Genomic DNA, 72,089 nt, shown 5'->3' on the forward strand with positions numbered 1-72,089 from the left:
TGCCGAACCCTGTACGCCGGACCCAAGCTCCATCGTCCCGCAGGTACGATCCGTATGCTGCTAACGTACTGCACCGTGCCGTACTCAGAGCTGAGAAGCCGCAGTACGCTGATCCTCCCCGTATGCTGTACGCCGCCTATCCGCACCGAAGGTACGGCTCGAACGCCGACGCCACGGACTCTGCAAGCTGATCCAGATCATCCGCACGTATCCCTAAAGGCCCCGTACAAACGCCGCGTCCCGACGCCGCGACCGGACCAGACCGAATACGCTGCCGAACTACGACCCGGACCCATCAACTTGTCCCGCACTGTCCATCGCGGACCCCACGAACTTAAGGTACTTTGTTCTGTTCGCACCGCAGTGTGCACGTCCCGGACCCCGGAGTCCGCACCGATTGTTTGACTCGTACTTTCTTTGTTTTTAATGCGGACGAGTCATACACCCAGGTACGAACCGTACAAAGCCTGAAAAGAAGCAGAATTGAGTAAGAGAAGCCTATTTTTGCATTTTAAGCTTTTTTGCAAGAACATTGAACTTTAAAATAATACTGTGGTCATTTCTAAACGTTATTCTGGTCTTGTGCTAAGCCTTATATAAAGAAACCTATTTTTGATATAACCTTGACTGGTGTCCACTTGTGGTGTGTCATTGTATTACTGTATGTGTTCACAAATGCTTAACCTATGACGCCCTGAGAATAGTCTTGACTGCTTGCGCCACACTACCTAAAGGGTGAGCAGGGGGTTATTTGAAAGGGTGATCCCCTTATCCTGACTTAGAATTGAGAGTCCCTGCTTGTAGCAAGTGTATACCTGTGCCAACAAGAGACCCCCATTTCTAACACCACTGCACTAGCCTAAACCCTAAAACAAGACCCCAAGCAGTACCCTCTACACTACCCAAACACCATTGCACTACCCTAAACCCTAAAATACTACCCGCAGCAGTACCCCCTACACTACCCAAAAACACTGCACTCCCCTAAACCCTAAACCACTACCCCAGCACGACCCCCTACACTACACATACACCACTGCACTACCCTAAACCCTAAGACACTACCCCCAGCACAACCCCCTACACTACCCAAACACCACTGCACTACGCTAACCCTAAAGCACTCCCCCAGCACGACTCCCTACATTACCCAAACACCACTGCACTACCCTAAACCCAAAATCTACCCCCAGCACTACCCCCTACACTACCCAATCACCACTGCACTACCCTAAACCCACAATCTACCCCAGCATGACCCCCTACACTACCCAAACATCACTGAACTACCCTAAGCCCTCAATCTACCCTCAGCACGACCCCCTACACTACCCAAGCACAACTGCACTACCCTAAACCCTAAAACACTACCTCCAGCACGACCCCCTACACCACAGCAACACCACTGCACTACCCTAAACCCTGAAACACTACCCCAGCACGACCCACTACACTACCCAAACACCAGTGCACTACCCTAAACCCTAAAACACTACCCCCAGCACGACGCCCTACACTACCCAAACACCACTGCACTACCCTAAACCCAAAAACACTACCCCCAGCACGACCCCTACACTACCCAAATACCACTGCACTACCATAAACCCTAAAACACTACCCCCACACAACCCAAAAACCACTGCACTACCCTAAACCCTAAAACACGTCCCCCTACACTACCAAAAAACACTGCACTCCCCTAAACACTAAACCACTACCCCAGCACGACCCCCTACACTACACAAACACCACTGCACTACCCTAAACCCTAAGACATTACCCCCAGCACGACCCCCTACACTACCCATACACCACTGCACTACCCTAAACCCTAAAGCACTCCCCCAGCATGACTCCCTACACTACCCAAACACCACTGCACTACCCTAAACCCAAAATCTACCCCCAGCAAGACCCTCTACACTACCCACACACCACTGCACTACCCTAAACCCAAAATCTACTCCCAGCACGACCCCCTACACTACCCAAACACCACTGTACTTCCCTAAACCCTAAATCTACCCTCAGCATGACCCCCTACACTACCCAAACACAACTGCACAACCCGAAACCCTAAAACACTACCCCCAGCACGACCCCCTATACTACCCAAACACCACTGCACTACCATAAACCCTAAAACACTACCCCCGCACAACCCCCTACACTACCGAAAGACCACTGCACTACCCTAAAACACGACCCACTACACTACACAAACACTGCTGCACTACCCTAAAACACTACCCCCAGCACGACCCCGTACACTACACAGACACCACTGCACTACCCTAAACCCTAAAACACTACCCCCTACACTGCACAAACACCACTGCACTACCCTAAACCCTAAAACACTACCCCCAGCACGACCCCCTACACTACCTAAACACCACTGCACTAGCCTAAACCCTAAAACACTACCCCAAGCAGTACCCCCTACACTACCCAAACACCATTGCACTACCCTAAACCCTAAAACACTACCCCCAGCAGTACCCCCTACACTACCCAAAAAACACTGCACTCCCGTAAACCCTAAACCACTACCCCAGAACGACCCCCTACACTACACATACGCCACTGCACTTCCCTAAACCCTAAGACACTACTCCCAGCACGACCCCCTACACTACCCAAACACCACTGCACTACCCTAACCCTAAAGCAATCCCCCCAGCACGACTCCCTACATTACCCAAACACCACTGCACTACCCTAAACCCAAAATCTACCCCCAGCACTACCCCCTACACTACCCAATCACCACTGCACTACCCTAAACCCAAAATCTACCCCAGCACGACCCCCTACACTACCCGAACACCACTGAACTACCCTAAGCCCTAAATCTACCCTCAGCACGACCCCCTACACTACCCAAACACAAATGCACTACCCTAAACCCTGAAACACTACCCCAGCACGACCCACTAAACTACCCAAACACCAGTGCACTACCCTAAACCCTAAAACACTACCCCCAGCATGACCCCCTACACTACACAAACACCACTGCACTACCATAAACCCTAAATCTACCCCAAGCATGACCCCCTACACTACACAAACATCACTGCACTGCCCTAATCCCTAAAACACTACCACCAGCACGACCCTCTACAATACACAAACACCACTGCACTCCCCTAAACACTGAAACACCAGCCCCAGCACGACTCCCTACAATACTCAAACACCACTGCACTGCCCTAAACCCTGAAACACCAGCCCCAGCAAGACCCCCTACACTTCCCGAACAACACTACCCTAAACCCTGAAACACCACCCCCAGCAAGACCCCCTACACCGCCCTAAGACCACTGCACTGCCCTGAACCCTGAAACATTACCCCCTGCATCACCCCCTACACTGCCCGAGCACCACTGCACTGCCCTAAACCCTGAAACACCAACCCTGCACGACCCCTACACTGCCCGAACACCACTGCTCTGCCCTAAACCCTAAAACACCACCCCCAGCACGACCCCGTACACTGCCCGGACACCACTGCACTGCCCTAAACCCTAAAACACCACCCCCAGCATGACCCCCTACACTGCCCGAACACAACTGCACTGCCCTAAACCATAAAACACCACCCCCAGCACGACCCCCTAATCTGCCGATCACCACTGCACTGCCGTAAACCATAAAACACCACCCCCAGCACGACCCTCTACACTGCCCGAACACCACTGCACAGCCCTAAACCCTAAAACACCACCCCCAGCACGACCCCCTATACTGCCCGAACACCACAGCACTGCCCTAAACCCTAAAACACTACCCCAGCATGACCCCCTACCCTACTCAAACACTACTGCACTACCCTAAACCCTACAACACTACCCCCAGCATGACCCCCTACACTACACAAACACCACTGCACTACCCTAAACCCTAAAACACTACCCCCAGCACAACCCCCTACACTGCACAAACACCACTGCACTACCCTAAACCCTAAAACACTACCCCCTACACTGCACAAACACCACTGCACTACCCTAAACCTTAAAACACCACCCCAGCACGACCCCTACACTACCTAAACACCACTGCACTACCTTAAACCCTAAAACACTAACCCCAGCACGACCCTCTAAACTACCCAAACATCACTGCACTACCCTAAACCCTAAAACATAACCCCAGCACGACCCCCTACACTACCCAAACACCACTGCACCACCCTAAACCCAAAATCTACCCTCCGCACTTCCCCCTACACTAACCAAACACAACTGCACTACCCTAAACCCTAAAACACTACCACCAGCACGACCCCCTATACTACCCAAACACCACTGCACTACCATAAACCCTAAAACACTACCCCCGCACAACCCCCTACACTACCCCAAAACCACTGCACTACCCTAACCCCTAAAACACGACCCCCTACACTACACAAACACCGCTGCACTACCCTAAACCCTAAAACACCACCCCCAGCATGACCCGTACACTACACAAACACCACTGCACTACCCTAAACCCTAAAACACTACCCCCTACACTGCACAAACACCACTGCACTACCCTAAACCCTAAAACACTACCCTAGCACGACCCCCTACATTACCCATACACCACAGCACTAGCCTAAACCCTAAAATACTACCCCAGCAGTGCCACCTATACTACCCAAACACCACTGCACTACCCTAAACCCTAAAACACTACCCTCAGGAGTACCCCTACACTACCCAAACACCATTGCACTATCCTAAACCCTAAAACACTACCCCCAGCAGTACCCCCTACACTACCCAAAAAACACTGCACTCCCCAAAACACTAAACCACTTCCCCAGCACAACCCCCTACACTAAACAAACACCACTGCACTACCCTAAAACCTAAGACACTACCCTCAGCACGACCCCCTACACTACCCAGACACCACTGCACTACCCTAAACCCTAAAGCACTCCCCCAGCACAACTCCCTCCACTACCCAAACACCACTGCACTACCCTAAACCCAAAATCTACCCCCAGCAAGACCCCCTACACTACCCAAACACCACTGCACTACCCTACACCCAAAATCTACCCCCAGCAAGACCCCCTACACTACCCAAACACCACTGCAATACCCTAAACCCAAAATCTACCCTCAGCACTTCTCACTACACTACCCTAAACCCTAAAACACTACCCCCTACACTGCACCAACACCACTGCACTACCCTAAACCCTAAAACACTACCCCCAGCACGAACCCCTACATTACCCAAACACCACTGCACTACCCTAAACCCTAAAACACTACCCCCAGCAGTGCCACCTATACTACCCAAACACCACTGCACTACCCTAAACCTTAAAACTCTACCCCCAGGAGTACCCCCTACACTACCCAAACACCATTGCACTACCCTAAATCCTAAAACACTACCCCCAGCAGTACCTCCTACACTACCCAAACAACACTGCACTCCCCTAAACACTAAAACACTTCCCCAGCACGACCCCCTACACTACACAAACACCACTGCACTACCCTAAACCCTAAGACACTACCCCCAGCACGACCCCCTACACTACCCAAACACCACTGCACTACCCTAAACCCTAAAGCACTCCCCCAACACGATTCCCTACACTACCCTAACACCATTGCACTACCCTAAACCCTAAAACACTACCCCCAGCAGTACCCCTACACTACCCAAAAAACACTGCACTCCCCAAAACACTAAACCACTTCCCCAGCACGACCCCCTACACTACACAAACACCACTGCACTACCCTAAACCCCTAAGACACTACCCTCAGCACGACACCCTACACTACCCAAACACCACTGCACTACCCTAAACCCTAAATCACTCCCCCCAGCACGACTCCCTCCACTACCCAAACACCACTGCACTACCCTAAACCCAAAATCTACCCCCAGCACGACCCCCTACACAACCCAAACACCACTGCACTACCCTAAACCCAAAATCTACCCTCAGCACTTCCCCCTACACTAACCAAACACAACTGCACTACCCTAAACCCTAAAACACTACCACCAGCACGACTTCCTACACTACCCAAACACCACTGCACTACCATAAACCCTAAAACACTACCCTTGCACAACCCCCTACACTACCAAAAAACCACTGCACTACCCTAAACCCTAAAACACTATCCCCAGCACGACCCCCTACATTACCTAAACACCACTGCACTACCCTAAACCCTAAAACACTACCCCCAGCAGTGCCACCTATACTACCCAAAAACCACTGCACTACCCTAAACCTTAAAACACTACCCCCAGGAGTACCCCCTACACTACCCAAACACCATTGCACTACCCTAAACCCTAAAACACTACCCCCAGCAGTACCCCCTACTCTACCCAAAAAACACTGCACTCCCCTAAACATTAAACCACTTCCCCAGCACGACCCCCTACACTACACAAACACCACTGCACTACCCTAAACCCTAAGACACTACCCCCAGCTTGTCCCACTGCACTACCCAAACACCACTGCACTACCCTAAACCCTAAAGCACTCCCCCCAGCACGACTCCCTACACTACCCAAACACCACTGCACTACCCTAAACCCAAAATCTACCCCCAGCAAGACCCCCTACACTACCCAAACATCACTGCACTCCCCTAAACCCAATATCTACCCCCAGCACGACCCCCTACACTACCCAAACACCACTGCACTACCCTAAACCCTAAATCTACCCTCAGCATGACCCCCTACACTACCCAAACACAACTGCACTACCCTAAACCCTAAAACACTACCCCCAGCATGACCCCTACACTACCCAAACACCACTGCACTACCATAAACCCTAAATCACTACCCCCGCACGACCCCCTACACTACCCAAAGACCACTGCACTACCCTAAACCCTAAAACACCACCCCCAGCACGACCCGTACACTACACAAACACCACTGCACTAGCCTAAACCCTAAAGCACTCCCCCAGCACAACTGTCTACATTACCCAAACACCACTTCACTACCCTAAACCCAAAATCTACCCCAGCATGACCCTCTACACTACCCAAACACCACTGCACTACCCTAAACGCAAAATCTACCCCCAGCACGACCCCCTCCACAATCCAAACATCACTGCACTACCCTAAACCCTAAAACACTCCCCCAGCACAACTCCCTACATTACCCAAACAAACGCTAAAACACGACCCCCTAAACTACAGAAAAACCGCTGCACTACCCTAAACCCTAAAACACGACCCCCAGCACAGCCCGTACACTACACAAACACCACTGCACTACCCTAAACCCTAAAACACTACCCCCTAAACTGCACAAACACCACTGCACTACCCTAAACCCTAAAACACTACCCCCAGCACGACCCCCTACATTACCCAAACACCACTGCACTACCCTAAACCCTAAAACACTACCCCCAGCAGTGCCAACTATACTACCCAAACACCACTACACTACCCAAACCCTAAAACACTACCCCCAGGAGTACCCCCTACACTACGCAAACACCACTGCACTACCCTAGACCCAAAATCTACCCTCAGCATGACCCCCTACACTACCCAAACACAACTGCACTACCCCAAACCCTAAAACACTACCCCCAGCACGACCCCCTATATTACCAAAACACCACTGCACTACCCTGAACCCTAAAACACTCCCCCAGCACAACTCCCTACATTACCCAAACACTACTGCACTACCCTAAACCCCAAATCTACCCCCAGCACGACCCCCTACACTACCCAAACACCGCTGCACCAGCCTAAACCCTAAAACACTACCCCAAGAAGTACCCCCTACACTCCCCAAACACCATTGCACTACCCTAAACCCTAAATCTACCCTCAGCATGAGTCCCTACACTACCCAAACACAACTGCACTACCTTAAACTCTAAAACACTACCCCCAGCACGACCCCTACACTACCCAAACACCACTGCACTACCATAAACCCTAAAACACTACCCCCACACGACCCCTACACTAACCAAAGACCACTGCACTACCCTAAACCCTAAAACACGACCACCACCACTACACAAACACCGCTGCACTACCCTAAACCTTAAAACACTACCCCCAGCACAACCCCGTACACTACACAAACACCAATGCACTACTCTTAACCCTAAAACACTACCCCCTACACTGCACAAACACCACTGCACTACCCTAAACCCTAAAACACTACCCCCAGCACGACCCCCGACACTACCCAAAACACCACTGTACTAGCCTAAACCCTAAAACACTACCCCAAGCAGTACCCCGACACTACCCAAAAACACTGCAGTCACCTAAACCACTGCCCCAGCACGACCCCCTACACTACACATACACCACTGCACTACCCTAAACCCTAAAGCACTCCCCCCAGCACAACTCCCTACATTACCCAAACACCACTGCACTACCCTAAACCCAAAATCTACCCCCAGCACGACCCCCTACACTAACCAAACACCATTGCACTACCCTAAACCCAAAATCTACCCTCAGCACTTTCCCCTACACTAACCAAGCACAACTGCATTACCCTAAACCCTAAAACACTACCCCCAGCACGACCCACTACACTACCCAAACACCACTACACTATCATGAACACTAAAACACTACCCCCGCACAACCCCCTACACTACCCAAACACCACTCCACTACCCTAAACCCTAAAACACGACCCCCTACACTACACAAACACCGCTGCACTACCCTAAACCCTAAAACACTACCACCAGCACGACCCGTACACTACACAAACACCACTGCACTGCCCTAAACCCTAACGCACTCCCCCAGCACGACTCCCTACACTACGCAAACACCACTGCACTTCCTTAAACCCTAAAACACTACCCCCAGCATGACCCCCTACACTATCCGAGCACCACTGCACTACCATAAACCCTAAAACACTACCCCCACATGGCCCCCTACACTACCCAAAGACCACTGCACTACCCTAAACCCTAAAACACGACCACCTCCACTACTCAAACACCGCTGCACTACCCTAAACCTTAAAACACTACCCCCAGCACGACCCTGTACACTACACAAACACCAATGCACTACCCTAAACCCTAAAACACTACCCCCTACACTGCACAAAAACCACTGCACTGCCCTAAACCCTAAAACACTACCCCCAGCACGACCCCCTACACTACCCAAAACACCAGTGTACTAGCCTAAACCCTAAAACACTTCCCCAAGCAGTACCCCGACACTACCCAAAAAACACCACAGTCACCTAAACCACTACCCCAGCACAACCCCCTACACTACACATACACCACTGCACTGCCCTAAACCCTAAGACACTACCCCCAGCATGACCCCCTACACTACCCAAACACCACTGCACTACCCTAAACCCTAAAGCACTCCCCCAGCACAACTCCCTACATTACCCAAACACCACTGCACTACCCTAAACCCAAAATCTACCCCCAGCACGACCCCCTACACTACCCAAACACCACTGCACTACCCTAAACCCAAAATCTACCCTCAGCACTTCCCCCTACACTAACCAAGCACAACTGCATTACCCTAAACCCTAAAACACTACCCCCAGCACGACCCCCTACACTACCCAAAACACCACTGTACTAGCCTAAACCCTAACCCACTACCCCAAGCAGTACCCAACACTACCCAAAAAACACTGCAGTCACCTAAACCACTACCCCAGCACGACCCCCTACACTACACATACACCACTGCACTACCCTAAACCCTAAAGCACTCCCCCAGCACAACTCCCTACATTACCCAAACACCACTGCACTACCCTAAGCCCACAATCTACCCACAGCACGACCCCCTATACTACCCAAACACCACTGCACTACCCTAAACCCAAAATCTACCCTCAGCACTTCCCCCTACACTGAGCAAGCACAACTGCATTACCCTAAACCCTAAAACACTACCCCCAGCACGACCCCCTACACTACCCAAACACCACTGCACTACCATGAACACTAAAACACTACCCCCGCACCACCCCCTACACTACCCAAAAACCACTGCACTACCCTAATCCCTAAAACACAACCCCCTACACTACACAAACACTGCTGCACTACCCTAAACCCTAAAACACTACCCCCAGCACAGCCTGTACACTACACAAACACCACTGCACTACCCTAAACCCTAAAACACTACCCCCTACACTGCACAAACACCACTGCCCTACCCTAAACCCTAAAACACTACCCCCAGCATGACCCCCTACATTACCCAAACACCACTGCACCACCCTAAACCCTAAAACACTACCCCCAGCAGTGCCACCTATACTACCCAAACACCACTGCACTACCCTAAACCCTAAACACTACCCCCAGGAGTACCCCCTACACTACATAAACACCAATGCACTACCCTAAACCCTAAAACACTACCCCCTACACTGCAGAAAAACCACTGCACTGCCCTAAACCCTAAAACACTACCCCCAGCATGACCCCCTACACTACCCAAAACACCAGTGTACTAGCCTAAACCCTAAAACATTACCCCAAGCAGTACCCCGACACTACCCAAAAAACACCACAGTCACCTAAACCACTACCCCAGCACGACCCCCTACACTACACATACACCACTGCACTGCCCTAAACCCTAAGACACTACCCCCAGCATGACCCCCTACACTACCCAAACACCACTGCACTACCCTAAACCCTAAAGCACTCCCCCAGCACAACTCCCTACATTACCCAAACACCACTGCACTACCCTAAACCCAAAATCTACCCCCAGCACGACCCCCTACACTACCCAAACACCACTGCACTACCCTAAACCCAAAATCTACCCTCAGCACTTCCCCCTACACTAGCCAAGCACAACTGCATTACCCTAAACCCTAAAACACTACCCCCAGCACGACCCCCTACACTACCCAAACACCACTGCACTACCATGAACACTAAAACACTACCCCCGCACAACCCCCTACACTACCCAAAAACCACTGCACTACCCTAAACCCTAAAACACGACCCCCTACACTACACAAACACCGCTGCACTACCCTAAACCCTAATACACTACCCCCAGCACAGCCCGTACACTACACAAACACCACTGCACTACCCTAAACCCTAAACCACTACCCACTACACTGCACAAACACCACTGCATTACCCTAAACCCTAAAACACTAACCCCAGCATGACCCCCGACATCACCCAAACACCACTGCACTACCATAAACCCTAAAACACTACCCCCAGCAGTGCCACCTATACTACCCAAACACCACTGCACTACCCTAAACCCTAAAACACTACCCCCAGGAGTACCCCCTACACTACACAAACACCAATGCACTACCCTAAACCCTAAAGCACTACCCCCTACACTGCACAAACACCACTGCACTACCTTAAACCCTAAAACACTACCCCCAGCACGACCCCCTACACTACCCAAAACACCACTGTACTAGCCTAAACCCTAACACACTACCCCAAGCAGTACCCAACACTACCCAAAAAACACTGCAGTCACCTAAACCACTACCCCAGCACGACCCCCTACACTACACATATACCACTGCACTACCCTAAACCCTAAAGCACTCCCCCAGCACAACTCCCTACATTACCCAAACACCACTGCACTACCCTAAGCCCACAATCTACCCACAGCACGACCCCCTACACTACCCAAACACCACTGCACTACCCTAAACCCAATATCTACCCTCAGCACTTCCCCCTACACTGAGCAAGCACAACTGCATTACCCTAAACCCTAAAACACTACCCCCAGCACGACCCCCTACACTACCCAAACACCACTGCACTACCATGAACACTAAAACACTACCCCCGCACCACCCCCTACACTACCCAAAAACCACTGCACTACCCTAATCCCTAAAACACGACCCCCTACACTACACAAACACTGCTGCACTACCCTAAACCCTAAAACACTACCCCCAGCACAGCCTGTACACTACACAAACACCACTGCACTACCCTAAACCCTAAAACACTACCCCCTACACTGCACAAACACCACTGCCCTACCCTAAACCCTAAAACACTACCCCCAGCATGACCCCCTACATTACCCAAACACCACTGCACCACCCTAAACCCTAAAACACTACCCCCAGCAGTGCCACCTATACTACCCAAACACCACTGCACTACCCTAAACCCTAAAACACTACCCCCAGAAGTACCCCCTACACTACATAAACACCATTGCACTACCCTAAACCCTAAAACACTACCCCCAGCAGTACCCCCTACACTACCCAAAAAACACTGCACTCCCCTAAACACTAAACCACTTCCCCAGCACGGCCCCCTACACTACACAAACACCACTGGACTACCCTAAACCCTAAGACACTACCCCCAGCACGACCCCCTACACTACCCAAACACCACTGCACTACCCTAAACCCTAAAGCACTCCCCCCAGCACGACTCTCTACACTACCGAAACACCACTGCACTACCCTAAACCCAAAATCTACCCCCAGCAAGACCCCCTACACTACCCAAACACCACTGCACTACCCTAAACCCAAAATCTACCCCCAGCACGACCCCCTACACTACCCAAACACCACTTCACTACCCTAAACCCTAAATCTACCCGCAGCATGACCCCCTACACTACCCAAACACAACTGCACTACCCTAATCCCTAAAACACTACCCCCAGCACGACCCCTACACTACCCAAACACCACTGCACTACCATAAACCCTAAAACACTACCCCCGCACGACCCCCTACACTACCCAAAGACCACTGCACTACCCTAAACCCTAAAATACTACCCCCAGCATGACCCCGTACACTACACAAATACCACTGCACTACCCTAAACCCTAAAACACTACCCCTACACTGCACAAACACCACTGCACTACCCTAAACCCTAAAACACTACCTCCAGCACGACCCCCTACACTACCCAAACACCACTGCACCAGCCTAAACCCTAAAACACTACCCCCTACACTACCCAAACACCATTGCACTACCCTAAACCCTAAATCTACCCTCAGCATGACCCCTTACACTATCCAAACACAACTGCACTACCCTAAACTCTAAAACACTATCACCATCATGACCCCCTACACTACCCAAACACCAGTGCACTACCATAAACCCTAAAACACTACCCCCACATGACCCCTACACTACCCAAAGACCACTGCACTACCCTAAACCCTAAAACACGACCCCCTCCACTACACACAAACCGCTGCACTACCCTAAACCTTAAAACACTACCCCCAGCACGACCCCGTACACTACACAAACACCAATGCACTACCCTAAACCCTAAAACACTACCCCCTACACTGCACAAACACCACTGCACTACCCTAAACCCTAAAACACTACCCCAGCACGACCCCCTACATTACCCATACACCACAGGACTAGCCTAAACCATAAAACAATACCCCCAGCACGACCCCCTACACTGCCCGAACACCACTGCACTGCCCTAAACCATAAAACACCACCCCAGCACGATCCCCTACACTGTCGAACACCACTGCATTGCCCTAAACCCTAAAACACCACCCCCAGCACGGCCCCCTACACTACACAAACACCACTGCACTACCCTAAACCCTAAAACACTACCCCCTACACTGCACAAACACCACTGCACTACCCTAAACCCTAAAACACCACCCCCAGCACGACCCCTACACTACCTAAACACCACTGCACTACCTTAAACCCTAAAACACTAACCCCAGCACGACCCCCTAAACAACCCAAACATCACTGCACTACCCTAAACCCTAAAACATACCCCCAGCACGACCCCTTACACTACCCAAACACCACTGCACTACCCTAAGCCCAAAATCTACCCTCAGCACTTCCCCCTACACTAACCAAACACAACTGCACTACCCTAAACCCTAAAACACTCCCCCAGCACAACTCCCTACATTACCCAAACACCACTGCACTACCCTAAACCCAAAATCTACCCCCAACACGACCCCCTACACTACCCAAACACCACTGCACTACCCTAAACCCTAAAACACGACCCCTACACTACACAAACACCGCTGCACAACCCTAAACCCTAAAACACTACCACCAGCACGACCCGTACACTACACAAACACCACTGCACTACCCTAAACCCTAACGCACTCCCCCAGCACGGCTCCCTACACTACCCAAACACCACTGCACTACTCTAAACCCTAACGCACTCCCCCAGTACGACTCCCTACACTACCCAAACACCACTGCACTACCTTAAACCCTAAAACACTAATCCCCAGCACGACCCCCTAAACTACCCAAACATCACTGCACTACCCTAAACCCTAAAACATACCCCCAGCACGACCCCCTACACTACCCAAACACCACTGCACTACGCTAAACCCAAAATCTACCATCAGCACTTCCCCCTACACTAACCAAACACAACTGCACTACCCTAAACCCTAAAACACAACCCCCTACACTACACAAACACCGCTGCACTACCCTAAAGCCTAAAACACTACCCCCAGGAGTACCCCCTATACTACCCAAACACCATTGCACTACCCTAAACCCTAAAACACTACCCCAGCACGACCCCCTACACTACCCAATCACCACTGCACTACCCTAAACACTTAAAAACTACGCCCAGCACGATCCATACACTACCCAAACACCACTGCACTACCCTAAACCCTAAATCTACCCTAGCACGACCCCCTACACTACCCAAACACCACTGCACTACCCTAAACCCTAAATCTACCCTCGGCACGACCCCCTACACTACCCAAACACCACTGCACTACCATAAACCCTAAAACACTACTCCCAGCCAGTACCCCCTATATTACCCAAACACCACTGCACTACCCTTAACCCTAAAACACTACCCCCTACACTGCACAAACAACACTGCACTACCCTAAACCCTAAAACACTACCCCCAGCACGACCCCCTACAATACCCAAACACCACTGCACTACCCTAAACCCTAAAACACTACCCCAGCAGTGCCACCTATACTACCCAAACACCACTGCACTACCCTAAACCCTAAAACACTACCCCCAGGAGTACCCCCTACACTACGCAAACACCATTGCATTACCCTAAACCCAAAATCTACCCCCAGCACGACCCTCTACACTACCCAAACACCCCTGCACTACCCTAAACCCAAAATCTACCCCCAGCACGACCCCCTACATTACCCAAACACCACTGCACTACCCTGAACCCTAAAACACTCCCCCAGCACAACTCCCTACATTACCCAAACACTACTGCACTACCCTAAACCCAAAATCTACCCCCAGCACGACCCCCTACACTACCCAAACACCACTGCACCAGCCTAAACCCTAAAACACTACCCCAAGAAGTACCCCCTACACTACCCAAACACCATTGCACTACCATAAACCCTAAATATACCCTCAGCATAAGTCCCTACACTACCCAAACACAACTGCACTACCTTAAACTCTAAAACACTACCCCCAGCACAACCCCCTACACTACCCAAACACCACTGCACTACCATAAACCCTAAAACACTACCCCCACACGACCCCTACACTAACCAAAGACCACTGCACTACCCTAAACCCTAAAACACGACCACCACCACTACACAAACACCGCTGCACTACCCTAAACCTTAAAACACTACCCCCAGCACAACCCCGTACACTACACAAACACCAATGCACTACTCTTAACCCTAAAACACTACCCCCTACACTGCACAAACACCACTGCACTACCCTAAACCCTAAAACACTACCCCCAGCACGACCCCCGACACTACCCAAAACACCACTGTACTAGCCTAAACCCTAAAACACTACCCCAAGCAGTACCCCGACACTACCCAAAAACACTGCAGTCACCTAAACCACTGCCCCAGCACGACCCCCTACACTACACATACACCACTGCACTACCCTAAACCCTAAAGCACTCCCCCCAGCACAACTCCCTACATTACCCAAACACCACTGCACTACCCTAAACCCAAAATCTACCCCCAGCACGACCCCCTACACTACCCAAACACCATTGCACTACCCTAAACCCAAAATCTACCCTCAGCACTTTCCCCTACACTAACCAAGCACAACTGCATTACCCTAAACCCTAAAACACTACCCCCAGCACGACCCACTACACTACCCAAACACCACTACACTACCATGAACACTAAAACACTACCCCCGCACAACCCCCTACACTACCCAAACACCACTCCACTTCCCTAAACCCTAAAACACGACCGCTACACTACACAAACACCGCTGCACTACCCTAAACCCTAACGCACTCCCCCAGCACGACTCCCTACACTACCCAAACACCACTGCACTACCTTAAACCCTAAAACACTAACCCCCAGCACGACCCCCTAAACTACCCAAACATCACTGCACTACCCTAAACCCTAAAACATACCCCCAGAACGAGCCCCTACACTACCCAAACACCACTGCACTACCCTAAACCCAAAATCTACCATCAGCACTTCCCCCTACACTAACCAAACACAACTGCACTACCCTAAACCCTAAAACACGACCCCCTACACTACACAAACACCGCTGCACTACCCTAAACCCTAAAACACTACCCCCAGGAGTACCCCCTATACTACCCAAACACCATTGCACTACCCAAAACCCTAAAACACTACCCCCAGCACGGCCCCCTACACTACCCAAACACCACTGCACTACTCTAAACACTAAAACACTACCCCCAGCACGATTCCCTACACTACCCAAACACCACTGCACTACCCTAAACCCTAAATCTACCCCAGCACGACCCCCTACACTATCCAAACACCACTGCACTGCCCTAAACCCTAAATCTACCCTTGGCACGACCCCCTACACTACCCAAACACCACTGCACTACCCTAAACCCTAAAACACTACTCCCAGCCAGTACCCCCTATATTACCCAAACACCACTGCACTACCCTTAACCCTAAAACACTACCCCCTACACTGCACAAACACCACTGCACTACCCTAAACCCTAAAACACTACCCCCAGCACGACCCCCTACATTACCCAAACACCACTGCACTACCCTAAACCCTAAAACACTACCCCAGCAGTGCCACCTATACTACCCAAACACCACTGCACTACCCTAAACCCTAAAACACTACCCCCAGGAGTACCCCCTACACTACGCAAACACCATTTCATTACCCTAAACCCAAAATCTACACCCAGCACGACCCTCTACACTACGCAAACACCCCTGCACTACCCTAAACCCAAAATCTACCCCCAGCACGACCCCCTACACTACCCAAACACCACTGCACTACCCTAAACCCTAAAACACTACTCCCAGCCAGTACCCCCTATATTACCCAAACACCACTCCACTACCCTTAACCCTAAAACACTACCCCCTACACTGCACAAACACCACTGCACTACCCTAAACCCTAAAACACTACCCCCAGCACGACCCCCTACATTACCCAAACACCACTGCACTACCCTAAACCCTAAAACACTACCCCAAGAAGTACCCCCTACACTACCCAAACACCATTGCACTACCCTAAACCCTAAATCTACCCTCAGCATGACTCCCTACACTACCCAAACACAACTGCACTACCTTAAACTCTAAAACACTACCCCCAGCACAACCCCTTACACTACCCAAACACCACTGCACTACCATAAACCCCAAAATGCTACCCCTGCACTGCACAAACCCTACTGCACTACCCTAAACCCTAAAACACTACCCCCAGCACGACCCCCTACACTACCCAAACACCACTGCACCAGCCTAAACCCTAAAACACTACCCCAAGAAGTACCCCCTACACTACCCAAACACCATTGCACTACCCTAAACCCTAAATCTACCCTCAGCATGACTCCCTACACTACCCAAACACAACTTCACTACCTTAAACTCTAAAACACTACCCCCAGCACAACCCCTTACACTACCCAAACACCACTGCACTACCATAAACCCCAAAATGCTACCCCTGCACTGCACAAACCCTACTGCACTACCCTAAACCCTAAAACACTACCCCCAGCACGACCCCCTACACTACCCAAACACAACTGCACTACCCTAAACTCTAAAACACTACCCCCAGCACACCCCCCTACACTACCCAAACACCACTGCACTACCATTAACCCTAAAACACTACCCCCACACGGCCCCCTACACTACCCAAAGACCACTGCACTACCCTAAACCCTAAAAGACGACCACTTCCACTACACAAACACCGCTGCACTACCCTAAACCTTAAAACACTACCCCCAGCACGACCCCGTACACTACACAAACACCAATGCACTACCCTAAACCCTAAAACACTACCCCCTACACTGCACAAACACCACTGCACTGCCCTAAACCCTGAAACACAACCCCCAGAACGACCCCCAACACTACCCAAAACACCACTGTACTAGCCTAAACCCTAGAACACTACCCCAAGCAGTACCCCGACACTACCCAAAAAACACTGCAGTCACCTAAACCACTACCCCAGCACGACCCCCTACACTACACATACACCACTGCTCTACCGTAAACCCTAAGACACTACCCCCAGTACGACCCCCTACACTACCCAAACACCACTGCACTACCCTAAACCCTAAAGCACTCCCCCCAGCACAACTCCCTACATTACCCAAACACCACTGCACTACCCTAAACCCAAACTCTACCCCCAGCACGACCCCCTACACTACCCAAACACCACTGCACTACCCTAAACCCAAAATCTACCCTCAGCACTTCCCCCTACACAAACCAAGCACAACTGCATTACCCTAAACCCTAAAACACTACCCCCAGCACGACCCCCTACACTACCCAAACACCACTGCACCAGCCTAAACCCTAAAACACTACCCCAAGAAGTACCCCCTACACTACCCAAACACCATTGCACTACCCTAAACCCTAAATCTACCCTCATTATGAACCCCTACACTACCCAAACACAACTGCACTACCCTAAACTCTAAAACACTACCCCCAGCACAACCCCCTCCACTACCCAAACACCACTGCACTACCATAAACCCTAAAACACTTCCCCCACACGGCCCCCTACACTACCCAAAGACCACTGCACTACCCTAAACCCTTAAACACGACCACCTCCACTACACAAACACCGCTGCACTACCCTAAACCCTAAAGCACTACCCCCAGCACAACTCCCTACATTAGCCAAACACCACTGCACTACCCTAAACCCAAACTCTACCCCCAGCACGACCCCCTACACTACCCAAACACCACTGCACTACCCTAAACACAAAATCTACCCTCAGCACTTCCCCCTACACAAACCAAGCACAACTGCATTACCCTAAACCCTAAAACACTACCCCCAGCACGACCCCCTACACTACCCAAACACCACTGCACCAGCCTAAACCCTAAAACACTACCCCAAGAAGTACCCCTACACTACCCAAACACCATTGCACTACCCTAAACTCTAAATCTACCCTCAGCATGAACCCCTACACTACCCAAACACAACTGCACTACCCTAAACTCTAAAACACTACCCCCAGCACGACCCCCTACACTACCCAAACACCACTGCACTACCATAAACCCTAAAACACTACCCCCACACGACCCCCTACAATACCCAAACACCACTGCACTACCCTAAACCCTAAAACACTACCCCAGCAGTGCCACCTATACTACCCAAACACCACTGCACTACCCTAAACCCTAAAACACTACCCCCAGGAGTACCCCCTACACTACGCAAACACCATTGCATTACCCTAAACCCAAAATCTACCCCCAGCACGACCCTCTACACTACCCAAACACCCCTGCACTACCCTAAACCCAAAATCTACCCCCAGCACGACCCCCTACATTACCCAAAAACCACTGCACTACCCTGAACCCTAAAACACTCCCCCAGCACAACTCCCTACATTACCCAAACACTACTGCACTACCCTAAACCCAAAATCTACCCCCAGCACGACCCCCTACACTACCCAAACACCACTGCACCAGCCTAAACCCTAAAACACTACCCCAAGAAGTACCCCCTACACTACCCAAACACCATTGCACTACCATAAACCCTAAATATACCCTCAGCATAAGTCCCTACACTACCCAAACACAACTGCACTACCTTAAACTCTAAAACACTACCCCCAGCACAACCCCCTACACTACCCAAACACAACTGCACTACCATAAACCCTAAAACACTACCCCCACACGACCCCTACACTAACCAAAGACCACTGCACTACCCTAAACCCTAAAACACGACCACCACCACTACACAAACACCGCTGCACTACCCTAAACCTTAAAACACTACCCCCAGCACAACCCCGTACACTACACAAACACCAATGCACTACTCTTAACCCTAAAACACTACCCCCTACACTGCACAAACACCACTGCACTACCCTAAACCCTAAAACACTACCCCCAGCACGACCCCCGACACTACCCAAAACACCACTGTACTAGCCTAAACCCTAAAACACTACCCCAAGCAGTACCCCGACACTACCCAAAAACACTGCAGTCACCTAAACCACTGCCCCAGCACGACCCCCTACACTACACATACACCACTGCACTACCCTAAACCCTAAAGCACTCCCCCCAGCACAACTCCCTACATTACCCAAACACCACTGCACTACCCTAAACCCAAAATCTACCCCCAGCACGACCCCCTACACTACCCAAACACCATTGCACTACCCTAAACCCAAAATCTACCCTCAGCACTTTCCCCTACACTAACCAAGCACAACTGCATTACCCTAAACCCTAAAACACTACCCCCAGCACGACCCACTACACTACCCAAACACCACTACACTACCATGAACACTAAAACACTACCCCCGCACAACCCCCTACACTACCCAAACACCACTCCACTACCCTAAACCCTAACGCACTCCCCCAGCACGACTCCCTACACTACCCAAACACCACTGCACTACCTTAAACCCTAAAACACTAACCCCCAGCACGACCCCCTAAACTACCCAAACATCACTGCACTACCCTAAACCCTAAAACATACCCCCAGAACGAGCCCCTACACTACCCAAACACCACTGCACTACCCTAAACCCAAAATCTACCATCAGCACTTCCCCCTACACTAACCAAACACAACTGCACTACCCTAAACCCTAAAACACGACCCCCTACACTACACAAACACCGCTGCACTACCCTAAACCCTAAAACACTACCCCCAGGAGTACCCCCTATACTACCCAAACACCATTGCACTACCCAAAACCCTAAAACACTACCCCCAGCACGGCCCCCTACACTACCCAAACACCACTGCACTACTCTAAACACTAAAACACTACCCCCAGCACGATTCCCTACACTACCCAAACACCACTGCACTACCCTAAACCCTAAATCTACCCCAGCACGACCCCCTACACTATCCAAACACCACTGCACTGCCCTAAACCCTAAATCTACCCTTGGCACGACCCCCTACACTACCCAAACACCACTGCACTACCCTAAACCCTAAAACACTACTCCCAGCCAGTACCCCCTATATTACCCAAACACCACTGCACTACCCTTAACCCTAAAACACTACCCCCTACACTGCACAAACACCACTGCACTACCCTAAACCCTAAAACACTACCCCCAGCACGACCCCCTACATTACCCAAACACCACTGCACTACCCTAAACCCTAAAACACTACCCCAGCAGTGCCACCTATACTACCCAAACACCACTGCACTACCCTAAACCCTAAAACACTACCCCCAGGAGTACCCCCTACACTACGCAAACACCATTTCATTACCCTAAACCCAAAATCTACACCCAGCACGACCCTCTACACTACGCAAACACCCCTGCACTACCCTAAACCCAAAATCTACCCCCAGCACGACCCCCTACACTACCCAAACACCACTGCACTACCCTAAACCCTAAAACACTACTCCCAGCCAGTACCCCCTATATTACCCAAACACCACTCCACTACCCTTAACCCTAAAACACTACCCCCTACACTGCACAAACACCACTGCACTACCCTAAACCCTAAAACACTACCCCCAGCACGACCCCCTACATTACCCAAACACCACTGCACTACCCTAAACCCTAAAACACTACCCCAAGAAGTACCCCCTACACTACCCAAACACCATTGCACTACCCTAAACCCTAAATCTACCCTCAGCATGACTCCCTACACTTCCCAAACACAACTGCACTACCTTAAACTCTAAAACACTACCCCCAGCACAACCCCTTACACTACCCAAACACCACTGCACTACCATAAACCCCAAAATGCTACCCCTGCACTGCACAAACCCTACTGCACTACCCTAAACCCTAAAACACTACCCCCAGCACGACCCCCTACACTACCCAAACACCACTGCACCAGCCTAAACCCTAAAACACTACCCCAAGAAGTACCCCCTACACTACCCAAACACCATTGCACTACCCTAAACCCTAAATCTACCCTCAGCATGACTCCCTACACTACCCAAACACAACTTCACTACCTTAAACTCTAAAACACTACCCCCAGCACAACCCCTTACACTACCCAAACACCACTGCACTACCATAAACCCCAAAATGCTACCCCTGCACTGCACAAACCCTACTGCACTACCCTAAACCCTAAAACACTACCCCCAGCACGACCCCCTACACTACCCAAACACAACTGCACTACCCTAAACTCTAAAACACTACCCCCAGCACAACCCCCTACACTACCCAAACACCACTGCACTACCATAAACCCTAAAACACTACCCCCACACGGCCCCCTACACTACCCAAAGACCACTGCACTACCCTAAACCCTAAAAGACGACCACCTCCACTACACAAACACCGCTGCACTACCCTAAACCTTAAAACACTACCCCCAGCACGACCCCGTACACTACACAAACACCAATGCACTACCCTAAACCCTAAAACACTACCCCCTACACTGCACAAACACCACTGCACTGCCCTAAACCCTGAAACACAACCCCCAGAACGACCCCCAACACTACCCAAAACACCACTGTACTAGCCTAAACCCTAGAACACTACCCCAAGCAGTACCCCGACACTACCCAAAAAACACTGCAGTCACCTAAACCACTACCCCAGCACGACCCCCTACACTACACATACACCACTGCTCTACCCTAAACCCTAAGACACTACCCCCAGTACGACCCCCTACACTACCCAAACACCACTGCACTACCCTAAACCCTAAAGCACTCCCCCCAGCACAACTCCCTACATTACCCAAACACCACTGCACTACCCTAAACCCAAACTCTACCCCCAGCACGACCCTCTACACTACCCAAACACCACTGCACTACCCTAAACCCAAAATCTACCCTCAGCACTTCCCCCTACACAAACCAAGCACAACTGCATTACCCTAAACCCTAAAACACTACCCCCAGCACGACCCCCTACACTACCCAAACACCACTGCACCAGCCTAAACCCTAAAACACTACCCCAAGAAGTACCCCCTACACTACCCAAACACCATTGCACTACCCTAAACCCTAAATCTACCCTCATTATGAACCCCTACACTACCCAAACACAACTGCACTACCCTAAACTCTAAAACACTACCCCCAGCACAACCCCCTACACTACCCAAACACCACTGCACTACCATAAACCCTAAAACACTACCCCCACTCGGCCCCCTACACTACCCAAAGACCACTGCACTACCCTAAACCCTAAAACACGACCACCTCCACTACACAAACACCGCTGCACTACCCTAAACCCTAAAGCACTACCCCCAGCACAACTCCCTACATTACCCAAACACCACTGCACTACCCTAAACCCAAACTCTACCCCCAGCACGACCCCCTACACTACCCAAACACCACTGCACTACCCTAAACACAAAATCTACCCTCAGCACTTCCCCCTACACAAACCAAGCACAACTGCATTACCCTAAACCCTAAAACACTACCCCCAGCACGACCCCCTACACTACCCAAACACCACTGCACCAGCCTAAACCCTAAAACACTACCCCAAGAAGTACCCCTACACTACCCAAACACCATTGCACTACCCTAAACTCTAAATCTACCCTCAGCATGAACCCCTACACTACCCAAACACAACTGCACTACCCTAAACTCTAAAACACTACCCCCAGCATGACCCCCTACACTACCCAAACACCACTGCACTACCATAAACCCTAAAACACTACCCCCACACGGCCCCCTACACTACCCAAAGACCACTGCACTACCCTAAACCCTAAAACACGACCACCTCCACTACACAAACACCGCTGCACTACCCTAAACCTTAAAACACTACCCCCAGCACGACCCCGTACACTACACAAACACCAATGCACTACCCTAAACCCAAAATCTACCCCCAGCACGACCCCCTACATTACCCAAACACCACTGCACTACCCTGAACCCTAAAACACTCCCCCAGCACAACTCCCTACATTACCCAAACACTACTGCACTACCCTAAACCCAAAATCTACCCCCAGCACGACCCCCTACACTACCCAAACACCACTGCACCAGCCTAAACCCTAAAACACTACCCCAAGAAGTACCCCCTACACTACCCAAACACCATTGCACTACCCTAAACCCTAAATCTACCCTCAGCATGAGTCCCTACACTACCCAAACACAACTGCACTACCTTAAACTCTAAAACACTACCCCCAGCACAACCCCCTACACTACCAAAACACCACTGCACTACCCTAAACCCAAAATCTACCATCAGCACTTCCCCCTACACTAACCAAACACAACTGCACTACCCTAAACCCTAAAACACGACCCCCTACACTACACAAACACCGCTGCACTACCCTAAACCCTAAAACACTCCCCCCAGGAGTACCCCCTATACTACCCAAACACCATTGCACTACCCAAAACCCTAAAACACTACCCCAGCACGGCCCCTACACTACCCAAACACCACTGCACTACTCTAAACACTAAAACACTACCCCAGCACGATTCCCTACACTACCCAAACACCACTGCACTACCCTAAACCCTAAATCTACCCCAGCACGACCCCCTACACTACCCAAACACCACTTCACTACCCTAAACCCTAAATCTACCCTCGGCACGACCCCCTACACTACCCAAACACCATTGCACTACCCTAAACCCTAAAACACTACTCCCAGCCAGTACCCCCTATATTACCCAAACACCAGTGCACTACCCTTAACCCTAAAACACTACCCCCTACACTGCACAAACACCACTGCACTACCCTAAACCCTAAAACACTACCCCCAGCACGACCCCCTACATTACTTAAACACCACTGCACTACCCTAAACCCTAAAACACTACCCCAGCAGTGCCACCTATACTACCCAAACACCACTGCACTACCCTAAACCCTAAAACACTACCCCCAGGAGTACCCCCTACACTACGCAAACACCATTTCATTACCCTAAACCCAAAATCTACACCCAGCACGACCCTCTACACTACCCAAACACCCCTGCACTACCCTAAACCCAAAATCTACCCCCAGCACGACCCCCTACACTACCCAAACACCACTGCACTACCCTAAACCCTAAAACACTCCCCCAGCACAACTCCCTACATTACCCAAACACTACTGCACTACCCTAAACCCAAAATCTACCCCCAGCACGACCCCCTACACTACCCAAACACCACTGCACCAGCCTAAACCCTAAAACACTACCCCAAGAAGTACCCCCTACACTACCCAAACACCATTGCACTACCCTAAACCCTAAATCTACCCTCAGCATGACTCCCTACACTACCCAAACAAAACTGCACTACCTTAAACTCTAAAACACTACCCCCAGCACAACCCCTTACACTACCCAAACACCACTGCACTACCATAAACCCCAAAATGCTACCCCTGCACTGCACAAACACTACTGCACTACCCTAAACCCTAAAACACTACCCCCAGCACGACCCCCTACACTACCCAAACACCACTGCACCAGCCTAAACCCTAAAACACTACCCCAAGAAGTACCCCTACACTACCCAAACACCATTGCACTACCCTAAACCCTAAATCTACCCTCAGCATGAACCCCTACACTACCCAAACACAACTGCACTACCCTAAACTCTAAAACACTACCCCCAGCACAACCCCCTACACTACCCAAACACCACTGCACTACCATAAACCCTAAAACACTACCCCCACACGGCCCCCTACACTACCCAAAGACCACTGCACTACCCTAAACCCTAAAACACGACCACCTCCACTACACAAACACCGCTGCACAACCCTAAACCTTAAAACACTACCCCCAGCACGACCCCGTACACTACACAAACACCAATGCACTACCCTAAACCCTAAAACACTACCCCCTGCACTGCACAAACACCACTGCACTGCCCTAAACCCTGAAACACTACCCCCAGCACGACCCCCAACACTACCCAAAACACCACTGTACTAGCCTAAACCCTAAAACACTACCCCAAGCAGTACCCCGACACTACCCAAAAAACACTGCAGTCACCTAAACCACTACCCCAGCACGACCCCCTACACTACACATACACCACTGCACTACCCTAAACCCTAAGACACTACCCCCAGTACGACCCCCTACACTACCCAAACACCACTGCACTACCCTAAACCCTAAAGCACTCCCCCCAGCACAACTCCCTACATTACCCAAACACCACTGCACTACCCTAAACCCAAACTCTACCCCCAGCACGACCCCCTACACTACCCAAACACCACTGCACTACCCTAAACCCAAAACCTACCCTCAGCACTTCCCCCTACACAAACCAAGCACAACTGCATTACACTAAACCCTAAAACACTACCCCCAGCACGACCCCCTACACTACCCAAACACCACTGCACTACCCTAAACCCTAAATCTACCCTCGGCACGACCCCCTACACTACCCAAACACCACTGCACTACCCTAAACCCTAAAACACTACTCCCAGCCAGTACCCCCTATATTACCCAAACACTACTGCACTACCCTTAACCCTAAAACACTACCCCCTACACTGCACAAACACCACTGCACTACCCTAAACCCTAAAACACTACCCCAGCACGACCCCCTACATTACCCAAACACCACTGCACTACCCTAAACCCTAAAACACTACCCCAGCAGTGCCACCTATACTACCCAAACACCACTGCACTACCCTAAACCCTAAAACACTACCCCCAGGAGTACCCCCTACACTACGCAAACACCATTTCATTACCCTAAACCCAAAATCTACACCCAGCACGACCCTCTACACTACCCAAACACCCCTGCACTACCCTAAACCCAAAATCTACCCCCAGCACGACCCCCTACACTACCCAAACACCACTGCACTACCCTAAACCCTAAAACACTCCCCCAGCACAACTCCCTACATTACCCAAACAATACTGCACTACCATAAACCCTAAATCTACCCTCAGCATGACTCCCTACACTACCCAAACACAACTGCACTACCTTAAACTCTAAAACACTACCCCCAGCACAACCCCTTACACTACCCAAACACCACTGCATTACCATAAACCCCAAAATGCTACCCCTGCACTGCACAAACACTACTGCACTACCCTAAACCCTAAAACACTACCCCCAGCACGACCCCCTACACTACCCAAACACCACTGCACCAGCCTAAACCCTAAAACACTACCCCAAGAAGTACCCCCCACACTACCCAAACACCATTGCACTACCCTAAACCCTAAATCTACCCTCAGCATGAACCCCTACACTACCCAAACACAACTGCACTACCCTAAACTCTAAAACACTACCCCCAGCACAACCCCCTACACTACCCAAACACCACTGCACTACCATAAACCCTAAAACACTACCCCCACACGGCCCCCTACACTACCCAAAGACCACTGCACTACCCTAAACCCTAAAACACGACCATCTCCACTACACAAACACCGCTGCACTACCCTAAACCTTAAAACACTACCCCCAGCACGACCCCGTACACTACACAAACACCACTGCACTACCCTAAACCCTAAAGCACTCCCCCCAGCACAACTCCCTACATTACCCAAACACCACTGCACTACCCTAAACCCAAACTCTACCCCCAGAACGACCCCCTACACTACCCAAACACCACTGCACTACCCTAAACCCAAAACCTACCCTCAGCACTTCCCCCTACACAAACCAAGTACAACTGCATTATACTAAACCCTAAAACACTACCCCCAGCACGACCCCCTACACTACCCAAACACCACTGCACTACCCTAAACCCTAAATCTACCCTCGGCACGACCCCCTACACTACCCAAACACCACTGCACTACCCTAAACCCTAAAACACTACTCCCAGCCAGTACCCCCTATATTACCCAAACACTACTGCACTACCCTTAACCCTAAAACACTACCCCCTACACTGCACAAACACCACTGCACTACCCTAAACCCTAAAACACTACCCCAGCACGACCCCCTACATTACCCAAACACCACTGCACTACCCTAAACCCTAAAACACTACCCCAGCAGTGCCACCTATACTACCCAAACACCACTGCACTACCCTAAACCCTAAAACACTACCCCCAGGAGTACCCCCTACACTACGCAAACACCATTTCATTACCCTAAACCCAAAATCTACACCCAGCACGACCCTCTACACTACCCAAACACCCCTGCACTACCATAAACCCAAAATCTACCCCCAGCACGACCCCCTACACTACCCAAACACCACTGCACTACCCTAAACCCTAAAACACTCCCCCAGCACAACTCCCTACATTACCCAAACACTACTGCACTACCCTAAACCCAAAATCTACCCCCAGCACGACCCCCTACACTACCCAAACACCACTGCACCAGCCTAAACCCTAAAACACTACCCCAAGAAGTACCCCCTACACTACCCAAACACCATTGCACTACCCTAAACCCTAAATCTACCCTCAGCATGACTCCCTACACTACCCAAACACAACTGCACTACCTTAAACTCTAAAACACTACCCCCAGCACAACCCCTTACACTACCCAAACACCACTGCACTACCATAAACCCCAAAATGCTACCCCTGCACTGCACAAACACTACTGCACTACCCTAAACCCTAAAACACTACCCCCAGCACGACCCCCTACACTACCCAAACACCACTGCACCAGCCTAAACCCTAAAACACTACCCCAAGAAGTACCCCTACACTACCCAAACACCATTGCACTACCCTAAACCCTAAATCTACCCTCAGCATGAACCCCTACACTACCCAAACACAACTGCACTACCCTAAACTCTAAAACACTACCCCCAGCACAACCCCCTACACTACCCAAACACCACTGCACTACCATAAACCCTAAAACACTACCCCCACACGGCCCCCTACACTACCCAAAGACCACTGCACTACCCTAAACCCTAAAACACGACCACCTCCACTACACAAACACCGCTGCACAACCCTAAACCTTAAAACACTACCCCCAGCACGACCCCGTACACTACACAAACACCAATGCACTACCCTAAACCCTAAAACACTACCCCCTACACTGCACAAACACCACTGCACTGCCCTAAACCCTGAAACACTACCCCCAGCACGACCCCCAACACTACCCAAAACACCACTGTACTAGCCTAAACCCTAAAACACTACCCCAAGCAGTACCCCGACACTACCCAAAAAACACTGCAGTCACCTAAACCACTACCCCAGCACGACCCCCTACACTACACATACACCACTGCACTACCCTAAACCCTAAGACACTACCCCCAGTACGACCCCCTACACTACCCAAACACCACTGCACTACCCTAAACCCTAAAGCACTCCCCCCAGCACAACTCCCTACATTACCCAAACACCACTGCACTACCCTAAACCCAAACTCTACCCCCAGCACGACCCCCTACACTACCCAAACACCACTGCACTACCCTAAACCCAAAACCTACCCTCAGCACTTCCCCCTACACAAACCAAGCACAACTGCATTACACTAAACCCTAAAACACTACCCCCAGCACGACCCCCTACACTACCCAAACACCACTGCACTACCCTAAACCCTAAATCTACCCTCGGCACGACCCCCTACACTACCCAAACACCACTGCACTACCCTAAACCCTAAAACACTACTCCCAGCCAGTACCCCCTATATTACCCAAACACTACTGCACTACCCTTAACCCTAAAACACTACCCCCTACACTGCACAAACACCACTGCACTACCCTAAACCCTAAAACACTACCCCAGCACGACCCCCTACATTACCCAAACACCACTGCACTACCCTAAACCCTAAAACACTACCCCAGCAGTGCCACCTATACTACCCAAACACCACTGCACTACCCTAAACCCTAAAACACTACCCCCAGGAGTAGCCCCTACACTACGCAAACACCATTTCATTACCCTAAACCCAAAATCTACACCCAGCACGACCCTCTACACTACCCAAACACCCCTGCACTACCCTAAACCCAAAATCTACCCCCAGCACGACCCCCTACACTACCCAAACACCACTGCACTACCCTAAACCCTAAAACACTCCCCCAGCACAACTCCCTACATTACCCAAACAATACTGCACTACCCTAAACCCTAAATCTACCCTCAGCATGACTCCCTACACTACCCAAACACAACTGCACTACCTTAAACTCTAAAACACTACCCCCAGCACAACCCCTTACACTACCCAAACACCACTGCACTACCATAAACCCCAAAATGCTACCCCTGCACTGCACAAACACTACTGCACTACCCTAAACCCTAAAACACTACCCCCAGCACGACCCCCTACACTACCCAAACACCACTGCACCAGCCTAAACCCTAAAACACTACCCCAAGAAGTACCCCCCACACTACCCAAACACCATTGCACTACCCTAAACCCTAAATCTACCCTCAGCATGAACCCCTACACTACCCAAACACAACTGCACTACCCTAAACTCTAAAACACTACCCCCAGCACAACCCCCTACACTACCCAAACACCACTGCACTACCATAAACCCTAAAACACTACCCCCACACGGCCCCCTACACTACCCAAAGACCACTGCACTACCCTAAACCCTAAAACACGACCATCTCCACTACACAAACACCGCTGCACTACCCTAAACCTTAAAACACTACCCCCAGCACGACCCCGTACACTACACAAACACCACTGCACTACCCTAAACCCTAAAGCACTCCCCCCAGCACAACTCCCTACATTACCCAAACACCACTGCACTACCCTAAACCCAAACTCTACCCCCAGAACGACCCCCTACACTACCCAAACACCACTGCACTACCCTAAACCCAAAACCTACCCTCAGCACTTCCCCCTACACAAACCAAGTACAACTGCATTATACTAAACCCTAAAACACTACCCCCAGCACGACCCCCTACACTACCCAAACACCACTGCACTACCCTAAACCCTAAATCTACCCTCGGCACGACCCCCTACACTACCCAAACACCACTGCACTACCCTAAACCCTAAAACACTACTCCCAGCCAGTACCCCCTATATTACCCAAACACTACTGCACTACCCTTAACCCTAAAACACTACCCCCTACACTGCACAAACACCACTGCACTACCCTAAACCCTAAAACACTACCCCAGCACGACCCCCTACATTACCCAAACACCACTGCACTACCCTAAACCCTAAAACACTACCCCAGCAGTGCCACCTATACTACCCAAACACCACTGCACTACCCTAAACCCTAAAACACTACCCCCAGGAGTACCCCCTACACTACGCAAACACCATTTCATTACCCTAAACCCAAAATCTACACCCAGCACGACCCTCTACACTACCCAAACACCCCTGCACTACCATAAACCCAAAATCTACCCCCAGCACGACCCCCTACACTACCCAAACACCACTGCACTACCCTAAACCCTAAAACACTCCCCCAGCACAACTCCCTACATTACCCAAACACTACTGCACTACCCTAAACCCAAAATCTACCCCCAGCACGACCCCCTACACTACCCAAACACCACTGCACCAGCCTAAACCCTAAAACACTACCCCAAGAAGTACCCCCTACACTACCCAAACACCATTGCACTACCCTAAACCCTAAATCTACCCTCAGCATGACTCCCTACACTACCCAAACACAACTGCACTACCTTAAACTCTAAAACACTACCCCCAGCACAACCCCTTACACTACCCAAACACCACTGCACTACCATAAACCCCAAAATGCTACCCCTGCACTGCACAAACACTACTGCACTACCCTAAACCCTAAAACACTACCCCCAGCACGACCCCCTACACTACCCAAACACCACTGCACCAGCCTAAACCCTAAAACACTACCCCAAGAAGTACCCCCTACACTACTCAAACACCATTGCACTACCCTAAACCCTAAATCTACCCTCAGCATGAACCCCTACACTACCCAAACACAACTGCACTACCCTAAACTCTAAAACACTACCCCCAGCACAACCCCCTACACTACCCAAACACCACTGCACTACCATAAACCCTAAAACACTACCCCCACACGGCCCCCTACACTACCCAAAGACCACTGCACTACCCTAAACCCTAAAACACGACCACCTCCACTACACAAACACCGCTGCACTACCCTAAACCTTAAAACACTACCCCCAGCACGACCCCGTACACTACACAAACACCAATGCACTACCCTAAACCCTAAAACACTACCCCCTACACTGCACAAACACCACTGCACTGCCCTAAACCCTGAAACACTACCCCCAGCACGACCCCCAACACTACCCAAAACACCACTGTACTAGCCTAAACCCTAAAACACTACCCCAAGCAGTACCCCGACACTACCCAAAAAACACTGCAGTCACCTAAACCACTACCCCAGCACGACCCCCTACACTACACATACACCACTGCACTACCCTAAACCCTAGGACACTACCCCCAGTACGACCCCCTACACTACCCAAACACCACTGCACTACCCTAAACCCTAAAGCACTCCCCCCAGCACAACTCCCTACATTACCCAAACACCACTGCACTACCCTAAACCCAAACTCTACCCCCAGCACGACCCCCTACACTACCCAAACACCACTGCACTACCCTAAACCCAAAACCTACCCTCAGCACTTCCCCCTACACAAACCAAGCACAACTGCATTACCCTAAATTCTAAAACACTACCCCCAGCACGACCCCCTACACTACCCAAACACCACTGCACTACCCTAAACCCTAAATCTACCCTCGGCACGACCCCCTACACTACCCAAACACCACTGCACTACCCTAAACCCTAAAACACTACTCCCAACCAGTACCCCCTATATTACCCAAACACTACTGCACTACCCTTAACCCTAAAACACTACCCCCTACACTGCACAAACACCACTGCACTACTCTAAACCCTAAAACACTACCCCAGCACGACCCCCTACATTACCCAAACACCACTGCACTACCCTAAACCCTAAAACACTACCCCAGCAGTGCCACCTATACTACCCAAACACCACTGCACTACCCTAAACCCTAAAACACTACCCCCAGGAGTACCCCCTACACGACGCAAACTCCATTTCATTACCCTAAACCCAAAATCTACAACCAGCACGACCCTCTACACTACCCAAACACCCCTGCACTACCCTAAACCCAAAATCTACCCCCAGCACGACCCCCTACACTACCCAAACACCACTGCACTACCCTAAACCCTAAAACACTCCCCCAGCACAACTCCCTACATTACCCAAACACTACTGCACTACCCTAAACCCAAAATCTACCCCCAGCACGACCCCCTACACTACCCAAACACCACTGCACCAGCCTAAACCCTAAAACACTACCCCAAGAAGTACCCCCTACACTACCCAAACACCATTGCACTACCCTAAACCCTAAATCTACCCTCACCATGACTCCCTACACTACCCAAACACAACTGCACTACCTTAAACTCTAAAACACTACCCCCAGCACAACCCCTTACACTACCCAAACACCACTGCACTACCATAAACCCCAAAATGCTACCCCTGCACTGCACAAACACTACTGCACTACCCTAAACCCTAAAACACTACCCCCAGCACGACCCCCTACACTACCCAAACACCACTGCACCAGCCTAAACCCTAAAACACTACCCCAAGAAGTACCCCCTACACTACCCAAACACCATTGCACTACCCTAAACCCTAAATCTACCCTCAGCATGAACCCCTACACTACCCAAACACAACTGCACTACCCTAAACTCTAAAACACTACCCCCAGCACAACCCCCTACACTACCCAAACACCACTGCACTACCATAAACCCTAAAACACTACCCCCACACGGCCCCCTACACTACCCAAAGACCACTGCACTACCCTAAACCCTAAAACACGACCACCTCCACTACACAAACACCGCTGCACTACCCTAAACCTTAAAACACTACCCCCAGCACGACCCCGTACACTACACAAACACCAATGCACTACCCTAAACCCTAAAACACTACCCCCTACACTGCACAAACACCACTGCACTGCCCTAAACCCTGAAACACTACCCCAGCACGACCCCCAACACTACCCAAAACACCACTGTACTAGCCTAAACCCTAAAACACTACCCCAAGCAGTACCCCGACACTACCCAAAAAACACTGCAGTCACCTAAACCACTACCCCAGCACGACCCCCTACACTACACATACACCACTGCACTACCCTAAACCCTAGGACACTACCCCCAGTACGACCCCCTACACTACCCAAACACCACTGCACTACCCTAAACCCTAAAGCACTCCCCCCAGCACAACTCCCTACATTACCCAAACACCACTGCACTACCCTAAACCCAAACTCTACCCCCAGCACGACCCCCTACACTACCCAAACACCACTGCACTACCATGAACACTAAAACACTACCCCCGCACAACCCCCGCACAACCCCCTACACTACCCAAAAACCACTGCACTACTCTAAACCCTAAAACACGACCCCCTACACTACACAAACACCGCTGCACTACCCTAAACCCTAAAACACTACCCCCAGCACAGCCCGTACACTACACAAACACCACTGCACTACCCTAACCCTAAAACACTACCCCCAGCATGACCCCCCAATTACCCAAACACCACTGCACCACCCTAAACCCTAAAACACTACCCCCAGCAGTGCCACCTGTACTACCCAAACACCACTGCACTACCCTAAACCCTAAAACACTACCCCCAGGAGTACCCCCTACACTACCCAAACACCATTGCACTACCCTAAACCCTAAAACACTACCCCCAGCAGTACCCCATACACTACCCAAAAAACACTGCACTCCCCTAAACACTAAACCACTTCCCCAGCACGACCCCCTACACTACACAAACACCACTGCACTACCCTAAACCCTAAGACACTACCCCCAGCACGACCCCCTACACTACCCAAACACCACTGCACTACCCTAAACCCTAAAGCACTCCCTCCAGCATGACTCTCTACACTACCGAAACACCACTGCACTACCCTAAACCCAAAATCTACCCCCAGCAAGACCCCCTACACTACCCAAACACCACTGCACTACCCTAAACCCAAAATCTACCCCCAGCACGACCCCCTACACTACCCAAACACCACTGCACTACCCTAAACCCTAAATCTACCCTCAGTATGACCACCTACATTACCCAAACACAACTGCACTACCCTAATCCCTAAAACACTACCCCCACATGACCCCTACACTACCCAAAGACCACTGCACTACCCTAAACCCTAAAACACGACCCCCTCCACTACACAAAAACCGCTGCACTACCCTAAACCCTAAAACACTACCCCCAGCACAGCCCGTACACTACACAAACACCACTGCACTACCCTAAACCCTAAAACACTACCCCCAGCATGACCCCCCAATTACCCAAACACCACTGCACCACCCTAAACCCTAAAACACTACCCCCAGCAGTGCCACCTGTACTACCCAAACACCACTGCACTACCCTAAACCCTAAAACACTACCCCCAGGAGTACCCCCTACACTACCCAAACACCATTGCACCACCCTAAACCCTAAAACACTACCCCCAGCAGTACCCCCTACACTACCCAAAAAACACTGCACTCCCCTAAACACTAAACCATTTCCCCAGCACGACCCCCTACACTACACAAACACCACTGCACTACCCTAAACCCTAAGACACTACCCCCAGCACAACCCCCTACACTACCCAAACACCACTGCACTACCCTAAACCCTAAAGCACTCCCCCCAGCACGACTCTCTACACTACCGAAACACCACTGCACTACCCTAAACCCAAAATCTACACCCAGCAAGACCCCCTACACTACCCAAACACCACTGCACTACCCTAAACCCAAAATCTACCCCCAGCACGACCCCTACACTACCCAAACACCACTGCACTACCCTAAACCCTAAATCTACCCTCAGTATGACCACCTACATTACCCAAACACAACTGCACTACCCTAATCCCTAAAACACTACCCCCAGCACGACCCCTACACTACCCAAACACCACTGCACTACCATAAACCCTAAAACACTACCCCCGCACGACCCCCTACACTACCCAAAGACCACTGCACTACCCTAAATCCTAAAACACTACCCCCAGCATGACCCCGTACACTACACAAGTACCACTGCACTACCCTAAACCCTAAAACACTACCCCTACACTGCACAATCACCACTGCACTACCCTAAACCGTAAAACACTACCCCCAGCACGACCCCCTACACTACCCAAAACACCACTGTACTAGCCTAAACCCTAAAACACTACCCCAAGCAGTACCCGACACTACCCAAAAAACACTGCAGTCACCTAAACCACTACCCCAGCACGATCCCCTACACTACACATACACCACTGCACTACCCTAAAACCTAAAGCACTCCCCCAGCACAACTCCCTACATTACCCAAACACCACTGCACTACCCTAAACCCAAAATCTACCCACAGCACGACCCCCTACACTACCCAAACCCCACTGCAATACCCTAAACCCAATATCTACCCTCAGCACTTCCCCCTACACTGACCAAGCACAACTGCATTACCCTAAACCCTAAAACACTACCCCCAGCATGACCCCCTACACTACCCAAACACCACTGCACTACCATGAACACTAAAACACTACCCCCGCACAACCCCCGCACAACCCCCTACACTACCCAAAAACCACTGCACTACTCTAAACCCTAAAACACGACCCCCTACACTACACAAACACCGCTGCACTACCCTAAACCCTAAAACACTACCCCCAGCACAGCCCGTACACTACACAAACACCACTGCACTACCCTAAACCCTAAAACACTACCCCCAGCATGACCCCCCAATTACCCAAACACCACTGCACCACCCTAAACCCTAAAACACTACCCCCAGCAGTGCCACCTGTACTACCCAAACACCACTGCACTACCCTAAACCCTAAAACACTACCCCCAGGAGTACCCCCTACACTACCCAAACACCATTGCACTACCCTAAACCCTAAAACACTACCCCCAGCAGTACCCCCTACACTACCCAAAAAACACTGCACTCCCCTAAACACTAAACCACTTCCCCAGCACGACCCCCTACACTACACAAACACCACTGCACTACCCTAAACCCTAAGACACTACCCCCAGCACGACCCCCTACACTACCCAAACACCACTGCACTACCCTAAACCCTGAAGCAATCCCCCCAGCACGACTCTCTACACTACCGAAACACCACTGCACTACCCTAAACCCAAAATCTACCCCCAGCAAGACCCCCTACACTACCCAAACACCACTGCACTACCCTAAACCCAAAATCTACCCCCAGCACGACCCCCTACACTACCCAAACACCACTGCACTACCCTAAACCCTAAATCTACCCTCAGTATGACCACCTACATTACCCAAACACAACTGCACTACCCTAATCCCTAAAACACTACCCCCAGCACGACCCCTACACTAACCAAACACCACTGCACTACCATAAACCCTAAAACACTACCCCCGCACGACCCCCTACACTACCCAAAGACCACTACACTACCCTAAACCCTAAAACACTACCCCCAGCATGACCCCGTACACTACACAAGTACCACTGCACTACCCTAAACCCTAAAACACTACCCCTACACTGCACAATCACCACTGCACTACCCTAAACCGTAAAACACTACCCCCAGCATGACCCCCTACACTACCCAAACACCACTGCACCGGCCTAAACCCTAAAACACTACCCCCTACACTACCCAAACACCATTGCACTACCCTAAACCCTAAATCTACCCTCAGCATGACCCCTTACACTACCCAAACACAACTGCACTACCCTAAACTCTAAAACACTATCCCCAGCATGACCCCCTACACTACCCAAACACCACTGCACTACCATAAACCCTAAAACACTACCCCCACACAACCCCTACACTACCCAAAGACCACTGCACTACCCTAAACCCTAAAACACGACCCCCTCCACTACACAAAAACCGCTGCACTACCCTAAACCTTAAAACACTACCCCAGCACGACCCCGTACACTACACAAACACAAATGCACTACCCTAAACCCTAAAACACTACCCCCTACACTGCACAAACACCACTGCACTACCCTAAACCCTAAAACACTACCCCAGCACGACCCCCTACCTTACCCATACACCACAGCATTAGCCTAAACCCTAAAACACTACCCCAGCACGACCCCCTACACTGCCCGAACACCACTGCACTGCCCTAAACCATAAAACACCACCCCCAGCACGATCCCCTACACTGTCGAACACCACAGCATTGCCCTAAACCCTAAAACACCACCCCCAGCACGGCCCCCTACACTGCACAAACACCACTGCACTACCCTAAACCCTAAAACACCACCCCCAGCACGACCCCTACACTACCTAAACACCACTTCACTACATTAAACCCTAAAACACTAACCCCCAGCACGAACCCCTAAACTACCCAAACATCACTGCACTACCCTAAACCCTAAAACATACCCCCAGCACGACCCCCTACGCTACCCAAACACCACTGCCATACCCTAAGCCCAAAATCTACCATCAGCACTTCCCCCTACACTAACCAAACACAACTGCACTACCCTAAACCCTAAAACACTCCCCCAGCACAACTCCCTATATTACCCAAACACCACTGCACTACCCTAAACCCAAAATCTACCCCAACACGACCCCCTACACTTCCCAAACACCACTGCACTACCCTAAACACTAAAACACGACCCCCTACACTACACAAACACCGCTGCACTACCCTAATCCCCAAAACACTACCACCAGCACGACCCATACACTACACAAAAACCACTGCACCACCCTAAACCCTAACGCACTCCCCCAGCACGACTCCCTACACTACCCAAACACCACTGCACTACCCTAAACCCTAACGCACTCTCCCAGCACGACTCCCTACACTACCCAAACACCACTGCACTACCTTAAACCCTAAAACACTAAACCCCAGCACGACCCCCTAAACTACACAAACATCACTGCACTACCCTAAACCCTAAAACACCACCCCCAGCACGACCCCTACACTACCTAAACACCTCTGCACTACCTTAAACCCTAAAACACTACCCCCCAGCACGACCCCCTAAACTACCCAAACATCACTGCACTACCCTAAACCCTAAAACATACCCCCAGCACGCCCCCCTACGCTACCCAAACACCACTGCACTACCCTAAGCCCAAAATCTACCCTCAGCACTTCCCCCTACACTAACCAAACACAACTGCACTACCCTAAACCCTAAAACACTCCCCCAGCACAACTCCCTACATTACCCAAACACCACTGCACTACCCTAAACCCTAAATCTACCCCCAACACGACCCCCTACACTACCCAAACACCACTGCACTACCCTAAACACTAAAATACGACCCCCTACACTACACAAACACCGCTGCACTACCCTAAACCCCAAAACACTACCACCATCACGACTCGTACACTACACAAAAACCACTGCACTACCCTTAACCCTAACGCACTCCCCCAGCACGTCTCCCTACACTACCCAAACACCACTGCACTACCCTAAACCCTAACGCACTCCCCCAGCACGACTCCCTACACTACCCAAACACCACTGCACTACCTTAAACCCTAAAACACTAACCCCCAGCACGACCCCCTAAACTACCCAAACATCACTGCACTACCCTAAACCCTAAAACATACCCCCAGCACGACCCCCTACACTACCCAAACACCACTGCACTACCCTAAACCCAAAATCTACCATCAGCACTTCCCCTACACTAACCAAACACAACTGCACTACCCTAAACCCTAAAACACGACCCCCTACACTACACAAACACCGCTGCACTACCCTAAACTCTAAGACACTACCCCCAGGAGTACCCCCTATACTACCCAAACACCTTTGCACTACCCTAAACCCTAAAACACTACCCCCAGCACGACCCCCTACACTACCCAAACACCACTGCACTACCCTAAACACTAAAACACTACCCCCAGCACGATTCCCTACACTACCCAAACACCACTGCACTACCCTAAACCCTACATCTACCCCAGCACGACCCCCTTCACTACCCAAACACCACTGCACTACCCTAAACCCTAAATCTACCCTCGGCACGACCCCCTACACTACCCAAACACCACTGCACTACCATAAACCCTAAAACACTACTCCCAGCCAGTACCCCCTATATTTCCCAAACACCACTACACTACCCTTAACCCTAAAACACTACCCCGTACACTGCACAAACACCACTGCACTACCCTAAACCCTAAAACACTACCCCCAGCACGACCCCCTACACTACCCAAACACCACTGCACCAGCCTAAACCCTAAAACACTACCCCAAGAAGTACCCCCTACACTACCCAAACACCATTGCACTACCCTAAACCCTAAATCTACCCTCAGCATGACTCCCTACACTACCCAAACACAACTGCACTACCTTAAACTCTAAAACACTTCCCCCAGCACAACCCCTTACACTACCCAAACACCACTGCACTACTATAAACCCTAAAACACTACCCCGCCACGACCCCCTACACTAACCAAAGACCACTGCACTACCCTAAACCCTAAAACACGACCACCACCACTACAAAAACACCACTGCACTACCCTAAACCCTAAAACACTACCCCCAGCACGACTCCCTACACTACCCAAAACACCACTGTACTAGCCTAAACCCTAAAACACTACCCCAAGCAGTACCCTGACACTACCCAAAAACACTGCAGTCACCTAAAACAATACCCCAGCATGACCCCCTACACTACACATACACCACTGCACTACCCTAAACCCTAAGACACTACCCCCAGCACGACCCCCTACACTACCCAAACACCACTGCACTACCTTAAACCCTAAAGCACTCCCCCCAGCACAACTCCCTACATTACCCAAACACCACTGCACTACCCTAAACCCAAAATCTACCCCCAGCACGACCCCCTACACTACCCAAACACCACTGCACTACCCTAAACCAGAAATCTACCCTCAGCACTTTCCCCTACACTAACCAAGCACAACTGCATTACCCTAAACCCTAAAACACTACCCCCAGCATGACCCCCTACACTACCCAAACACCACTACACTACCATGAACACTAAAACACTACCCCCGCACAACCCCCTACACTACCCAAAAACCACTGCACTACCCTAAACCCTAAAACAAGACCCCCTACACTACACAAACACCGCTGCACTACCCTAAACCCTAAAACACTACCCCCAGCACAGCCAGTACACTACACAAACACCACTGCACTACCCTAAACCCTAAAACACTACCCACTACACTGCACAAACACCACTGCATTACCCTAAACCCTAAAACACTACCCCCAGCACGACCCCCTACACTACCCAAAACACCACTGTACTAGCCTAAACCCTAAAACACTACCCCAAGCAGTACCCCGACACTACCCAAAAACACTGCGGTCACCTAAACCACTACCCCAGCACGACCCCCTACACTACACATACACCACTGCACTACCCTAAACCCTAAGACACTACCCCCAGCACGACCCCCTACACTACCCAAACACCACTGCACTACCCTAAACCCTAAAGTACTCCCCCCAGCAGAACTCCCTACATTACCCAAACACCACTGCACTACCCTAAACCCAAAATCTACCCCCAGCATGACCCCCTACACTACCCAAACACCACTGCACTACCCTAAACCCAAAATCTACCCTCAGCACTTTCCCCTACACTAACCAAGCACAACTGCATTACCCTAAACCCTAAAACACTACCCCCAGCACGACCCCCTACACTACCCAAACACCACTACACTACCATGAACACTAAAACACTACCCCCGCACAACCCACTACACTACCCAAACACCACTGCACTACCCTAAACCCTAAAACACGACCCCCTACACTACACAAACACCGCTGCACTACCCTAAACCCTAAAACACTTCCACCAGCACGACCCGTACACTACACAAACACCACTGCACTACCCTAAACCCTAACGCACTCCCCCAGCACGACTCCCTACACTACCCAAACACCACTGCACTACCTTAAACCCTAAAACACTAACCCCCAGCACGACCCCCTAAACTACCCAAACATCACTGCACTACCCTAAACCCTAAAACATACCCTCAGCACGACCCCCTACACTACCCAAACACCACTGCACTACCCTAAGCCCAAAATCTACCCTCAGCACTTACCCCTACACTAACCAAACACAACTGCAATACCCTAAACCCTAAAACACTCCCCCAGCACAACTCCCTACATTACCCAAACACCACTGCACTACCCTAAACCCAAAATCTACCTCCAGCATGACCACCTACACTACCCAAACACCACTGCACTACCCTAAACCCTAAAACACGACCCCCTACACTACACAAACACAGCTGCACTACCCTAAACCCTAAAACACTACCACCAGAACGACCGGTACACTACACAAACACCACTGCACTACCCTAAACCCTAATGCACTCCCCCAGCACGACTCCCTACACTACCCAAACACCACTGCACTACCTGAAACCCTAAAACACTAACCCCCAGCACGACCCCCTAAACTACCCAAACATCACTGCACTACCCTAAACCCTAAAACATAAACCCAGCACGACCCCCTATACTACCCAAACACCACTACACTACCCTAAACTCAAAATCTACCCTCAGCACTTCCCCCTACACTAACCAAACACAACTGCACTACCCTAAACCCTAAACCACGACCCCCTACACTACACAAACACCGCTGCACTACCCTAAACCCTAAAACACTACTCCCAGGAGTACCCCCTATACTACCCAAACACCATTGCACTACCCTAAACCCTAAAACACTACCCCCAGCACGATTCCCTACACTACCCAAACACCACTGCACTACCCTAAACCCTAAATCTACCCCAGCACGACCCCCTACACTACCCAAACACCACTGCACTACCCTAAACCCTAAATCTACCCTCGGCACGACCCCCTACACTACCCAAACACCACTGCACTACCCTAAACCCTAAAACACTACTCCCAGCTAGTACCCCCTATACTGCCCAAACACCACTGCACTACCCTTAACCCTAAAACACTACCCCCTACACTGCACAAACACCACTGCACTACCCTAAACCCTAAAACACTACCCCCAGCACGACCCCCTACATTACCCAAACACCACTGCACTACCCTAAACCCTAAAACACTACCCCCAGCAGTGCCACCTATAGTACCCAAACACCACTGCACTACCCTAAACATTAAAACACTACCCCCAGGAGTACCCCCTACACTACGCAAACACCATTGCATTACCCTAAACCCCAAATCTACCCCCAGCACGACCCTCTACACTACCCAAACACCACTGCACTACCCTAAACCCAACATCTACCCCCAGCACGACCCCCTACACTACCCAAACACCACTGCACTACCCTAAACCCTAAAACACTCCCCCAGCACAACTACCTACATTACCCAAACACTACTGCACTACCCTAAACCCAAAATCTACCCCCAGCACGACCCCCTACACTACCCAAACACCACTGCACCAGCCTAAACCCTAAAACACTACCCCAAGAAGTACCCCCTACACTACCCAAACACCATTGCACTACCCTAAACCCTAAATCTACCCTCAGCATGACCCCCTACACTACCCAAACACAACTGCACTACCCTAAACTCTAAAACACTATCCCCAGCACGACCCCCTACACTACCCAAACACCACTGCACTACCATAAACCCTAAAACACTACCCCCACACGGCCCCCTACACTACACAAACACCAATGCACTACCCTAAACCCTAAAACACTACCCCAAGCAGTACCCCGACACTACCCAAAAAACACTGCAGTCACCTAAACCACTACCCCAGCACGACCCCCTACACTACACATACACCACTGCACTACCCTAAACCCTAAGACACTACCCCCAGTACGACCCCCTACACTACCCAAACACCACTGCACTACCCTAAACCCTAAAGCACTCCCCCCAGCACAACTCCCTACATTACCCAAACACCACTGCACTACCCTAAACCCAAACTCTACCCCCAGCACGACCCCCTACACTACCCAAACACCACTGCACTACCCTAAACCCAAAATATATCCTCAGCACTTCCCCCTACACTAACCAAGCACAAGTGCATTACCCTAAACCCTAAAACACTACCCCCAGCACGACCCCTACAGTACCCAAACACCACTGAACTACCATAAACCCTAAAACACTACCCCCGCACAACCCCCTACACTACCCAAAGACCACTGCACTACCCTAAACCACGACCCCCTACACTACACAAACACCGCTGCACTACCCTAAACCCTAAAACACTACCCCTAGCATGACCCTGTACACTACACAAACACAACTGCACTACCCTAAACCCCAAAATGCTACCCCTGCACTGCACAAACACTACTGCACTACCAAAACCCTAAAACACTACCCCCAGCACGACCCCCTACACTACCCAAACACCACTGCACCAGCCTAAACCCTAAAACACTACCCCAAGAAGTACCCCCTACACTACCCAAACACCATTGCACTACCCTAAACCCTAAATCTACCCTCAGCATGAACCCCTACACTACCCAAACACAACTGCACTACCATAAACCCTAAAACACTACCCCCACACGGCCCCCTACACTACCCAAAGACCACTGCACTACCCTAAACCCTAAAACACGACCACCTCCACTACACAAACACCGCTGCACTACCCTAAACTTTAAAACACTACCCCCAGCACGACCCCGTACACTACACAAACACCAATGCACTACCCTAAACCCTAAAACACTACCCCCTGCACTGCACAAACACCACTGCACTGCCCTAAACCCTAAAACACTACCCCCAGCACGACCCCCTACACTACCCAAACACCACTGCACTCCCATAAACCCTAAAACACTACCCCCACACGGCCCCCTACACTACCCAAAGACCACTGCACTACCCTAAACCCTAAAACACGACCACCTCCACTACACAAACACCGCTGCACTACCCTAAACCCTAAAACACTATCCCCGCATAACCCACTACACTACCCAAACACCACTGCACTACCCTAAACCCTAAAACACGACCCCCTACACTACACAAACACCGCTGCACTACCCTAAACCCTAAAACACTTCCACCAGCACGACCCGTACACTACACAAACACCACTGCACTACCCTAAACCCTAACTCACTCCCCCAGCACGACTCCCTACACTACCCAAACACCACTGCACTACCTTAAACCCTAAAACACTAACCCCCAGCACGACCCCCTAAACTACCCAAACATCACTGCACTACCCTAAACCCTAAAACATACCCTCAGCATGACCCCCTACACTACCCAAACACCACTGCACTACCCTAAGCCCAAAATCTACCCTCAGCACTTCCCCCTACACTAACCAAACACAACTGCACTACCCTAAACCCTAAAACACTCCCCCAGCACAACTCCCTACATTACCCAAACACCACTGCACTACCCTAAACCCAAAATCTACCCCCAGCATGACCCCCTACACTACCCAAACACCACTGCACTACCCTAAACCCTAAAACACGACCCCCTACACTACACAAACACCGCTGCACTACCCTAAACCCTAAAACACTACCACCAGAACGACCCATACACTACACAAACACCACTGCACTACCCTAAACCCTAACGCACTCCCCCAGCACGACTCCCTACACTACCCAAACACCACTGCACTACCTGAAACCCTAAAACACTAACCCCCAGCACGACCCCCTAAACTACCCAAACATCACTGCACTACCCTAAACCCTAAAACATAAACCCAGCACGACCCCCTATACTACCCAAACACCACCGCACTACCCTAAACCCAAACTCTACCCTCAGCACTTCCCCCTACACTAACCAAACACAACTGCACTACCCTAAACCCTAAAACACGACCCCCTACACTACACAAACACCGCTGCACTACCCTAAACCCTAAAACACTACTCCCAGGAGTGCCCCCTATACTACCCAAACACCATTGCACTACCCTAAACCCTAAAACACTACCCCCAGCACGACCCCCTACACTACCCAAACACCACTGCACTTCCCCAAACACTAAAACCCTACCCCCAGCACGATTCCCTACACTACCCAAACACCACTGCACTACCCTAAACCCTAAATCTACCCCAGCACGACCCCCTACACTACCCAAACACCACTGCACTACCCTAAACCCTAAATCTACCCTCGGCACGACCCCCTACACGACCCAAACACCACTGCACTACCCTAAACCCTAAAACACTTCTCCCAGCTAGTACCCCCTATACTACCCAAACACCACTGCACTACCCTTAACCCTAAAACACTACCCCCTACACTGCACAAACACCACTGCACTACCCTAAACCCTAAAACACTACCCCCAGCACGACCCCCTACATTACCCAAACACCACTGCACTACCCTAAACCCTAAAACACTACCCCTAGCAGTGCCACCTATAGTACCCAAACACCACTGCACTACCCTAAACACTAAAACACTACCCCCAGGAGTACCCCCTACACTACGCAAACACCATTGCATTACCCTAAACCCAAAATCTACCCCCCGCACGACCCTCTACACTACCCAAACACCACTGCACTACCCTAAACCCAAAATCTACCCCCAGCACGACCCCCTACACTACCCAAACACCACTGCACTACCCTAAACCCTAAAACACTCCCCCAGCACAACTACCTACATTACCCAAACACTACTGCACTACCCTAAACCCAAAATCTACCCCCAGCACGACCCCCTACACTACCCAAACACCACTGCACCAGCCTAAACCCTAAAACACTACCCCAAGAAGTACCCCCTACACTACCCAAACACCATTGCACTACCCTAAACCGTAAATCTACCCTCAGCATGACCCCCTACACTACCCAAACACAACTGCACTACCCTAAACTCTAAAACACTATCCCCAGCACGACCCCCTACACTACCCAAACACCACTGCACTACCATAAACCCTAAAACACTACCCCCACACGGCCCCTACACTACACAAACACCAATGCACTACCCTAAACCCTAAAACACTACCCCCTACACTGCACAAACACCACTGCACTGCCCTAAACCCCAAAACACTACCCCCAGCACGACCCCCTACACTACCCAAAACAACACTGAACTAGCCTAAACCCTAAAACACTACCCCAAGCAGTACCCCGACTCTACCCAAAAAACACTGCAGTCACCTAAACCACTACCCCAGCACGACCCCCTACACTACACATACACCACTGCACTACCCTAAACCCTAAGACACTACCCCCAGTACGACCCCCTACACTACCCAAACACCACTGCACTACCCTAAACCCTAAAGCACTCCCCCCAGCACAACTCCCTACATTACCCAAACACCACTGCACTACCCTAAACCCAAACTCTACCCCCAGCACGACCCCCTACACTACCCAAACACCACTGCACTACCCTAAACCCAAAATCTACCCTCAGCACTTCCCCCTACACTAACCAAGCACAACTGCATTACCCTAAACCCTAAAACACTACCCCGAGCACGACCCCTACACTACCCAAACACCACTGCACTACCATAAACCCTAAAACACTACCCCTGCACAACCCCCTACACTACCCAAAGACCACTGCACTACCCTAAACCACGACCCCCTACACTACAGAAACACCGCTGCACTACCCTAAACCCTAAAACACTACCCCTAGCATGACCCCGTACACTACAAAAACACAACTGCACTACCCTAAACCCCAAAATGCTACCCCTGCACTGCACAAACACTACTGCACTACCCTAAACCCTAAAACACTACCCCCAGCACGACCCCTACACTACCCAAACACCACTGCACCAGCCTAAACCCTAAAACAATACCCCAAGAAGTACCCCCTACACTACCCAAACACCATTGCACTACCCTAAACCCTAAATCTACCCTCAGCATGAACCCCTACACTACCCAAACACAACTGCACTACCATAAACCCTAAAACACTACCCCCACACGGCCCCCTACACTACCCAAAGACCACTGCACTACCCTAAACCCTAAAACACGACCACCTCCACTACACAAACACCGCTGCACTACCCTAAACCTTAAAACACTACCCCCAGCACGACCCCGTACACTACACAAACACCAATGCACTACCCTAAACCCTAAAACACTACCCCTACACTGCACAAACACCACTGCACTGCCCTAAACCCTAAAACACTACCCCCAGCACGACCCACTACACTACTCAAACACCACTGCACTACCATAAACCCTAAAACACTACCCCCACACGGCCCCCTACACTACCCAAAGACCACTGCACTACCCTAAACCCTAAAACACGACCACCTCCACTACACAAACACCGCTGCACTACCCTAAACCCTAAAGCACTACCCCCAGCACAACTCCCTACATTACCCAAAGACCACTGCACTACCCTAAACCCAAATTCTACCCCCAGCACGACCCCCTACACTACCCAAACACCACTGCACTACCCTAAACCCAAAATCTACCCTCAGCACTTCCCCCTACACAAACCAAGCACAACTGCATTACCCTAAACCCTAAAACACTACCCCCAGCACGACCCCCTACACTACCCAAATACCACTGCACCAGCCTAAACCCTAAAACACTACCCCAAGAAGTACCCCCTACACTACCCAAGCACCATTGCACTACCCTAAACCCTAAATCTACCCTCAGCATGAACCCCTACACTACCCAAACACAACTGCACTACCCTAAACTCTAAAACACTACCACAGCACAACCCCCTACACTACCCAAACACCACTGCACTACCATAAACCCTAAAACACTACCCCCACACGGCCCCCTACATTACCCAAAGACCACTGCACTACCCTAAACCCTAAAACACGACCACCTCCACTACACAAACACCGCTGCACTACCCTAAACCTTAAAACACTACCCCCAGCACGACCCCGTACACTACACAAACACCAATGCACTACCCTAAACCCTAAAACACTACCCCCTACACTGCACAAACACCACTGCACTGCCCTAAACCCTAAAACACTACCCCCAACACAACCCCCTACACTACCCAAAACACCACTGTACTAGCCTAAACCCTAAAACACTACCCCAAGCAGTACCCCGACACTACCCAAAAAACACTGCAGTCACCTAAACCACTACCCCAGCACGACCCCCTACACTACACATACACCACTGCACTACCCTAAACCCTAACACACTACCCCCAGTACGACCCCCTACACTACCCAAACACCACTGCACTACCCTAAACCCTAAAGCACTCCCCCCAGCACAACTCCCTACATTAACCAAACATCACTGCACTACCCTAAACCCACACTCTACCCCCAGCACGACCCCCTACACTACCCAAACACCACTGCACTACCCTAAACCCAAAATCTACCCTCAGCACTTCCCCCTACACAAACCAAGCACAACTGCATTACCCTAAACCCTAAAACACTACCCCCAGCACGACCCCTACACTACCCAAACACCACTGCACTACCATAAACCCTAAAACACTACGCCCACGCAAACCCCTACACTACCCAAAGACCACTGCACTACCCTAAACCCTAAAACACAACCCCTACACTACACAAACACCGCTGCACTACCCTAAACCCTAAAACACTACCCTCAGCATGACCCCGTACACTACACAAACACCACTGCACTACCCTAAACCCTAAAACGCTACCCCCAGCACGACCCCCTACACCACCCAAACACCACTGCACCAGCCTAAACCCTAAAACACTACACCAAGAAGTACCCCCTACACTACCCAAACACCATTGCACTACCCTAAACCCTAAATCTACCCTCAGCATGACTGCCTACACTACCCAAACACAACTGCACTACCCTAAACTCTAAAACACTACCCCCAGCACGACCCCCTACACTATCCGAACACCACTGCACTACCATAAACCCTAAAACACTACCCCCACATGGCCCCCTACACTACCCAAAGACCACTGCACTACCTTAAACCCTAAAACACGACCACCTCCACTACACAAACACCGCTGCACTACCCTAAACCTTAAAACACTACCCCCAGCACGACCCCCTACACTACCCAAAACACCTGTGTACTAGCCTAAACCCTAAAACACTACCCCAAGCAGTACCCCGACACTACCCAAAAAACACCGCAGTCACCTAAACCACTACCCCAGCACGACCCCCTACACTACACATACACCACTGCACTGCCCTAAACCCTAAGACACTACCCCCAGCACGACCCCCTACACTACCCAAACACCACTGCACTACCCTAAACCCTAAAGCACTCCCCCAGCACAACTCCCTACATTACCCAAACACCACTGCACTACCCTAAACCCAAAATCTACCCCCAGCACGACCCCCTACACTACCCAAACACCACTGCACTACCCTAAACCCAAAATCTACCCTCAGCACTTCCCCCTACACTAGCCAAGCACAACTGCATTACCCTAAACCCTAAAACACTACCCCCAGCACGACCCCCTACACTACCCAAACACCACTGCACTACCATGAACACTAAAACACTACCCCCGCACAACCCCCTACACTACCCAAAAACCACTGCACTACCCTAAACCCTAAAACACGACCCCCTACACTACACAAACACCGCTGCACTACCCTAAACCCTAATGCACTACCCCCAGCACAGCCCGTACACTACACAAACACCACTGCACTACCCTAAACCCTAAAACACTACCCACTACACTGCACAAACACCACTGCATTACCCTAAACCCTAAAACACTAACCTCAGCATGACCCCCTATATCACCCAAACACCACTGCACTACCCTAAACCCTAAAACACTACCCCCAGCAGTGCCACCTATACTACCCAAACACCACTGCACTACCCTAAACCCTAAAACACTACCCCCAGGAGTACCCCCTACACTACACAAACACCAATGCACTACCCTAAACCCTAAAGCACTACCCCCTACACTGCACAAACACCACTGCACTACCTTAAACCCTAAAACACTACCCCCAGAACGACCCCCTACACTACCCAAAACACCACTGTACTAGCCTAAACCCTAACACACTACCCCAAGCAGTACCCAACACTACCCAAAAAACACTGCAGTCACCTAAACTACTACCCAGCACGACCCCCTACACTACACATACACCACTGCACTACCCTAAAGCACTCCCCCAGCACAACTCCCTACATTACCCAAACACCACTGCACTACCCTAAGCCCACAATCTACCCACAGCACGACCCCCTACACTACCCAAACACCACTGCACTACCCTAAACCCAATATCTACCCTCAGCACTTCCCCCTACACTGAGCAAGCACAACTGCATTACCCTAAACCCTAAAACACTACCCCCAGCACGACCCCCTACACTAACCAAACACCACTGCACTACCATGAACACTAAAACACTACCCCCGCACAACCCCCTACACTACCCAAAAACCACTGCACTACCCTAATCCCTAAAACACGACCCCCTACACTACACAAACACCGCTGCACTACCCTAAACCCTAAAACACTACCCCCAGCACAGCCTGTACACTACACAAACACCACTGCACTACCCTAAACCCTAAAACACTACCCCCTACACTGCACAAACACCACTGCCCTACCCTAAACCCTAAAACACTACCCCCAGCATGACCCCCTACATTACCCAAACACCACTGCACCACCCTAAACCCTAAAACACTACCCCCAGCAGTGCCACCTATACTAAGCAAACACCACTGCACTACCCTAAACCCTAAAACACTACCCCCAGGAGTACCCCCTACACTACATAAACACCATTGCACTACCCTAAACCCTAAAACACTACCCCCAGCAGTACCCCTACACTACCCAAAAAACACTGCACTCCCCTAAACACTAAACCACTTCCCCAGCACGGCCCCCTACACTACACAAACACCACTGCACTACCCTAAACCCTAAGACACTACCCCCAGCACGACCCCCTACACTACCCAAACACCACTGCACTACCCTAAACCCTAAAGCACTCCCCCCAGCACGACTCTCTACACTACCGAAACACCACTGCACTACCCTAAACCCAAAATCTACCCCCAACAAGACCCCCTACACTACCCAAACACCACTGCACTACCCTAAACCCAAAATCTACCCCCAGCACGACCCCCTACACTACCCAAACACCACTTCACTACCCTAAACCCTAAATCTACCCTCAGCATGACCCCCTACACTACCCAAACACAACTGCACTACCCTAATCCCTAAAACACTACCCCCAGCACGACCCCTACACTACCCAAACACCACTGCACTACCATAAACCCTACAACACTACCCCTGCACGACCCCCTACACTACCCAAAGACCACTGCACTACCCTAAACCCTAAAACACTACCCCCAGCATGACCCCGTACACTACACAAATACCACTGCACTACCCTAAACCCTAAAACACTACCCCTACACTGCACAAACACCACTGCACTACCCTAAACCCTAAAACACTACCTCCAGCACGACCCCCTACACTACCCAAACACCACTGCACCAGCCTAAACCCTAAAACACTACCCCCTACACTACCCAAACACCATTGCACTACCCTAAACCCTAAATCTACCCTCAGCATGACCCCTTACACTACCCAAACACAACTGCACTACCCTAAACTCTAAAACACTATCCCCATCATGACCCCCTACACTACCCAAACACCAGTGCACTACCATAAACCCTAAAACACTACCCCCACATGACCCCTACACTACCCAAAGACCACTGCACTACCCTAAACCCTAAAACACGACCCCCTCCACTACACAAAAACCGCTGCACTACCCTAAACCTTAAAACACTACCCCCAGCACGACCCCGTACACTACACAAACACCAATGCACTACCCTAAACCCTAAAACACTACCCCCTACACTGCACAAACACCACTGCACTACCCTAAACCCTAAAACACTACCCCAGCACGACCCCCTACATTACCCATACACCACAGCATTAGCCTAAACCCTAAAACAATACCCCCAGCACGACCCCCTACACTGCCCGAACACCACTGCACTGCCCTAAACCATAAAACACCACCCAAGCACGATCCCCTACACTGTCGAACACCACTGCATTGCCCTAAACCCTAAAACACCACCCCCAGCACGTCCCCTACACTACACAAACACCACTGCACTACCCTAAACCCTAAAACACTACCCCCTACACTGCACAAACACCACTGCACTACCCTAAACCCTAAAACACCACCCCCAGCACGACCCCTACACTACCTAAACACCACTGCACTACCTTAAACCCTAAAACACTAACCCCCAGCACGACCCCCTAAACAACCCAAACATCACTGCACTACCCTAAACCCTAAAACATACCCCCAGCACAACCCCCTACACTACCCAAACACCACTGCACTACCCTAAGCCCAAAATCTACCCTCAGCACTTCCCCCTACACTAACCAAACACAACTGCACTACCCTAAACCCTAAAACACTCCCCCAGCACAACTCCCTACAATACCCAAACACCACTGCACTACCCTAAACCCAAAATCTACCCCCAACACGACCCCCTACACTACCCAAACACCACTGCACTACCCTGAACCCTAAAACACGACCCCCTACACTACACAAACACCGCTGCACAACCCTAAACCCTAAAACACTACCACCAGCACGACCCGTACACTACACAAACACCACTGCACTACCCTAACACACTCCCCCAGCACGACTCCCTACACTACCCAAACACCACTGCACTACCCTAAACCCTAACGCACTCCCCCAGTACGACTCCCTACACTACCCAAACACCACTGCACTACCTTAAACCCTAAAACACTAATCCCCAGCACGACCCCCTAAACTACCCAAACATCACTGCACTACCCTAAACCCTAAAACATACCCCCAGCACGACCCCCTACATTACCCAAACACCACTGCACTACCCTAAACCCAAAATCTACCATCAGCACTTTCCCCTACACTAACCAAACACAACTGCACTACCCTAAACCCTAAAACACAACCCCCTACACTAAACAAACACCGCTGCACTACCCTAAAGCCTAAAACACTACCCCCAGGAGTACCCCCTATACTACCCAAACACCATTGCACTACCCTAAACCCTAAAACACTACCCCAGCACGACCCCCTACACTACCCAATCACCACTGCACTACCCTAAACACTTAAAAACTACCCCCAGCACGATCCATACACTACCCAAACACCACTGCACTACCCTAAACCCTAAATCTACCCTAGCACGACCCCCTACACTACCCAAACACCACTGCACTACCCTAAACCCTAAATCTACCCTCGGCACGACCCCCTACACTACCCAAACACCACTGCACTACCATAAACCCTAAAACACTACTCCCAGCCAGTACCCCCTATATTACCCAAACACCACTGCACTACCCTTAACCCTAAAACACTACCCCCTACACTGCACAAACAACACTGCACTACCCTAAACCCTAAAACACTACCCCAGCACGACCCCCTACAATACCCAAACACCACTGCACTACCCTAAACCCTAAAACACTACCCCAGCAGTGACACCTATACTACCCAAACACCACTGCACTACCCTAAACCCTAAAACACTACCCCCAGGAGTACCCCCTACACTACGCAAACACCATTGCATTACCCTAAACCCAAAATCTACCCCCAGCACGACCCTCTACACTACCCAAACACCCCTGCACTACCCTAAACCCAAAATCTACCCCCAGCACGACCCCCTACATTACCCAAACACCACTGCACTACCCTGAACCCTAAAACACTCCCCCAGCACAACTCCCTACATTACCCAAACACTACTGCACTACCCTAAACCCAAAATCTACCCCCAGCACGACCCCCTACACTACCCAAACACCACTGCACCAGCCTAAACCCTAAAACACTACCCCAAGAAGTACCCCCTACGCTACCCAAACACCATTGCACTACCCTAAACCCTAAATCTACCATCAGCATGAGTCCCTACACTACCCAAACACAACTGCACTACCTTAAACTCTAAAACACTACCCCCAGCACAACCCCCTATACTACCCAAACACCACTGCACTACCATAAACCCTAAAACACTACCCCCACACGACCCCCTACACTAACCAAAGACCACTGCACTACCCTAAACTAACCAAAGACCACTGCACTACCCTAAACCCTAAAACACGACCACCACCACTACACAAACACCGCTGCACTACCCTAAACCTTAAAACACTACCCCCAGCACAACCCCGTACACTACACAAACACCAATGCACTACCCTTAACCCTAAAACACTACCCCCTACACTGCACAAACACCACTGCACTACCCTAAACCCTAAAACACTACCCCCAGCACGACCCCCTACACTACCCAAAACACCACTGTACTAGCCTAAACTCTAAAACACTACCCCAAGCAGTACCCCGACACTACCCAAAAACACTGCAGTCACCTAAACCACTACCCCAGCACGACCCCCTACACTACACATACACCACTGCACTACCCTAAACCCTAAAGCACTCCCCCAGCACAACTCCCTACATTACCCAAACACCACTGCACTACCCTAAACCCAAAATCTACCCCCAGCACGACCCCCTACACTACCCAAACACCACTGCACTACCCTAAACCCAAAATCTACCTTCAGCACTTTCCCCTACACTAACCAAGCACAACTGCATTACCCTAAACCCTAAAACACTATCCCCAGCACGACCCACTACACTACCCAAACACCACTACAATACCATGAACACTAAAACACTACCCCCGCACAACCCCCTACACTACCCAAACACAACTCCACTGCCCTAAACCCTAAAACACAACCCCCTACACTACACAAACACCGCTGCACTACCCTAAACCCTAAAACACTACCACCAGCACGACCCGTACACTACACAAACACCACTGCACTACCCTAAACCCTAACGCACTCCCCCAGCACGACTCCCTACACTACCCTAACACCACTGCACTACCTTAAACCCTAAAACACTAACCCCCAGCACGACCCCCTAAACTACCCAAACATCACTGCACTACCCTAAACCCTAAAACATACCCCCAGAACGAGCCCCTACACTACCCAAACACCACTGCACTACCCTAAACCCAAAATCTACCATCAGCACTTCCCCCTACAATAATCAAACACAACTGCACTACCCTAAACCCTAAAACACGACCCCCTACACTACACAAACACCGCTGCACTACCCTAAACCCTAAAACACTACCCCCAGGAGTACCCCCTATACTACCCAAACACCATTGCACTACCCAAAACCCTAAAACACTACCCCCAGCACGGCCCCCTACACTACCCAAACACCACTGCACTACTCTAAACACTAAAACACTACCCCCAGCACGATTCCCTACACTACCCAAACACCACTGCACTACCCTAAACCCTAAATCTACCCCAGCACGACCCTCTACACTACCCAAACACCCCTGCACTACCCTAAACCCAAAATCTACCCCCAGCACGACCCCCTACATTACCCAAACACCACTGCACTACCCTGAACCCTAAAACACTCCCCCAGCACAACTCCCTACATTACCCAAACACTACTGCACTACCCTAAACCAAAAATCTACCCCCAGCACGACCCCCTACACTACCCAAACACCACTGCACCAGCCTAAACCCTAAAACACTACCCCAAGAAGTACCCCCTACACTACCCAGACACCATTGCACTACCGTAAACCCTAAATCTACCCTCAACATGAGTCCCTACACTACCCAAACACAACTGCACTACCTTAAACTCTAAAACACTACCCCCAGCACAACCCCCTACACTACCCAAACACCACTGCACTACCATAAACCCTAAAACACTACCCCCACACGACCCCCTACACTAACCAAAGACCACTGCACTACCCTAAACCCTAAAACACGACCACCACCACTACACAAACACCGCTGCACTACCCTAAACCTTAAAACACTACCCCCAGCACAACCCCGTACACTACACAAACACCAATGTACTACCCTTAACCCTAAAACACTACCCCCTACACTGCACAAACACCACTGCACTACCCTAAACCCTAAAACACGACCCCCTACACTACCCAAAACACCACTGTACTAGCCTAAACCCTAAAACACTACCCCAAGCAGTACCCAGACACTACCCAAAAACACTGCAGTCACCTAAACCACTACCCCAGCACAACCCCCTACACTACCCAAACACCACTGCACTACCCTAAACCCAAAATCTACCCTCAGCACTTTCCCCTACACTAACCAAGCACAACTGCATTACCCTAAACCCTAAAACACTACCCCCAGCACGACCCACTACACTACCCAAACACCACTACACTACCATGAACACTAAAACACTACCCCCGCACAACCCCCTACACTACCCAAACACCACTCCACTACCCTAAACCCTAAAACACGACCCCCTACACTACACAAACACCGCTGCACTACCCTAAACCCTAAAACACTACCACCAGCACGACCCGTACACTACACAAACACCACTGCACTACCCTAAACCCTAACGCACTCCCCCAGCACGACTCCCTACACTACCCAAACACCACTGCACTACCTTAAACCCTAAAACACTAACCCCCAGCACGACCCCCTAAACTACCCAAACATCACTGCACTACCCTAAACCCTAAAACATACCCCCAGAACGAGCCCCTACACTACCCAAACACCACTGCACTACCCTAAACCCAAAATCTACCATCAGCACTTCCCCCTACACTGACCAAACACAACTGCACTACCCTAAACCCTAAAACACAACCCCCTACACTACACAAACACAGCTGCACTACCCTAAAGCCTAAAACACTACCCCCAGGAGTACCCCCTATACTACCCAAACACCATTGCACTACCCTAAACCCTAAAACACTACCCCAGCACGACCCCCTACACTACCCAAACACCACTGCACTACTCTAAACACTAAAACACTACCCCCAGCACGATTCCCTACACTACCCAAACACCACTGCACTACCCTAAACCCTAAATCTACCCTAGCACGACCCCCTACACTACCCAAACACCACTGCACTACCCTACACCCTAAATCTACCCTCGGCACGACCCCCTACACTACCCAAACACCACTGCACTACCCTTAACCCTAAAACACTACCCCTACACTGCACAAACAACACTGCACTACCCTAAACCCTAAAACACTACCCCCAGCACGACCCCCTACAATACCCAAACACCACTGCACTACCCTAAACCCTAAAACACTACCCCAGCAGTGCCACCTATACTACCCAAACACCACTGCACTACCCTAAACCCTAAAACACTACCCCCAGGAGTACCCCCTACACTACGCAAACACCATTGCATTAACCTAAACCCAAAATATACCCCCAGCACGACTCTCTACACTACCCAAACACTACTGTACTACCCTAAACCCAAAATCTACTCCCAGCACGACCCCCTACGCTACCCAAACACCACTGCACCAGCCTAAACCCTAAAACACTACCCCAAGAAGTACCCCCTACACTACCCAAACACCATTGCACTACCCTAAACCCTAAATCTACCCTCAGCATGAGTCCCTACACTACCCAAACACAACTGCACTACCTTAAACTCTAAAACACTACCCCCAGCACAACCCCCTACACTACCCAAACACCACTGCACTACCAAAAACCCTAAAACACTACCCCCACACGACCCCCTACACTAACCAAAGACCTCTGCACTACCCTAAACCCTAAAACACGACCACCACCACTACACAAACACCGCTGCACAACCCTAAACCTTAAAACACTACCCCCAGCACAACCCCGTACACTACACAAACACCAATGCACTACCCTTAACCCTAAAACACTACCCCCTACACTGCACAAACACCACTGCACTACCCTAAACCCTAAAACACTACCCCCAGCACGACCCCCTACACTACCCAAAACACCACTGTACTAGCCTAAACCCTAAAACACTACCCCAAGCAGTACCCCGACACTACCCAAAAACACTGCAGTCACCTAAACCACTACCCCAGCACGACCCCCTACACTACACATACACCACTGCACTACCCTAAACCCTAAAGCACTCCCCCCAGCACAACTCCCTACATTACCCAAACACCACTGCACTACCCTAAACCCAAATCTACCCCCAGCACGACCCCCTACACTACCCAAACACCACTGCACTACCCTAAACCCAAAATCTACCCTCAGCACTTTCCCCTACACTAACCAAGCACAACTGCATTACCCTAAACCCTAAAACACTACCCCAGCACGACCCACTACACTACCCAAACACCACTACACTACCATGAACACTAAAACACTACCCCCGCACAACCCCCTACACTACCCAAACACCACTCCACTACCCTAAACCCTAAAACACGACCCCCTACACTACACAAACACCGCTGCACTACCCTAAACCCTAAAACACTACCACCAGCACGACCCGTACACTACACAAACACCACTGCACTACCCTAAACCCTAACGCACTCCCCCAGCACGACTCCCTACACTACCCAAACACCACTGCATTAACCTAAACCCAAAATATACCCCCAGCACGACTCTCTACACTACCCAAACACTACTGCACTACCCTAAACCCAAAATCTACCCCCAGCACGACCCCCTACACTACCCAAACACCACTGCACCAGCCTAAACCCTAAAACACTACCCCAAGAAGTACCCCCTACACTACCCAAACACCATTGCACTACCCTAAACCCTAAATCTACCCTCAGCATGAGTCCCTACACTACCCAAACACAACTGCACTACCTTAAACTCTAAAACACTTCCCCCAGCACAACCCCCTACACTACCCAAACACCACTGCACTACCAAAAACCCTAAAACAGTACCCCCACACGACCCCCTACACTAACCAAAGACCACTGCACTACCCTAAACCCTAAAACACGACCACCACCACTACACAAACACCGCTGCACAACCCTAAACCTTAAAACACTACCCCCAGCACAACCCCGTACACTACATAAACACCAATGCACTACCCTTAACCCTAAAACACTACCCCCTACACTGCACAAACACCACTGCACTACCCTAAACCCTAAAACACTACCCTCAGCACGACCCCCTACACTACCCAAAACACCACTGTACTAGCCTAAACCCTAAAACACTACCCCAAGCAGTACCCCGACACTACCCAAAAACACTGCAGTCACCTAAACCACTACCCCAGTACGACCCCCTACACTACACATACACCACTGCACTACCCTAAACCCTAAAGCACTCCCCCCAGCACAACTCCCTACATTACCCAAACACCACTGCACTACCCTAAACCCAAATCTACCCCCAGCACGACCCCCTACACTACCCAAACACCACTGCACTACCCTAAACCCAAAATCTACCCTCAGCACTTTCCCCTACACTAACCAAGCACAACTGCATTACCCTAAACCCTAAAACACTACCCCAGCACGACCCACTACACTACCCAAACACCACTACACTACCATGAACACTAAAACACTACCCCCGCACAACCCCCTACACTACCCAAACACCACTCCACTACCCTAAACCCTAAAACACGACCCCCTACACTACACAAACACCGCTGCACTACCCTAAACCTTAAAACACTACCACCAGCACGACCCGTACACTACACAAACACCACTGCACTACCCTAAACCCTAACGCACTCCCCCAGCACGACTCCCTACACTACCCAAACACCACTGCACTACCTTAAACCCTAAAACACTAACCCCCAGCACGACCCCCTAAACTACCCAAACATCACTGCACTACCCTAAACCCTAAAACATACCCCCAGAACGAGCCCCTACACTACCCAAACACCACTGCACTACCCTAAACCCAAAATCTACCATCAGCACTTCCCCCTACACTAACCAAACACAACTGCACTACCCTAAACCCTAAAACACGACCCCCTACACTACACAAACACCGCTGCACTACCCTAAACCCTAAAACACTACCCCCAGGAGTACCCCCTATACTACCCAAACACCATTGCACTACCCAAAACCCTAAAACACTACCCCCAGCACGGCCCCCTACACTACCCAAACACCACTGCGCTACTCTAAACACTAAAACACTACCCCCAGCACGATTCCCTACACTACCCAAACACCACTGCACTACCCTAAACCCTAAATCTACACCAGCACGACCCTCTACACTACCCAAACACCCCTGCACTGCCCTAAACCCAAAATCTACCCCCAGCACGACCCCCTACACTACCCAAACACCACTGCACCAGCCTAAACCCTAAAACACTACCCCAAGAAGTACCCCCTACACTACCCAAACACCATTGCACTACCCTAAACCCTAAATCTACCCTCAGCATGAGTCCCTACACTACCCAAACACAACTGCACTACCTTAAACTCTAAAACACTACCCCCAGCACAACCCCCTACACTACCCAAACACCACTGCACTACCATAAACCCTAAAACACTACCCCCACACGACCCCCTACACTAACCAAAGACCACTGCACTACCCTAAACCCTAAAACACGACCACCAACACTACACAAACACCACTGCACTACCCTAAACCTTAAAACACTACCCCCAGCACAACCCCGTACACTACACAAACACCAATGCACTACCCTTAACCCTAAAACACTACCCCTACACTGCACAAACACCACTGCACTACCCTAAACCCTAAAACACTACCCCCAGCACGACCCCCTACACTACCCAAAACACCACTGTACTAGCCTAAACCCTAAAACACTACCCCAAGCAGTACCCCGACACTACCCAAAAACACTGCAGTCACCTAAACCACTACCCCAGCACGACCCCCTACATTACCCAAACACCACTGCACTACCCTAAACCCAAAATCTACCCTCAACACTTTCCCCTACACTAACCAAGCACAACTGCATTACCCTAAACCCTAAAACACTACCCCCAGCACGACCCACTACACTACCCAAACACCACTACACTACCATGAACACTAAAACACTACCCCCGCACAACCCCCTACACTACCCAAACACCACTCCACTACCCTAAACCCTAAAACACGACCCCCTACACTACACAAACACCGCTGCACTACCCTAAAACACTACCACCAGCACGACCCGTACACTACACAAACACCACTGCACTACCCTAAACCCTAACGCACTCCCCCAGCACGACTCCCTACACTACCCAAACACCACTGCACTACCTTAAACCCTAAAACACTAACCCCCAGCACGACCCCCTAAACTACCCAAACATCACTGCACTACCCTAAACCCTAAAACATACCCCCAGAACGAGCCCCTACACTACCCAAACACCACTGCACTACCCTAAACCCAAAATCTACCATCAGCACTTCCCCCTACACTGACCAAACACAACTGCACTACCCTAAACTCTAAAACACGACCCCCTACACTACACAAACACCGCTGCACTACCCTAAACCCTAAAACACTACCCCCAGGCGTACCCCCTATACTACCCAAACACCATTGCACTACCCAAAACCCTAAAACACTACCCCCAGCATGGCCCCCTACACTACCCAAACAGCACTGCACTACTCTAAACACTAAAACACTACCCCCAGCACGATTCCCTACACTACCCAAACACCACTGCACTACCCTAAACCCTAAATCTACCCCAGCACGACCCCCTACACTACGCAAACACCACTGCACTACCCTAAACCCTAAATCTACCCTCGGCACGACCCCCTACACTACCCAAACACCACTGCACTACCCTAAACCCTAAAACACTACTCCCAGCCAGTACCCCCTATATTACCCAAACAACACTGCACTACCCTTAACCCTAAAACACTACCCCCTACACTGCACAAACACCACTGCACTACCCTAAACCCTAAAACACTACCCCCAGCACGACCCCCTACATTACCCAAACACCACTGCACTACCCTAAACCCTAAAACACTACCCCAGCAGTGCCACCTATACTACCCAAGCACCACTGCACTACCCTAAACCCTAAAACACTACCCCCAGGAGGACCCCCTGCACTACGCAAACACCATTTCATTACCCTATACCCAAAATCTACACCCAGCACGACCCTCTACACTACCCAAACACCCCTGCACTACCCTAAACCCAAAATCTACCCCCAGCACGACCCCCTACACTACCCAAACACCACTGCACTACCCTAAACCCTAAAACACTCCCCCAGCACAACTCCCTACATTACCCAAACACTACTGCACTACCCTAAACCCAAAATCTACCCCCAGCACGACCCCTACACTACCCAAACACCACTGCACCAGCCTAAACCCTAAAACACTACCCCAAGAAGTACCCCCTACACTACCCAAACACCATTGCACTACCCTAAACCCTAAATCTACCCTCAGCATGACTCCCTACACTACCCAAACAAAACTGCACTACCTTAAACTCTAAAACACTACCCCCAGCACAACCCCTTACACTACCCAAACACCACTGCACTACCATAAACCCCAAAATGCTACCCCTGCACTGCACAAACACTACTGCACTACCCTAAACCCTAAAACACTACCCCCAGCACGACCCCCTACACTACCCAAACACCACTGCACCAGCCTAAACCCTAAAACACTACCCCAAGAAGTACCCCCTACACTACCCAAACACCATTGCACTACCCTAAACCCTAAATCTACCCTCAGCATGAACCCCTACCCTACCCAAACACAACTGCACTACCCTAAACTCTAAAGCACTACCCCCAGCACAACCCCCTACACTACCCAAACACCACTGCACTACCATAAACCCTAAAACACTACCCCCACACGGCCCCCTACACTACCCAAAGACCACTGCACTACCCTAAACCCTAAAACACGACCACCTCCACTACACAAACACCGCTGCACTACCCTAAACCTTAAAACACTACCCCCAGCACGACCCCATACACTACACAAACACCAATGCAATACCCTAAACCCTAAAACACTACCCCCTACACTGCACAAACACCACTGCACTGCCCTAAACCCTGAAACACTACCCCCAGCACGACCCCCAACACTACCCAAAACACCACTGTACTAGCCTAAACCCTAAAACACTACCCCAAGCAGTACCCCGACACTACCCAAAAAACACTGCAGTCACCTAAACCACTACCCCAGCACGACCCCCTACACTACACATACACCACTGCACTACCCTAAACCCTAAGACACTACCCCCAGTACGACCCCCTACACTACCCAAACACCACTGCACTACCCTAAACCCTAAAGCACTCCCCCAGCACAACTCCCTACATTACCCAAACACCACTGCACTACCCTAAACCCAAATCTACCCCCAGCACGACCCCCTACACTACCCAAACACCACTGCACTACCCTAAACCCAAAATCTACCCTCAGCACTTTCCCCTACACTAACCAAGCACAACTGCATTACCCTAAACCCTAAAACACTACCCCCAGCACGACCCACTACACTACCCAAACACCACTACACTACCATGAACACTAAAACACTACCCCCGCACAACCCCCTACACTACCCAAACACAACTGCACTACCCTAAACTCTAAAACACTACCCCCAGCACAACCCCCTACACTACCCAAACACCACTGCACTACCATAAACCCTAAAACACTACCCCCACACGGCCCCCTACACTACCCAAAGACCACTGCACTACCCTAAACCCTAAAACACGACCACCTCCACTACACAAACACCGCTGCACTACCCTAAACCTTAAAACACTACCCCCAGCACGACCCCGTACACTACACAAACACCAATGCAATACCCTAAACCCTAAAACACTACCCCCTACACTGCACAAACACCACTGCACTGCCCTAAACCCTGAAACACTACCCCCAGCACGACCCCCAACACTACCCAAAACACCACTGTACTAGCCTAAACCCTAAAACACTACCCCAAGCAGTACCCCGACACTACCCAAAAAACACTGCAGTCACCTAAACCAATTCCCCAGCACGACCCCCTACACTACACATACACCACTGCACTACCCTAAACCCTAAGACACTACCCCCAGTACGACCCCCTACACTACCCAAACACCACTGCACTACCCTAAACCCTAAAGCACTCCCCCAGCACAACTCCCTACATTACCCAAACACCACTGCACTACCCTAAACCCAAATCTACCCCCAGCACGACCCCCTACACTACCCAAACACCACTGCACTACCCTAAACCCAAAATCTACCCTCAGCACTATCCCCTACACTAACCAAGCACAACTGCATTACCCTAAACCCTAAAACACTACCCCCAGCACGACCCACTACACTACCCAAACACCACTACACTACCATGAACACTAAAACACTACCCCCGCACAACCCCCTACACTACCCAAACACCACTCCACTACCCTAAACCCTAAAACACGACCCCCTACACTACACAAACACCGCTGCACTACCCTAAACCCTAAAACACTACCACCAGCACGACCCGTACACTACACAAACACCCCTGCACTACCCTAAACCCTAACGCACTCCCCCAGCACGACTCCCTACACTACCCAAACACCACTGCACTACCTTAAACCCTAAAACACTAACCCCCAGCACGACCCCCTAAACTACCCAAACATCACTGCACTACCCTAAACCCTAAAACATACCCCCAGAACGAGCCCCTACACTACCCAAACACCACTGCACTACCCTAAACCCAAAATCTACCATCAGCACTTCCCCCTACACTAACCAAACACAACTGCACTACCCTAAACCCTAAAACACGACCCCCTACACTACACAAACACCGCTGCACTACCCTAAACCCTAAAACACTACCCCCAGGAGTACCCCCTATACTACCCAAACACCATTGCACTACCCAAAACCCTAAAACACTACCCCCAGCACGGCCCCCTACACTACCCAAACACCACTGCACTACTCTAAACACTAAAACACTACCCCCAGCACAATTCCCTACACTACCCAAACACCACTGCACTACCCTAAACCCTAAATCTACACCAGCACGACCCTCTACACTACCCAAACACCCCTGCACTACCCTAAACCCAAAATCTACCCCCAGCACGACCCCCTACACTACCCAAACACCACTGCACCAGCCTAAACCCTAAAACACTACCCCAAGAAGTACCCCCTACACTTCCCAAACACCATTGCACTACCCTAAACCCTAAATCTACCCTCAGCATGAGTCCCTACACTACCCAAACACAACTGCACTACCTTAAACTCTAAAACACTACCCCCAGCACAACCCCCTACACTACCCAAACACCACTGCACTACCATAAACCCTAAAACACTACCCCCACACGACCCCCTACACTAACCAAAGACCACTGCACTACCCTAAACCCTAAAACACGACCACCACCACTACACAAACACCGCTGCACTACCCTAAACCTTAAAACACTACCCCCAGCACAACCCCGTACACTACACAAACACCAATGCACTACCCTTAACCCTAAAACACTACCCCCTACACTGCACAAACACCACTGCACTACCCTAAACCCTAAAACACTACCCCCAGCACGACCCCCTACACTACCCAAAACACCACTGTACTAGCCTAAACCCTAAAACACTACCCCAAGCAGTACCCCGACACTACCCAAAAACACTGCAGTCACCTAAACCACTACCCCAGCACGACCCCCTACACTACCCAAACACCACTGCACTACCCTAAACCCAAAATCTACCCTCAGCACTTTCCCCTACACTAACCAAGCACAACTGCATTACCCTAAACCCTAAAACACTACCCCTAGCACGACCCACTACACTACCCAAACACCACTACACTACCATGAACACTAAAACACTACCCCCGCACAACCCCCTACACTACCCAAAAACCACTCCACTACCCTAAACCCTAAAACACGACCCCCTACACTACACAAACACCGCTGCACTACCCTAAAACACTACCACCAGCACGACCCGTACACTACTCAAACACCACTGCACTACCCTAAACCCTAACGCACTCCCCCAGCACGACTCCCTACACTACCCAAACACCACTGCACTACCTTAAACCCTAAAACACTAACCCCCAGCACGAACCCCTAAACTACCCAAACATCACTGCACTACCCTAAACCCTAAAACATACCCCCAGAACGAGCCCCTACACTACCCAAACACCACTGCACTACCCTAAACCCAAAATCTACCATCAGCACTTCCCCCTACACTGACCAAACACAACTGCACTACCCTAAACTCTAAAACACGACCCCCAACACGACCCCCTACACTACACAAACACCGCTGCACTACCCTAAACCCTAAAACACTACCCCCATGCGTACCCCCTATACTACCCAAACACCATTGCACTACCCAAAACCCTAAAACACTACCCCCAGCACGGCCCCCTACACTACCCAAACACCACTGCACTACTCTAAACACTAAAACACTACCCCCAGCACGATTCCCTACACTACCCAAACACCACTGCACTACCCTAAACCCTAAATCTACACCAGCACGACCCCCTACACTACCCAAACACCACTGCACTACCCTAAACCCTAAATCTACCCTCGGCACGACCCCCTACACTACCCAAACACCACTGCACTACCCTAAACCCTAAAACACTACTCCCAGCCAGTACCCCCTATATTACCCAAACACCACTGCACTACCCTTAACCCTAAAACACTACCCCCAGCACGACCCCCTACATTACCCAAACACCACTGCACTACCCTAAACCCTAAAACACTACCCCAGCAGTGCCACCTATACTACCCAAACACCACTGCACTACCCTAAACCCTAAAACACTACCCCCAGGAGGACCCCCTACACTACGCAAACACCATTTCTTTACCCTAAACCCAAAATCTACACCCAGCATGACCCTCTACACTACCCAAACACCCCTGCACTACCCTAAACCCAAAATCTACCCCCAGCACGACCCCCTACACTACCCAAACACCACTGCACTACCCTAAACCCTAAAACACTCCCCCAGTACAACTCCCTACATTACCCAAACACTACTGCACTACCCTAAACCCAAAATCTACCCCCAGCACGACCCCCTACACTACCCAAACACCACTGCACCAGCCTAAACCCTAAAACACTACCCCAAGAAGTAGCCCCTACACTACCCAAACACCATTGCACTAACCTAAACCCTAAATCTACCCTCAGCATGACTCTCTACACTACCCAAACAAAACTGCACTACCTTAAACTCTAAAACACTACCCCCAGCACGACCCCCTACACTACCCAAACACCACTGCACTACCATAAACCCTAAAACACTACCCCCACATGGCCCCCTACACTACCCAAAGACCACTGCACTACCCTAAACCCTAAAACACGACCACCTCCACTACACAAACACCGCTGCACTACCCTAAACCTTAAAACACTACCCCCAGCACGACCCCGTACACTACACAAACACCAATGCACTACCGTAAACCCTAAAACACTACCCCCTACACTGCACAAACACCACTGCACTGCCCTAAACCCTAAAACACTACCCCCAGCACGACCCCCTACACTACCCAAAACACCACTGTACTAGCCTAAACCCTAAAACACTACCCCAAGCAGTACCCCGACACTACCCAAAAAACACTGCAGTCACCTAAACCACTACCCCAGCACGACCCCCTACACTACACATACACCACTGCACTAACCTAAACCATAAGACCCTACCCCCAGTACGACCCCCTACAATACCCAAACACCACTGCACTACCCTAAACCCTAAAGCACTCCCCCAGCACAACTCCCTACATTACCCAAACACCACTGCACTACCCTAAACCCAAAATCTACCCTCAGCACTTCCCCTACACAAACCAAGCACAACTGCATTACCCTAAACCCTAAAACACTACCCCCAGCACGACCCCCTACACTACCCAAACACCACTGCACCAGCCTAAACCCTAAAACACTACCCCAAGAAGTACCCCCTACACTACCCAAACACCATTGCACTACCCTAAACCCTAAATCTACCCTCAGCATGAACCCCTACACTACCCAAACACAACTGCACTACCCTAAACTCTAAAACACTACCCCCAGCACAACCCCCTACACTACCCAAACACCACTGCACTACCATAAACCCTAAAACACTACCCCCACACGGCCCCCTACACTACCCAAAGACCACTGCACTACCCTAAACCCTAAAACACGACCACCTCCACTACACAAACACCGCTGCACTACCCTAAACCTTAAAACACTACCCCCAGCACGACCCCGTACACTACACAAACACCAATGCAATACCCTAAACCCTAAAACACTACCCCCTACACTGCACAAACACCACTGCACTGCCCTAAACCCTGAAACACTACCCCCAGCACGACCCCCAACACTACCCAAAACACCACTGTACTAGCCTAAACCCTAAAACACTACCCCAAGCAGTACCCCGACACTACCCAAAAAACACTGCAGTCACCTAAACCACTACCCCAGCACGACCCCCTACACTACACATACACCACTGCACTACCCTAAACCCTAAGACACTACCCCCAGTATGACCCCCTACACTACCCAAACACCACTGCACTACCCTAAACCCTAAAGCACTCCCCCAGCACAACTCCCTACATTACCCAAACACCACTGCACTACCCTAAACCCAAACTCTACCCCCAGCACGACCCCCTACACTACCCAAACACCACTGCACTACCCTAAACCCAATATCTACCCTCAGCACTTCCCCCTACACAAACCAAGCACAACTGCATTACCCTAAACCCTAAAACACTACCCCCAGCACGACCCCCTACACTACCCAAACACCACTGCACCAGCCTAAACCCTAAAACACTACCCCAAGAAGTACCCCCTACACTACCCAAACACCATTGCACTACCCTAAACCCTAAATCTACCCTCATTATGAACCCCTACACTACCCAAACACAATTGCACTACCCTAAACTCTAAAACACTACCCCCAGCACAACCCCCTACACTACCCAAACACCACTGCACTACCATAAACCCTAAAACACTACCCCCACACGGCTCCCTACACTACCCAAAGACCACTGCACTACCCTAAACCCTAAAACACGACCACCTCCACTACACAAACACCGCTGCACTACCCTAAACCCTAAAGCACTACCACCAGCACAACTCCCTACATTACCCAAACACCACTGCACTACCCTAAACCCAAACTCTACCCCCAGCACGACCCCCTACACTACCCAAACACCACTGCACTACCCTAAACACAAAATCTACCCTCAGCACTTCCCCCTACACAAACCAAGCACAACTGCATTACCCTAAACCCTAAAACACTACCCCCAGCACGACCCCCTACACTACCCAAACACCACTGCACCAGCCTAAACCCTAAAACACTACCCCAAGAAGTACCCCCTACACTACCCAAACACCATTGCACTACCCTAAACCCTAAATCTACCCTCAGCATGAACCCCTACACTACCCAAACACAACTGCACTACCCTAAACTCTAAAACACTACCCCCAGCACGATCCCCTACACTACCCAAACACCACTGCACTACCATAAACCCTAAAACACTACCCCCACACGGCCCCCTACACTAGCCAAAGACCACTGCACTACCTTAAACCCTAAAACACGACCACCTCCACTACACAAACACCGCTGCACTACCCTAAACCTTAAAACACTACCCCCAGCACGACCCCGTACACTACACAAACACCAATGCACTACCCTAAACCCTAAAACACTACCCCCTACACTGCACAAACACCACTGCACTGCCCTAATCCCTAAAACACTACCCCCAGCACGACCCCCTACACTACCCAAAACACCACTGTACTAGCCTAAACCCTAAAA

This window comes from Triturus cristatus, chromosome 1_1, assembly GCF_964204655.1.
Source record: "Triturus cristatus chromosome 1_1, aTriCri1.1, whole genome shotgun sequence".
In the NCBI taxonomy this organism is placed as follows: Eukaryota; Metazoa; Chordata; class Amphibia; order Caudata; family Salamandridae; genus Triturus; species Triturus cristatus.